General features: G+C 43.0%; 1 protein-coding gene across 3 annotated transcripts; it reads left to right on the top strand.

Moving 5' to 3' along the window:
• The first annotated feature begins 8,066 nt into the window (after nucleotides 1-8,066).
• On the top strand, nucleotides 8,067-43,523 carry Anapc4 (anaphase promoting complex subunit 4). Of its 3 annotated transcripts, none has more exons than XM_023699238.1 (29): nucleotides 8,067-8,361; nucleotides 9,943-10,048; nucleotides 11,819-11,951; nucleotides 14,305-14,379; nucleotides 14,526-14,552; nucleotides 14,648-14,692; nucleotides 15,421-15,505; nucleotides 16,124-16,228; nucleotides 19,604-19,687; nucleotides 21,358-21,444; nucleotides 21,947-22,011; nucleotides 23,027-23,069; nucleotides 23,162-23,238; nucleotides 24,701-24,801; nucleotides 24,888-24,939; nucleotides 30,321-30,376; nucleotides 32,432-32,478; nucleotides 33,315-33,371; nucleotides 33,893-33,949; nucleotides 36,397-36,490; nucleotides 38,089-38,186; nucleotides 38,706-38,767; nucleotides 38,847-38,885; nucleotides 38,984-39,085; nucleotides 39,821-39,895; nucleotides 41,159-41,332; nucleotides 42,007-42,130; nucleotides 42,495-42,584; nucleotides 43,484-43,523. In XM_023699238.1, exons 1-29 carry the CDS (start codon nucleotides 8,233-8,235, stop codon nucleotides 43,514-43,516), a joined length of 2,322 nt encoding a protein of 773 aa, XP_023555006.1. In that variant the 5' UTR covers nucleotides 8,067-8,232; the 3' UTR covers nucleotides 43,517-43,523. The 3 variants fall into 3 exon arrangements, with proteins under 3 accessions (XP_023555006.1, XP_023555011.1, XP_004624707.2); XM_023699243.1 differs by having other exon boundaries at nucleotides 43,468-43,503; XM_004624650.3 differs by lacking the exon at nucleotides 43,484-43,523 and having other exon boundaries at nucleotides 42,495-43,459.
• The last annotated feature ends 21,861 nt before the right edge of the window (nucleotides 43,524-65,384 follow it).

The raw sequence follows: 65,384 nt of genomic DNA, 5'->3' as shown, positions 1-65,384 counted from the left end.
TTTTTTTTTTTTTTTTTTTTTTTTTTTTTTTCTTGACTACGAGGGATAGAACTCCAGACCTTGTGCTTGCCAAGCAGGCATTTATGCTGCTGAGCCACCTACCTGGCCCATCCCAGAGGCTTTTGGCTCTGCCCCATTCTTTCCATCCTGTACTGCACCTCCTCTTACCATGTTTTGAAACCTTGTGGGAGTCTTCAGGCTGTGGCGTGGGTCCCATTGCTTTCTGAGAAACATTCCCTGAGTCTAGATACTGCCCCACTATGTTCCACAGCACATCTGAGGCACTTAAGTTCATCTAGTATTTTATGATTATATTTATGGACTGTGATTATATTTATGGATTGAAGATTTTCTGTATCAGTACCATTTGTCCACCTCTGGTGCCTTGTAGGTACTGCATAAAAATCTGATGGAGGAAGCAGGTGATGGGTATGCCTGAGACATGGTGTGCACTCGCTCGAGTCTGCACCCTCTGATGACTAAAGGAAGGAAAAGGGTCAGTACTGGGAGGGACTTGGGTGAAGTCCCAGGAGGCCTGTCCTGCATGGAAGCTCTAAGTGGGCATTTGCCTGGAGAAGATGGGGAGCCTCATCTGCAAGTCTCAAGTTTACAAAATTCAGCTTGTGAAGTAACTTCAAGAAAAAAAATCTAAGCTGGGCACAGTGAGACATACCAATGACGCCAGTACTCTGGGAGGCTGAGGCAGGAGGATCCAAGCTCAAGCCCAGCCCGGGCAACGTAGTAACTTAACCAAGATCCTGCATTAAAATTTAAAAATTGAAAAGAAGGGCCAAGAATGTCCCAGAGTAAGGGCCCTGGGTTCAGTGCCCAGTAGAAGGAAAAAGAAAAAGAAAAACCTTTGCGGTGATATCTGGCCCCTTCAAGGTAAACTGTAAAATACTTGGCATCTGGGAGAAATCTGACTAATTTTGAAATACCACAAGCCTGGTTTGTGGCCATCTCCGAGTGTCCACATTGTCCCTGTTGTTTCCGAGGGAGACTTCTGGCTGGCAAGATAATGGGTGTGTGTGGTTTCATTTCTATTTCTTGTAAGGAACTTAAACCTTCTGGGTATTGTATTAGAAGGGCGTCATGAATTTGCTCAGCCCTGGGTGGATTAGAAGCCTTTGTTGGCTGTGGTGGGTGCCATCATTGGTTCTCTCATTGTGGCTCCTGGAACTGTGCTGACCACATGGTGACTTCAGAGAATGCCCCCTACACCGCCTGACCTTGGCCAACAAGAAGCAGGTGGCCAAGATACGGGGTTTTCCCAGCAGTGGGTGCTCATGAATACCAAACCCGTGAGTGCGAAGGCCATGTAATAGACTGCTTTGTGCCTTGAAAGCTTAATGTGCTACCAGAAGCTACCGCATTTAAGAGAAGGCCGGCCAAATAGCTTAGCGGATTAAAGTGCCTTTTTTCAAGCCAGCGCAGGGACCAGGGGGTTGGATCCCCGGGCCTGCTGTGTTGTGTGCTGGTGCATGCCTGTAATCCCAGCTCTTGGGAGGCTGTACACAGGCAGATTACTAAGAGTCCAATCTAGTAGTGAGACCTTGAACACCCTGTAGATCCTTCCCTAAAAATACAACAACAACAAAAAGAACTATTTAGGTAAGGAATGCTTTCCAAAATGCAAAGGAAAATCCAATTTTGATTATTTAATGTGCTTCTAAATTGGAACATTCAGAGGTGGGTTAAGTTACTTGAGGGTCAATTAAGAAGGTCATTGCAATCTAGTGAAGATCAGATCTCTACTGTTCCATCTCAGCGAGTTTAGGATAAATGTTAACTCAGCAAGATGGAGGAAAATAGTACCAGAAGTGAGCCGGAAGATCTCAGGGCTGTGAGAGGTGATTTCTGTCATCAGCTGGACAGTCCAAAGAGCCTCCAAAATTTGAGTTGCTTGACATGCTACAGACCAGTAGAGCGAGAACATCGGGTGAACCCTGAGGAAGAAGCCCCAGTGAATGGGCTGCTTTCCTGTTGGCAACGGGCCGGAATATGGGGAAGCAAAAGGAAGTTGGCCCAGACCCTTTACTTGCTTAACAGCCACAGAAGGAACCTAGCTTGCTGCCTGTGAACTTCCTGGTTAATATGTGAGCCAAATAAATCAAAGGAATTAAAAGTATCTAATCCTTATTCTTCTGAAGATGATTTCTTATATAAATAGGTGTGCAAGTTTGTGCTAAAATTTCCCCCACAAAAATGGAATTTGAAATATGGGTTTGGGATCCACACTTTACAAATGCGCTATAAACATCAACTTACAGCAATCTTTTCTGATTTTCTTAGGATAAATACACATTTACTTCATACTAATAAATTAACATGTAATTATGCTTAAGTATGTTTAAAACATTACTATATGTACTTTCCAAAGCGTGTGAATACTGGTACTGTAGCTCTTATTGAAACTTCTTCAAACATGAGTCATTCATTCATTCATTCATTCATTCATTCATTCAGTTACTTAGTGGAAGTTGAATCCAGGGCCTTGCTCTTGCTAGACAAGCGCTCTACCACTGACCTACACTTCCTACCTTGTTTTATATATTTTATTTGAGACCAGGTCTTACCAACTTGCTGGAGCTGGCCTTGAATTTACAATCCTGCTGCCTCACCCTCCTTAGTAGCTGAGATTACAGGAGTGTGCCACTGTACCCAATTCTGTCTGTTGTGTGAAGGATTAGGCCCAGGGCCTGATGTACTCTAAGCAAGTGCTTTACCACTGAGCCACACGCCTAGTGCCTGGTCTCTGAATTTCTTTCCTAGAACAGCAGTGGAAGTGTTTCTGGCAGTGTGGTAGTCAGGGCTTACAAGGGAAGAAGATTTAATAGAGGACACATAATTTATAGGATTATTTTATAATATTCACCCAAAGAGTCAAATGCAAAAGTGTGTGAGATCTGTCCATGCACTAGAGACCCAAAGAATCCAGCTGAGGGCTAGCTCTCAGCAATGTCCTGCATGAGTCCAGCTGAAGTCCTAGAGCCCATAACAGAATCTCATGCAAGTCTGTATCAAGGATCTACAGTGGGAAAACCCAGAAGTGGTGGAAGCCCAAAGTCTGTACCAGCTCAGCGAAGGATCTGTGCTAGCAGGCTGAAGGATCTGCAGTGAGCCAGGAAACAACACTCAAGGTAAAGACCAGAGCTCCCTCAAAGAGAAACAGCTATCCTCAGTGCCAGCAAGGATCCGAGTTCCTCCAACGATGAGAGCTTCCAAGTTCATATCAGGAAAGTCAGCATGACAAACTTCTCCAGGAGCATCAACAACACACCATCTTCCCCTCCAGTTCTGCTTTTATGGTAACAATCCTGAGGCCAACCTTCCCCATCCAGAACCATGCTCAATTAGTTCAGCAGGGTGTTACAAATTGACCATTAGTTGTTAATCCACCACACGAAAAAAGACAAGAATACCTTAAATCCATATAATTTAGTCTTATGCCAAGATGAAACATTTCCCATCTTATAAAACAGGTTCCCACTTAAAGCTATCGCCTTAAGTCTGGGGGTTAATATATTGGATATTGTGATTGTTTCAGCAACATCCTTCAACATTAGCCTGTCATGAGCCTTGGGAGAGGAGTAAGGGGGTGATCATGCTCTAGCCCTGGGGGAGGAGTTCTGTATCAGCCTAAACCAATCTGTAAATCTGCCCATTTGACAAGCTTGTGACAGGTAGGTTGAATTACAATGAAGCTTGCAAGATTTTTGTCTTCTAGTTTTTTTTTAAATTAATTAATTAATTTATTTGTGTGTGTGTATGTGTGTGTGGCCAGCTCAGCCCACCAGGAGGCAGGGCTGGCTGGCATGTGGTGCTGGGGGATTGAACCGTGGTCCCTCTGCTTTGTTAAGCTTGTTCTAAGTAGGTGCTTTAGACCACTGAGCCATCTCACCAGCCCTGTCTTCTAGTTTTGTTTCATTCTCTTGCTGAATAAGCCAGCACATAGTTCCAGTTGCTGTTTATAGTCTTCCAGTGGCCACATGAGCAGCCAGCCTTAGGATATGATGATGCTGGGTCCAGCCTATCCTGAAGTCCTTCCTAGTGGTGCACTTGTTTGCACATAAGCTAATACCTATCTGTACATTATAGTTACTATGTGTGCCAGTTGTTTTAGTTTTTCACTGTTCGTGATGGAATGTCTGGGCTCACCAATGCTGGACTCAACAATGCTGGGCTCACTAATGCTGGGCTCACTAGTGCTGCCACTGATTTATACCCCCAGTCCTCCTACTTGTGGCAGATTGAGTCAAGTTTTTTTGTTTGCACCCAATAAATGTAATTATGGTAGAGCAGATGTCCTAACATCAGTTACCACATTTTTGTTTACTAATTTGCATGTTTCATATGCTCATTCTGTACCTTCAGGATGACAGCCTTTTGATGGCCTGGGTTAATCACTGTTTAAATCTAGTGTGCCCCAAGAGTCTTGTTTTCAGAGCTGGGCCCTGATTTAAGGGTGAGGTTGGGCCGGCCAGACAGCTCAGGGGATTAAAGCGCCTGCTTAGGCAGATGCAGGGATAGGGAATCCCCAGTGTGCATGCCAGCCCTGTTCCCGGGGTGCTCTGAGATGGCAACTAAGACTGGGCGTTGTGGCGCGGGCCTGTAATCCCAGTACTTGGGAGCCTGAATACAGGAGAACCACTACGAGTCTGATCTGTGTAGTGAGACTCTGTACACCCTGTATTAAATACATAAAAAGGGAGAGGGTGTGGTTCACTGGGAATGTGACCCAGAAGGGTGTATTCTTGTCCCTAGCTTTCCCTTCTCCATGTCTTGGCTGCTATGGATTGTGCAGCTGTCTTCTACCAAGCCATTTCTGCCTTGGAACCAATAACCATGGACTGAATCCACCAAAACCATGAGCCAAAATGAACATCTTCAAGTTGTGTCAGGTATTTTGTCCTACTGACAGGAAGGTGACTAACAGAAAATGGATACCAGAGAATTGGAGTGATTGTGGTGACTCCATGACCATGTAGCTTAGAAGGCTTAGTAAGTGATTTTTAGGAAGAGTTTGGAAAGATTCAGAGATGCTATCTAGAGAAGCTCTAGAATTCAGTAAGCCAAACTTGATAGGTGATTCTCGTGGCGCTTAAAAGAACAGAATGCTAATAGAAATATGAACAGTAAAGACCAGGATAAGAATATTTGGAGTATGAATGAAGATTATGTTGGAAACTTGACTAGAGCCCATGTGTATTTTATGCTGGCAAAGAATTTGTCTACTTTTTGTCCATGTATTAAGATTTTGTGTGAGGCAGAATTTAAAGGTGGTGAAGCACCTGCCTGGCAAGTGCAAGGAGTTCTATCCTTGGCACCACAGAAAAAATAAATAAAATGAATTTAAAGGTGGTGGACTAATTTATCTGGTAGAGGAAATTTCAAGGTTGCCCAGTATTCAGGCTGTGGTATGGGTACTGCTGGCTGTTTTTGGCTTGGTTTGCAGTTGGAGTCAGAAGCAAAAAGCAGCAGAGTGATTTGAAAAAACTTACAGCTTGGCCAGAAAAGGAAGGACCTATAAAGCTGGGGCTACGGAAAGTGTGTTTGCTGAAAAGATTAACATTCAAAAGAAGCCTAGCACTTTGCATCAAGACAGCAGGAGATTCCATGAGGGAATATCAGGAAATGACTGGGACCAGTGGTACATGCAGTTACCATGCAGTACTTATAGAAGAAATGGCCAGACCCTACCTACAACAGGGTTTCCTGCTCATTCAAGGCCACCTAGGTATGTGTGTCCCTGAGTTCAGCCATCTAAACTCTCAGAGGCAGCTGCACGCATGGCCCCAGGGGACCCCGCTATTGCTTGAACTGGAAGCATACCTTGCCATCGTCTGCATGGTGCTCTTTTGTCAGGTGTGCCGAAGACAAGAGTTGTGGGGCCATGGGGCCTTCCACCCAGATTGCCACTGCCTGAGAGAACACAGTGCATTCAGCTGTGGAGTGAAGCCAGGGGTTCACCACAGACTCCAGGAAGTTGGAGGTCCCAGGAATATGGAACATCAGGAAAAACTGCAGGTGGTGAGCTGAGGCAACCCCAGAGAGAGGCTGTGTGGGCTGGAACCAGCAAAGCAATAGGGATTGGACTCCCCAAGCCCCTTGGAACTCGCATCTCAACAAAACCTGCCCCAGGTGCTGGACAGGAAGCTACAGGATTTAGGGTTTGCCCTGCTGGGTTTTGGTCTTGATTTGATCTGATTCCATTGTGTCTTCTTTTTAGAATAGGAATATTTATCCTGTGGCACTCTCTGAAAGGTTTTTTTTTTTGGTTTTTTTTGTTTTTTGTTTTTTGTTTTTTTTTTGATGGCTCAGGATGCCTTCAGGGCATTTCTAGTATGGCTTGAGGATCTGGGGATCGAACCACAGCAACCTGAGCCTGACTGCTCTGTTTAAGCAGTCACTTAAACAACTGTGCTAATGGGCAGTTAGTTTTTTGGCTGGCTCAGGATGCCTTCAGGACAGGTCTGGTAAGGCTTGATGATGGGTAGGGGGGTATCAAACCACAACATTCCTGGGGTGGGGGTGGGGGTGGAAGTGGGTGGATTCATCCCCAGGCTTGCTGAGCTGGCCCTGCCCCCAGGGTGTGCTGAGACAGCAATTGAGACTGGGCATGGTGGCTTGCACCTGTAATCCCAGCGCTTGGGAGGCTGTAAACAGGTGGATCACTAGGAGTCTGGTCTAGTAGTGAGACCCTGAACACGCTGTAGACCCTTCCCTAAAATACAAAAACAACCAAACAAACACAAATGAATTAGTTTGACAACACAGTATTTTTCTCAGGATGGGGAAGGCAAAGAAACAGTGATTAAAGCCAAAATCTCCTTTATAGGGCAGAGGGGGGAAAACTGTGACATTGTGTTAGTAGCTCTTTTCTGTGGCAAATTTGGGTCATTTCCAGTAGTAGTTTTCACTGCCCGCCGGTAGGCAGGGGACACACCGATGTACCTGCCACACAGGGAAGGAACCCAGAAAGAAGTCTCTGAAAAGGAGCAGGATCAGCACCAAGTTCAGAGTTAAGAACAGTGCCCAAAACTAAGCAGCTACTTGAATATTTATTACTGAGCCAGTGGGTTGATCTCAGTCACTTACTTCTCAGAAGCCAGATGCAGAGAGGGCAGGAGGATGCGGTCGCTTAGAGGTGGAAGTCTTACGGCCTTTCCCCCCTCTGAACAGCAAGTGAAAGGGAGGCTTCAACCCAGATGGCGGTCCAGAACCCGGGGATGATGGCTTCTCTCCACAGGATGATAGCCTGGGAACTGCTGAACATCGCTGGCACTCCTCGCATCCTCCATAGACGGATGGCGGGTGATTTACACTCCACCCGCCTGGCGGGGCCGGGTCCATGGTGCACATTTATGTAGCCCTCGTCCTCACACGGGAAATCCGTTCAGCCCGCTATCGGGTAAACCCAGCCAGCGTCCCCGTCTGCACTTGCTGCATGGGGGCTGCTACTCCTAGGGAGTTGTGAGGCGCACATTTAAATGGGATTTGGGATTAAGGCCATATTTGCCTGTCAGGGAAGTTTTAAGTTTTAGCACCCCCTAACTTGGGCGCAAACTGGAATCATGTAAAGAGTTTAAATAAACACTGGGGGTCCAATTCAATCTTAACTGGTTTAGGATGTTTCCTGGACAGGGTACTTTAAAAAAAATAAAATTTTTAAAAAATTCTGCTGAGCCACCTCCAGGGCTGATAAACTGCTAAGGGGTTTACAGCATCTCGGGGCCTCATCCTTAAGCCTCTGAACCTCTCTTCCCCACCGCAGCGAATTTCCAGGGGAACAAGTAAGACTGCAAGGTTGGGCAAGCAGGGGCACGTACACCTGACTGGAGGACTGGCCGGTGGTCCACGGACCCAGGTTCCCGCGTTCGCCCCGCCCACCCAGCGCTCGCCCCGCCCACCCGCGCTTGCCCACGTCTCTCCTCACTTTCACCCCGACCCACCCGCGCGCCAGCCGGGACCCGGATCGCCCCGCCCACCGCGCCGGCCAGGCCCCGCCCCGCGCGCGCCTCCCCGCGACCTTCTTCCTCTCGCGAGGACTCCCGGCACCGGAAGTTTCCGTAGCGCAAGGCCGGCCTGAGGGACCGGAGGGACGGAAAAAGCGCAGGGCCTATTTGGTCGCTCCGGGGTCTCTCTGGCGTCGCCCGGTCAGTGCTCTCATAGGCACCACGTGGTCGGGGACGCCGCCGGGCTCTCACGAGGCGTCGTCGCAGGGCCGCGCCCATGTTGCGTTTTCCGACCTGCTTCCCATCCTTCCGGGTGGTGGGAGAGAAGCAGTTGCCGCAGGAGATCATTTTCCTGGTGTGGTCGCCCAAGCGGGACCTCATTGCTTTGGCCAACACCGCGGGCGAGGTAAGTGACCCGTTTCCGCTCCTGCAGGCTCTGCGGACCCGCCCGCCTCGCTCCTGCTTCCAGGTCGGCTGCAGACTTCAAGTGAAAATACAAAGCTCTGTCAGCCTAAATGACTGCTACACCCACTTGTGGTATTACACGTCGAAAAGAATCATTTTCACACAGTTCGATAAAAGTCACACAGTCCCGCACCTGTGAGTCGCTTTCATTCATTGGTTTGTATCTCTTTTCATTGATTTGTGTCTCAGAAGCTCATAATTGTCACTGCGCATGAGCTGCACGTAGTAGTAGATCGCGAGTCCTAAGTGCTCTCAGTTTAGTAGCAGAATCATGATGAGCGAATGTCCGGTCTTTCTGCGAGTGTGCATGCGTGAAGCTGCACAAGATGAGGTTTAATATCTGGGACTGTTGGCCACCTTCTGTTGAAAGAACTTTAAATATTCCAGCTCACACTGTGTTAGCTTCATCAAGGGTCACCTGACTGTTCCCACCTTTCTGATGCCAGGTATGATTCCTGGATGGCAGTATTGGAAGGAAGCCGTCACCTGTGCCTCTTCCTCTGCCGGCCTCTTGGCCTTTCTCTGCATAGTGACCTGTAAAAGGTGTGCTGTGTGCGGCCAAGTTCGGAAACCGCAGTAGGTGGTGAGGAAATGTTAGCAGCCAGGGAAACCGCAGCCTGCAAAACCGCCCCACGATGTTGTCTGCCCTGATGCAGTCACTGGGGTCTCAGTGCCTAGTTTTTCAGGACCCTGAATGGGTCTTCTAGTGTCTGCCCTCTTTGCTGGGGTGCTCTGGAACTGTCATGGTTCTGCAGGGCAGTGCACATAGTGTGGCCAGCATGGTGGAGGGAAGTTAGGGACGAGGGGCTTCTGAACAGGTAGGTGTGATGCAGCACCGTTGCTCCCACTTTCGCCAAGCAACAGCACAAGCCCCTGAAAGTAAATATGGAGAAGAGAAGGAAGAGATATCAGAGGCTGACAAAGGTCCCTGGGGGCCCAGGAAAGCCTCAGAGTACTGCCAGTCAGTGTTACGAGGTGCGTGAGCTTAGTGGTCTAGTGATCTGAAATCTCACCTTGTTTGCAGTGGTTGTGTGGAAGCCAGAGGAACGGAGGTCTTGGTTTCAGTGCGCAAGGAGCCCATGGGCATCACCGTGACCTTCGAAGGTGGCATTTACTGGAGTGGGAATAGAAACCTAGAGTTAATAAGTGCCTTATCTAAGATCCAGGGCTAGAAAGGAACACAGCTGAAATTACGTCCAGGTTGTCTGAACCCAACTTTATTTGTGTCTATCACAGCTATGTTTTTAGTGTTGTTTGTGTTACTTCCTTTGTATTGCCTGTTTCTAGGACAGCTTCATATCCCTTTCTGAAAGGTAAGTCTCCTGTGGATGTAAAAGACAAGAAAATATATAGGGTGCAAGGTTAAGTGAGATCTGATTTTACTCATTTCTTGTAAAATATTCTACATTCATTCAGGTACTTGAATTCCTCTGAAAGGTATTTTACTTAAGAAAGAGATACAAGGTTTTTTGGTTTTTTTTGAAATGGAATTTTGAATTTTCTCCCATCGTGTTTGTTTTAGGTTCTACTTCATCGACTTGCAAGTTTTCATCGAGTTTGGAGTTTTCCACCAAATGAAAATACAGGAAAGGAAGTAACCTGTCTGGCTTGGAGACCAGATGGCAAACGTAAAGTACTTTTCATTTTCCTAAAGAATATTCTGCAAAACTGGTTGTGGTGGTGCATGCCTGTCACTTAGCAGTCCAACAATCCCGGAGGCTGAGGCAGGAGGATGGTAAGATGAACCCAGCATGCACAACGTAGCAAGTTCTTGGGCCCTGTCTTAAAATCCGGAACTTACAACAGTGATTGGGAACCTAGCTCCGTGGGAAAGCCCTGAGTTCCTTTCCTAGTACTGTCGTACAAATAGGAAGGTGGGTAAATAGGTAGATACCCAATACTGCCAAATAAATAGCATACGAGCCGACAGTAATCTGTGAAGAAAGCCTATTTACCCAAAGAATTAGTTGTTCTTAGTGTACATTAGAATTGTGAGTTCTAGTTTTGGAATTCTTTTTTAGAATGCTTTAGCTTTTTCATAAGAACTCTGGTGAATTCTATCATCTTGTCTCTTGGTAAAGAACACTTGAGATCTGATTACTTGGCAGAGAAAACTCAAATCTTATGGCATACAGAAAATACTTTGTCTTTTTCTTTGTTTTTTTTTTTTTTCTTTTCTTTCTTTTTTTTTTTTTTTTGCTCTTTTTGTTCTATACCATTTGACGGGCACCACCTGTCACTCACCAGTGCCATCATAGTCTTTCTCTAAAAATGTCTTTGAGCCTGGTGTGGCACAGGCCTGTAATCTCACCGCTAGGCAGGCGGGGCAGGAGGGTTGCTGTGAGTTAAAGGTCAGCCTGAACTACATAGTGAGATCCTTCTCAGCCCCCACAAACAATCCAAAACAACAACCAAACCAAAACAAAATGTGGCACTAAACCTGACACTCGTAAATATTTCATGTATGTGTGTTTGCCCCACTTGCACTGTTGCTGCTTCCCTTTCCCTCTGGCCTTTTTCCCCCTGCTCCCTTTTGTGTTGTAGCTTCATGCGGCTCTGATCTAACATGTACACTACGTGCTTTTCAATGCTTAATATTTTTTAAGGTAAATACAAATAAGTACTTAATTTTCTCAAAGCCTATCACTTGGCAGTAACAGCCATTTCAATTTTTGTGAATAACTTTTTTTTTTTAAGTTTTATTTATAAAGATTTAAGTTCACCTGGAGAGGTACAGGCCTGTAATCCCAGCACTCAGAAGGATTTTTTTTTTTTTTTTTTTTTTGGTGGCTCCAGATTGCCTCCAGCGCTGGTCTGGATATCCTTGAGTATGCAGGAGTCAAACCACCGATCCCAGAGAATGACTGCTTTGTTTAAGCAGGCACTTAAACAACTGAGCTAGTGGGCAGGCCCTCAATCCCGTGAATAACTTTTATAACATTTCCTAATAAATATATATAGGGATCTGTATATACTGCTTTATCAAAAGAATGCAGTGGTTGGGCCAAACTTTTTGATTCTCCTGTCTCAGCCTTCCAAAGAGCTGAGATTAGAGGCATGTGCCACCGGGCTGAGCTTCTTTCTGTTGGTTAAACATGCTTATGGAACTAGTGTGCTATGATAATAAATTAGTTATCTGTTGACACCTGTTCTGCTGCACATAGGATTTCAGTCTAGAGACTTTGGTGTTTAAGACATTAAGTACAGCAGGTCAGAAAATACACTGCTGGTGCAATTTGAAAATAAGCTTAGATAACAACATAACTATGTAGTGATCTACTTAAAGTATTAAAGGGGAAATGTATATGTCATTTCTGTGATTAAGATATGTTTAATATAGTAGAATCTATTTTCTCAAATGTTATGCTAATTAGTTCTGTTCTCTACTCTTTTTCTAGTTTTGGCCTTTGCCCTTGCTGACACCAAGAAGATTATTTTGTGCGATGTAGAAAAGCCTGAGAGCTTGCACTCCTTCTCTGTGGAGGCTCCCGTCTCCTGCATGCACTGGATGGAGGTCACTGCCGAGAGCAGGTACAGAGAACCACACAGGCCTTGCTGGGCGCACAGCGAGTGCTCAGCATTGCCTGACTCTCAGTGTTGAGCGGCAGCATGTTGCATTTCAGTTTTGGTTTTGAATGTGTCAAGATGAAATCTGTGTGTGTGTGTGTGTGTGTGTGTGTGTGTGTCTTTTTGAGACAGGGTTTCGCTATGCAACTCAGGCTGGCCTTGGGCTCACTTTGTAGCCCAGACTGGTCTCGAACTTGCAGTTATCTTCCTGCCTCAGCCTCCTGAGAAGTGGGATTACAGGTATGCACCACCATATCCAGCAAGATGAAATCTTTTTTAAAAATTAATTTTATTGAGAAACAAATGGCAATGAGACAGTTTCAAAACTGATTAGTAGGACAGTTTCAGTAATTAATACATTGCATATTATTGTCTAAGATGGAATCTTTTAATGCTGCATTAGCTTTGTTTTCTTCTAAAAAAAAAAACTTTAGTACTTGATCAGTAATGCCTGAATGACCAAGATTCTTCTCATTTTTCTAGGGGATTATGTTGATGATTTACCCTTTGAAATAATACTAATTCACATTACTGATTTGGAAATTGTGGCTCTGCTTTGTCTTTCAATGTTTATTCTGTTTAGCTCTTTGCCTATTGTGTCTAAGTGAATATTCTTAAGAGATAGAAATGCTAACCTGTGCACTCTGCTCTGCTGCTGCACAGGCCATTTGTGTGTCTGTGTCCTCATCTTTTCCTTCTTTCCTGAAGACAGTTTTGCCTTTACACTCTGTGCCCCTGAGGTACTACAGGCTTGAGGTAAACACAGGCTGAACAGGTCAATGAATCTTGTTACCGTAAAAGCATTTTCCTTTTGGGGGGAGATAATGGAACTTTCTTTCATTAGCTTCTCTTACCAATTAATTTCCACTGAGTTAATATCAAATGAACTTATAAATCCTGAGTGATCTTGGACAGCTTCCCTAAGGGGATTTTAAAGGATAACAAGAATCTAGCCTGGGTTTAAAATTCACTGTAGGTAAACTGGAGTCATTCATTCATCATGAAATAGAGATTGCACATGATTATATGAGTTTCTAGAAAGCAGAGGAACAGGATGTGATTCACATCCTACCCTACTTACCTGCTAAGAGTATTCCCAACACACTTTCTGCTAAGAGTTTAGAAATGTTAGCAGGGTTTCCAGGCTTTCAGGACTGCTAAATGTTAACCTGGGCAAAAAGCAATTTCCACATCACCACTTTTTCACTTGCTCAGTCGTTTATTTCTAACTTTGTTTAGAGGCAGTATTGAAAAAGAAAACAGAATTAAGTAAGATTGAGATTACAGGTACGCTGGCTTTTGCCCATAACCCCAGTACTGGCGAGGCTGAAGCAGAAGGATCACTGGGAGCTTGAGGACCGCCTGGGCCGAAACTTAGCGTAAGGGCAGCCTAGAGTATACAATGAAATCCTATATCAAAAAAAGACTGTTAAAATTCATGATATACCTGCTGGGTGTCAAATCCTGTAGTGTATATAAGCCATAGAAACTGTAATTAAAGGCCAGGCATGGTGATGCACACCTGTAATCTCAGCACTTGGGAGGCTGAGGCAGGAAAATCTTAGCAAGTTCAAGACCTGCCTGTTCTATAAGTGATCTCAAGGCCAGCCTGAATTGCATAGTGAGACCTTATCTCCAAAGGCCAGAAAAAAGAAAAACAAAGTATAATTAGATAATAAAATACAGTTTTCTATAGAAATATTCTTAGTAATTGAGTGTTTTTTTTTTTTTTTTTTTATTTTGGCGGAACCGGGGATTGAACTCAGGCCCTTGTGCTTGCCAGGGAAGCGCTTATTCCACTGAGCGATCTCCCCGGCCCCATAATTGAGTGTTTAATGTGGTTTCTTAGAGTTGAATCATAGGTGTTCAATCAGTAGCTGAAGACTGCATACATATGAATATATTTCATAAGAAAACTTAAATAGTATTGTATTTACTCTTCTAAATGTAGAGTAGGTGGACAAATATGTTTTTTGAGATGGGGTCTCACTATGTGATTGAGGCTGTCCTTGAACTCACTGTAGGCCAGGCCAGCCTCAAAGGCATGTCAGTCCTCTTGCCTCAGCCTCTGGAGTGCTAGGGTTACTGGGCTGTGCCATCACACCTGGCTGGCAAATTTGTTTTGCAAGAAGTAATAAATTTATACTTTTTACTTCTCATCTGTTGTTAAGAATGACTGTTTTATAATGGTAAAATATTCCTCGTGCCTATTTGGTAATGTTACCAAGCTAGAGTCTTTTTCAGAAATGTACGTTTTTGGTGGCAAGAGGGAGAGCCTTTGCTGTTGTGTAATGCTGTTTCCTCTTTCCCCCATTAGTGTTCTTACGTCCTTCTATAATGCTGAGGATGAGTCAAACCTTCTTTTGCCCAAGCTCCCCACGTTGCCAAAAAAGTAAGTAGCAGACTTGTTTCTTTGAAATTAATCTTGAAGATTTTCTTCCTCTGCTTGTAACAATCACTGTTTTCAGACCATTAAAAATGAATCTGAAGAAAAAACTCTGTTTAACAGTTTTTTTACCCTTATCTGTTTTTCTCTAGTTATAGCAACACCTCAAAAATATTTAGGTAAGATATGCCTATTTTGCTTTCAAGTAAAATAATACTTTCTTATCATTAGAAGATATCATCGAAATATGACCTTGTTTATTTTTATATTTTAGTGAAGAAAATTCTGATGAAATTATTAAGCTCTTGGGAGATGTCAGGTAAGTCTTGCTAAGATCTTAAGTCTTATTTCTTTAAGTTGATATTTAATTCTTCAGAAGTTGCAAGAACACGTCTTTCATTTGTTATGCTATTTGATTGCTCTGTCAACAACTCTCAACAATATGCACATGTCAATATTTGTCATTTTTGTTGTAGGGTCATTCATTTTGCCATGTTTTAGTGCAGTGTGTTTTACTAAGGAGAACAGAAGTACACGAGTTTGTAAATTCTAAACTTAATTGAATTATCTGAGTTCTTAAAGCCTCTTTATTATGTTTTACATCACATGATAAAACTGAGCACTTTGTGTTAACTGGAAAAGGATTGTTACTGACTTTATTTAAATATCATTGTTAATCTTATTTTACTGTAATGTTTAAATGTTTCATATATTTATTTTTGGTTTTCTAAGGCAGGTTCTCATTATGTAGTTCAGGCTGACTTTGAACTAACTTACAGTGATCTTCCTGCTTCAGCCTCCCACGTGCTAGGATTATAGGAATGTACCTGGGCTTGAGTTTCTTTAGGCTAAAGGAAATCTATGTTTCTCTTTTGAGATAAAAAGGATAGGCCTGACAAGACTGGGTTTGTGTGGCTTTAGTTCTCTCTGAGAGAACCTCGGCATGTAGATTATGTGTTAGCAGACGTGATTATAGCTTGGTTTAAGTACCTTATCACCTCTGTTGTTGATTGGTCATCAGCTTATTGCATTTTATTAAAAATTTAGGCTTAATATTCTTGTCCTTGGAGGAAGCTCTGGATTTATTGAACTTTATGCTTATGGAATGTTCAAAATTGCTCGAGTCACAGGGGTAAGTTTTTGTTTTAAAATTTTCTATATTGTTTCTCTTAGAATATAGTAGCATATCTATTTGTAGAGTAAAAATAGTTCTTTTTTTCTAGTTTCAGTTCACTCTTAAAATGTTTAGAAGATAATTTTCTTACAAAGATAAAGTAATAGTTGATGCAGCATCTGTAGAAATCAGCGGCTTTGAGTAAAACTAGTCCAGTTCTTTTTAACAAAAAGATCAGTGCAGTCTACTCAATTGTAATGTAGTGTTGCACCCTGACTCTAGAACTTGGGGTTGGCATGTGATGAGGTCACCGGAAACAGTCATAACCCTGCGCTACGTTGCCATGGTTGTGCCTGAGTCTTCTCCAAAGGTTTGCTCCTTACTCGTAGTGTCTGCGGAGGCGTAGGAGATGGCTCAGGCTGTGGGAGCTCCTTCTTTGGCAGCCGCATTGGGCCCTGGGTGGGTGTTTGTGTCCTGTGCTCAAGCAGGGTGTGGGGCGCTCCAGCCCTCACCTGCTGTGCAGGTCCAGGAGGGACCAGGATGTCTGGTAGGGGCTCTAATTTCTGCTTCCTGTGTTTACCAAATGCAGCCTGGCAGTGTTACCAGATTTCCTGAGGTGCATTAACTGTTTTACAGATTGCTGGGACTTGTCTTGCATTATGTTTATCAAGTGATTTGAAGTCATTATCAGTGGTCACAGAGGTGTCTGCCAGTGGTGCTCAAGAAGTTTCATACTTTCAGGTGTGTATTGGAGCCTGATGGCATTAGAGAATCAGCATGGAGTTTGTAGATTTTTTTGTTTTTTTGAGTTTTTTTAGTATAAAACATCAAATCCAAGCTATCTTGTGTGGTATGTTCTCTACCACTGAGATAAACTCCCAGTACCTGCAATTTTTTCATATCTTTATCTCATATGCTGATTGTCATCAAAACAAAACAAATCTGCTTAGAGTTCTAGGTCTTTGTGCTGGAGGTCATTATAGTAAATACTATAGTATTTTCTTCCCACTCCAATACAGTTTTCTTTTTTTTCTTGTGTCTTTTTTTTTTTTTTTCAATTTATTACCCTTTTTTAAAAAAAGCCTTTACTTGAGGGACATTATGGCTATAAATGATATGTCATGACAAGAAGTACATATTTCGAAGACCAGTATGGCAAGCACTCTAAGCGTGACCCCTCTATTACACATTGCCCTCCTCAGTGCAGCTGCCTGGCTCACGGGCACTAGCATATACAGTTAGGGTGAGAGTCTCACCAGCCAACTGCTAGTCTCAAAAACCTACTGATGTACCCCAGGATCACTGCTCCACCCATCTTGTGTGTACAAATGTATGTCTTTGCTCCTGTCATGTTTCCCAGCTTTTCTCAAGTTCTCACTTTCCTTTTATTTGTGTTGTAACTTTCTATATGTAATTCTTCTTTTAAATTCTTATACTAGGGAGACAATATGATATTTACAGATGTGGGTCTGGTTTATTTAACTTATAAGAATATCTTCAAGTGGCACCCACTTAAATGTAAAGGCTTTGAGTGTATCATTCTTTATAGCTGAGTAATACTCCATTACGTAAAAGTACCACATCTTTTTCAACCATTCCACATGTGACAGGCATCTTGGTTGTTTCCAGGATGTGGCTATCACAAATTGTGCTGCTATAAACATAGGTATGCATATATCACTATGATATGATGCTTTTAGTTCCTCTGGGAAAATTCCCAGTAGGGGGATAGCAGGCTTGAATAAGATTTCCAGTCCTAGTTTTTTAAGGAGTCTCCACACAGATTTCCATAATGGTTGCACCAATCTACACTCCCACCAACAGTGGAGAAGGGTTCCCCTTTCCCCACAGCCTCTCCAACATTTGTTGTTGGTTGATTTCTTTATGATAGCCATTCTTGCTGGGGTGAGATGGTATCTCAATGTTGTTTTAATTTGCATTTCACAGATGGCTAGTGACGAGGAGCATTTTTTCATATATTTATTCGCTTCTTTAATTTCATCCTTGGAGAAGTGTGCTCATCTTGCATGCCCATTTCTGGACTGGGTCTTTAAATTTTGCCCTAATGTTCTTTAGTTCTTTATGAATTCTAGAGAGCAGACCTTTGTCTGAATGTTTATTAGTTAAGATTTTTTTGAAGTTAGTGGATTGTCTTTTCACTTTGTTGATAATTTCTTTTGACATGCAAAAACTTCTCAATTCCAATATAGTTTACATAGAAAAGGTTTTAGTGGTATGGTAAAAACCATGCTAATAGGTTATTGTACTAATTTAATTTTGAACCAAGTACAGTACCTTGGTTGTTGGGCTCAGTTCATTCCAAATTTAGGGCTGGGAATATACCTCAGTGGCATAAGGGCCTGTCTGGCAAGCACAAGGTCCTGAGTTCGATTCCCAGTACCCAAAAGCTCAAAAACAGAGAGACATTCCAAATTCATGTGTGAACACCAAAAGGTTTGAGAACTGAGCATATTTTTCACATGAGAAATAATAGAAAACTAAATAATTGGTTTGAATGCCCACAAAATACACTTCTAAACTTGTTTTTTCAGGATTTTAACAATGTTTTGTTTAACTCTGTTGTGGTTCTTAGTTTTCCTCTTAGCTTTACTGTAGCTGATACTTCCTTTGGAGCTATGATTATGATATTTTATATAAAAACTTAGTGCAAGTGTTTTAACAAACTGTATTTTATGTGCGTGAGAGCAGCGTCTAGATTGAAGTGTCGCCCCTTTGTGTCCACATCGAGATGCAGTGCAGAAGTCACTCTCAGCCTGTACAGGGAGGGTGGTTTTGTTTTGTTTTGTTTTGTGACAGGCAGCCACTGTATATCCCAGGCTGGCTTCATACAGTGAGCCTCCTGCCTCAGCCTCCTGAGTGCAGAGATTATAGGCCTGTCCCACCACAGCTACGCCCTGTACAGGCTTCTTCAAGTCAGATTTTCTATTCAACTATAGGGCAAAATTAGGAATACTGAGCAGATACTTTTCCTTTTATTTTTCTGTTCAAGGAGTGGAAAGTATGAACTTGAAGCCCTTCAGTGACTGAGGTATCACTGTACTGTATTTTCTTAGAGTTGTCCCTAATAGTATTAAAGACTAATATTTATTGGTCACTTAAATATGCCAGGTGCTGAGTGCATTAAACTTGGTGTGGAGCTCTGTGATCCTCGCTTTTGTGGGTGTGTCCTCTGGTACACACTGGACTGCAGGGCCTGCTCCACATCACAGTGTCCTGAGTGCTGCTTGTGTAAAAGGACCACTTAATACTGAGAATTATTCTTATGATGCTATTTATTTTATAGATGGAGGCAACTGACGGGCTTCCATAGAGTGTTCACATTTTAGCTTTGTCTTGCCAAGAAATCATCCCAGAGTTTTCATTTTAAATATACCAGCCATATGCCTGAGTTCCTAAGAAATCTCAAATAAAAGCAGAATGAAAAACTGATGGCTTCTGGCTGTCTCAGTGCTGCGCCCTTGAGTCACCATTCTCTAATGTGCTGTTTCATACTTGCTGCTCCTCTGAAGGTTCAGAAACTGTGATTGCTAGGTTGGCATGAGGGCTGAATACAGTGATTCCCTTTTTCTATGAAGTTTGCAGTAGATTTTTTTTTGGTGGAACAGGGGATTGAATTCAGACTCTTGCACTTAACAGGGAAGCGCTTATTCTACTGAGCCATCTCCCCAGCCCTACAGTAGATATTTTTAATGACAACTGCAGGAAGATGTAACGTATATCACATTGATAGGTATTTTCCTGGTATTTATCAGTAGCCTTCAATTCCTTCTACTTCCATTCAAATTTTAAAAGTATTAGTGGTCTTTATTAATTTTCTCATATTAATGTTACTAAATAGGTCATTACATTTGTAGCTGTGTCACAGGGATTGAGAACAAGAGAAAGGGTGCAGTCCCACGCAGGTTAGGAAGTCCCGAGTTTACGCTCTTCGCACCAGACTGCACCTATGGGCAGGGCTGTGACACGGGCATTCTGATAACTGCTAGATCTAGATTTTCTCTAAATTACAGGTTTTGGTTTTGAGCTGGGCAGAAACGATTTGTCTTTAAAATAAGCCAGTGAATCTGACTGTGACTCACTCTTCTTATTTTACAGCTTGAAACTAATCTTTTATATTCCTTCTTGCCTGAAGTAACTCGGATGGCTAGAAAGTTTACTCACATTTCAGCTCTTTTGCAGGTTTGTATTTCTGGCTTGCTATATGTATTTACTAAAAGTTTCATAAGGAAAAACTTAAATTTTATTTTGTAAAGCTTTCTGGAGTAAAGGTGATAGTCTGTGTTTGGTCTAATCTTAGAGTATTAACTAAAGCAAAAAAAAGAAAATTTAATTGAGAACCTAATTCCACTCATCCCTATTTACCACCTCTGAAAGAAAAACTAGGTGTCTTTACATGATCACTTAAATGAAGTTCCACTTACACTTTATTGAAATAAAACATGGTGCAAATAGTCTTCCCACGAGCTGGCATTTGTTCCTGGTACGCACGCCCCAGACCGGCTCCCTTCCCAGCAGTTCAGCTGTGGGGTCTGCACTCACAGGTGCTGGCCTTCACAGCGGTGCTCCTGCTGTGAGAACAGGATGTGAGTGGACCAGAGGTAGGGCCTTACCCGTGGACTCTGCCCCTGGAGGAGCTGCAGAGAGCTCTGGATGTCTTATTCTATCACAGTCTTTAATTTCTTAATGTCAAAGGTTTCTGGAGATCAGTATCATTTTTATTTACATTTTTGGTACTAGGGATTGAATTTGGGGCCTTTACTTTGAACTACGTCTCCACTGCTTTTTAATTTTCTTTTAATTTTTGAGACAAGCTCTTTCTGAGTCACTTAGGCTGGGTTGGGCCTTTACTTGTGATCTTCACTGTCCTACCCTCCCAGAGTGCTGGGATTGTAGGGGTGTACTACCATGCCTGGCTGAGATCAGTATCTTTTTAGTGCTGTTTGAATAGCTGAACAAACTAGCATTTTCACAGTTACACACATCAGATGTATCTTACGTAAAAAATGAGCTGGGTATGGTGGCACAGACCTGTAATTCCAGTACTCAGGAGGCTGAGGGAGCAGGATCTCTGGGAGTTGAAGGCCACCCTGGGCTGCATAGTGAGTTGGAGGCCAGCCTGCACTACATAGTAAGAGCCTGTCTCAAAAACAAATAAAAAGCAACAAAAAATATCTTTTTTAATTTATTCAGTACAGGGTCTTACTACACAGATCAGACTCGTAGTGATCCTCCTATTCTCAGCCTCCCAAGTGCTGGGATTACAGGGGCAAACCCCCCTCCCCCAGGCTCAATCACTGTTTCAATGTACCTGGGGTTGGGGCTGACATGGCAGGCCAGGGATTGAATCCCTGGCCCCTGCATCTGCCAAAGCAGGTGCTTTAATCCACTAAACTATCTGGCCAGCCCAACAAAAACATTTTTTTTTTTTTTTTTTTTTTGCGGAACCAGGGATTGAACTCAGGTCCTTGCGCTTGCCAGGAAAGCGTTTATTCCACTGAGCCATCTCCCTGGCCCCCCAAAAATATCTTGAAGATATTTGTTTTATGAGATACAAGCTTAAACTTTTTTTTTTGGTGCTAGGGATTAAACCTAACACTTTATGCATACTAGGCATCCCTCCACCATTGAGCTATATTCTAAACCCTATAATCATGTTTTATTGTAAAATTCTAAGAAAAATTGAATGTTGTATTTGGTTAGGTGATTTTATTATAAAAAGTCAGTGCACTTTTCTCTTTTCCTTGAACTTAAGAGATTAAAAGTAAATTCTGGATTTCTTTGTGATTCTTGTTCATAAGCATTTAGTTGGCATATTGGTTTAAATATTTGTTACCTTTTTTTGCTAATAGTATATAAATTTATCACTGACATGCATGTGTGAAGCGTGGGAGGAAATACTGATGCAGATGGATTCCCGTCTGACCAAGTTTGTGCAGGTAACGTAGCTGAAGTTTCTCATGGAGGGAGTTTAGAAGTATATAATCTGGTATTTACTTTTTTGGGTACAAGAGAAAAGACAGCCTGATTTGTATGTAAAAGGCTAAGATTGTTACTTCTTTCAGATGGTTTGGTCTAACCTCATAATATTATCTCAGAGAGATTTGCAGAACAGTATCTGTGTTAGTTTTCCATTGCTGTAGCAAAGCACCTGAGTTGGATAGAACATGTAAAGAAAAGAGGGTTGTTCAGCTCTCAGTTCTGATGGCTGGAAGTCCAAGACCAGGCAGCCCCACATGTTCTTCTGGTGAGGAGGGCCCCGGGCAGGGGAGCTTGTAGGTCTCCTGGTGGGGCAGGCAGGCAGAGGTGGAGAGGAGTCAGCTCTGCTCTTTTATAGCAGCCTCCCCTGGTATACCAGAAAGATGTATACCTATAATCTTGAATAAAAATACTTGCAGTTTATAACATGTGGATGTGATTCTCGCTCTCCATTTTGCCTAGGAGAAGAACACGACCACATCAGTGCAGGATGAATTCATGCATCTGCTGCTATGGGGCAAAGCAAGGTACTGTGCTCGGTTGGGCCTTGCTTGGCTGCTCCCTCTTCTGCTGCTTTTTTTTATAGCACTTATTTTAAGAGTAGTTGGAGTCACTGGAAAAATAAAGCAGAAAGTTCTAGTGCTTAAGAACCAAAAAATCAAAAAGGTATGTATCTTTCTGGGCTTCCTATGCGCATTTTTAATGTAAATGTGATCATTTTGTGTGTATGTGTTTTATGAAATGTCTAAAAGTTTTGAGATTTTTATGTCACTAATCTTTTCCTTTCTGGAATCTTAAAAAAACCTGTTAGATTTTGAGAGTATTAAAAGATTGGCGTGGCTTTTCTTCGAGGCTTTCCTGTGGTTTACTTTTTACAGCTGTCCATGTTATACATGTGATTACTTGGCTGTGTACTCTGGCAGGTTCGCTCCTTTTTCCCTAAATGACTGAAGCACAGTCAGCATGACTGGCCAGGGGCCGTGTGAGCCTACAACACGTCCTTGTGTGTTCTTCAGTCTGGTTCTGGCTTTTATTTCCTATTTGCTGTTCCTTGATGAGTACAACAAAGTCCTCATTTCTTTCTTTCTTTCTTTCTTTCTTTCTTTCTTTCTTTCTTTCTTTCTTTCTTTCTTTCTTTCGGAGACAGGGTCTTCATATGTAGTTCAGGCTGATGTTGAACTCACTTTGTAGCCCAGACTGGCCTCAAACTCACAGAGATCTTCCTGCCTCCGCCCCCCAAATGCAGGGATTACAGCACGCACCACCATACCTGCCCAGTCCTCATTTCTTTTTATTTTTATTTATGTATTTACTTATTTTTTTGCCAGTTGGCGGGGCTGGCATGGCCTGTGGTGCTGGGGATTGAACCGCTGTACTTGCAGTTGCCTAAGCTTGCCTAAACAGGTGCTTTAGACCACTAAGCTATCTCATTGGCCTTTTTATTTTGTTTCAAATTTTTCTCTGTGCTTTGAAAATTAAGTTTTAAGTGATCCACTGAAGTTTGAATGGAGACATGACTAAAAATGGGCTTTTTTATTGCAGTGCTGAGCTCCAGACGCTATTGATGAACCAGTTAACAGTGAAGGTGCTGTGAAAGTATCTGCCTTTATGAGTACATTCTTATTTCTTTTTTTTTTGAGTGGCATGTATCTTAGTCATATTCTTTTCTTCAATTAGGGCTTGAAAAAGCTCGGCCAGTCCATAGAGTCGTCGTATTCCAGCATCCAGAAGTTGGTCATAAGTCACTTACAGAGGTATGGAGGTCATGCATATGTTTTTGGTGCTGCATCCACGCCTAGGTAGCTTGTTCTGTAGGCAACTTCTGCATGGTCTGCTGTTTTCTTTCTGAGTCTTCTTGATATAAAATTGTTGCATTAGCATTTGAGAGAAGTGTTAAGCGAGGGTAGACCCTGTCGGGGCCTTTTTCATTCCTAACCATAATGTGTTTTGTGAAACAGGGCATATGCACTTTTCTGATTGGTGAAATAGAGTACATTGGTATGTAAATTACAGCTTCCAATGCATATTATATATTTCTTCATGCCGCACTTTGGCAGTTTGTTCTTATTATTTTATCTGAGGCGAATCCAAGGTTCTGTTTCAGTTACTTGACTGGCTCAGACTTAGAAATGTCAGAGCTGAGACTCAGTGCGATCTTCCAAGTCTGTGTTGTCTCAGGCTGCAGCTGCCTTTGAGAGGCAGTTTGAGGCAAATGCTGGTGTTAGGTTGACGCTGCGCTGCATGCTGAGGACCCAGCCCAACCCTTTGGGACCTGCGGCACCTTTTGTACCACTTGGCCTGGGTCACACTTTGCTTTGGAGTGGCTTTTCTTCAGCAAAATTGCCCACATGACTGTCAGAGTGCCAGTGCTGCCTTCCCTTTGCTCTTGGGACCACAACCTTGCTGTGACCGATACAGTTTGCCCACATCAGTGGCCTTTAGTTTTCTAAGCATGACATCTTGTCTCCCAGTCGTGGCTTTTGTACAGCTTCTTGCTTTCCAAAAGGCTGCCACCCTCTGTTCCTTTGTACTCTTTAGCTCAATGAACTGCAGTTTCCTGATGGCTCACATTAGATTTTCTGTTGCCCCTCACCAGGGCATTCCCTTCTAGGCATTCATGGTTGGGACAGTAGACGCTATGACCATGTAGTTGTGGTCCATCTACCCTGTTAAACTTTCAGTGCCATGAGACTTTCACACTCTGTCCCTAGCATGTAGCACAGCCCCTGATGTAAAGCCAGCACTCAAAACATGTTGAATATGTAGTTGTTGGGTGAGTAAGGTAGCCATGTGGTTATCGTGAAAGTGCCAGGACTGAAATTCAAGAGTTGGAGCTCACTGGGGAGCATGCACAGGTGCTGAGGCTCCCATGGACCCTAATCTGATCATCTTGCAAAATTTAATGTTTTTGAGACTGGGTCTTGCTATATAGCCCAAGCTGGCCTTGAACTTGTGGCGATCCTCCTGCCTCAGCCTCCCAAGTGCAGAGATGACAGGCATGTGCCACCATGCCTGGCCTAATCTGTATATTCTGATGACCAGATGATTCTACACTTTCTAGAAATAATTTTGATAAATTATTGTTTCTTTGATAATTATTATTTCTTGTAGAAAGAAAATTAAAGTTGCTTTCAGTTTTTATTTATAGATCTGTTAGGGAGTCACTGCACATCAACTTGAGGATAGTAATTGATGCCTTTTTGTGCTGTTTTGAAGCGGCTCAGAATCCTTGTTATACCACTTGAGTGAACTGAAAGGGATGGCTTCGTGGAAGCAGAAATACCAACCTCTTGGACTGGATGCTGCGGGAATTGAAGGTAGCAATTTAATTTCTCAGTAGAGCATGTTAGGCACACTTTACTTACTTAACAAGTTACTTATTTATTCATTTATTTCCCTTTAGATGCTATTACTGCTGTGGGTTCTTTCATACTCAAAGCAAATGAACTTCTTCAGTAAGTAATGGACTTACAATCGTGGGTCTGAGACTATTTCACTTTTTACCTAAAAAAGGACCCAGAAAATTGTCTTGATTTTCTTACAATGAATGAATTTTTATCAAAATTACACCTGCATGTGGAGAGCAAGCCAATAGCATGGAGATCTAACAAAGTGAAACTGTATTTTCCTGTCCCAGCCAAGATGTTCTTGTCTTCCAGAGGGAATTGTAAGTCCTATCACTCTTGCAGCTCATAGGTTACGTGTGCATTTCTGAGCCATGACTGTATTCCATTTCCTATATTTATGAACTTTAGAAGTTGCTCTTTGATCCTCCAGAACTCTGTGGAGCTCTCCTGTTTTCTCGTGTCTGCTGTCTAGCCGAGGGGCAGGGGTTCCCAAGTCCCCTCAGACTCGATGGCTCCCACAGCCTGTGCCCCAGGTCTCACGTGGCTCCCCGCTCTAGCCCGGCTCCACAGCTTTCGCTGTGGTCAGGCCTTCCAGGACCACATCTGCCACTTTCCCTCAGTAATTACTCGAGTGTCCTTGAGTAGCTTCAGAAGGAGGATGTGGAAGTAGAAATCAGCTCTGTTTCCTCTCTGGTCTTCATTTGGAGGTGTTGGCTGGGCTTAGGGTTCTGAGGGAAGTGGTCTTCTCATAACTTGAAAAGCGGCACTCTGGGACATCCTGGGCTTCCATGGATGTCTGTGCTCTGGATTCTTCTTCCTGTGAAGGGCTTTTTTCTCTCATTCTAAAAGCTTTAGTCTTCTTCCTTGCAATGAAATTTCACAACAGCCATTTTATTTTATTTTTTAATAAAAAAAATTGTATTTACTTAAGCATTCAGAATGTCACAAAACAGTTGCAACTTTTTTTTTTTTTTTTGCAATTACAGAGTGGTATTCAGTTAACAGAACAACAATTATTTCATATAAGGTGCATCAAAGACAACTGAAGATGAAAAACTACCGTCCCCAAATATAACTAATTTGTGCTGTGCACCAAGAAGAACCTGCTTTAAATTTCCATGCCAGTTTACAACCCCCATACTGTACCACACACCAGCCGTTTTAGGTGTAGGTCTTTTCATTTATTGTGCTGATAAAAAAAAGATGTTTTAGCTTGCATACTGTTTTATTATTTTGACAATTTCTTTTTGTGTGTGTGTGTGTTTGTTTTTTTTTTTTTTTTGTATTTTTAGGGAAGGGTTTACAGGGAGTTCAGGGTCTCACTACTAGATTGGACTAATAGTGATCTGCCTGTTTAGAGCCTCCCAAGAGCAGGGATTACAGGCGTGTGCCACCACACCCAGTCTCAATTGCTGTCTCAGGGTGCCCCGAGGGCAGGGCCAGCATGGCAGGCCTGGGGATCGAACCCCTAGTCCCTGCACCTGCTTGTAGGTGCTTTAATCCACTGAGCTATTTGGCTGGCCCTTCTTTTTGTCTTTTTAACTGCATTTTTGTTCTAGGAATCTATTTGGTCAGATACTAGGCTTCATGAATTGATCCTCTATGTTTGTAATTTTTCCCCTATCTTTCAAACTTTGGTTCTCTGAAAACATTTTTTGACTTAATTATCCAGCATTGCCATTCACTAATAGGCATTTATTCAGCACTTCACTATGTTTTAAGTGAGGTTTGGACATGGAAATATAGTAGTGAACAAAACTAAAACTCTGCCCTCAAAGGTCTTGTTTTGTTTTTTGTTTTTTTGTATGTGGTACAGTCGCACTACGCAGCTTGGCCTCTTAGTGATCCTCCTGTTTTCAGCCACCCCAGTGCTGGAATTATAGGCATGTGTCACCACACTCCACCTCAGTGGTCATCTCAGTGCACCTGGGGGTGGGGCTGGCACTAGCATGCCATGTAGTGCTAGGGATTGAACCCTAGTCTCTGCACTTGCCAAAGCAGGTGTTTAGTCTACGGAATCCAAGATCTTGTGTTCTAATGTAGTGAGACAGGAAGCAAATGCATAATTAAAATATTTAAGGTGTTAAAAATATGGTAGATTTTTTAATTAAAAATATTTCTTAAAGTAAAAAACACATTGCCACTAATCCCCCTGAAAATCGTCTCCCTCATTCAAACACACTTTTCCCGTTCTTCTTGGTACTTCTGGAAGCAGTGCTGAAAGTCCTCTTTTTCGTCTTTAGTTGTGTTCTTGTGGCTGCCTCGATGTTCTGAGTTACTCAGAATGTTGACCTTTCATGGTCATTGAGGAACAGCCAGAGGTTGTAATGTGCAGATCCCCTGAATAATGTGGGTGGGGACACACCGATGTTTTTACAAATCAGCCTTACCACTGGATGGCATTGACAAGAACATTCATGGTGGTTTTGATCACATCTGGTGAAGACATCAGAGTGAACGGACATGGCTGCTTCCAGAAATGTGCAGAATGATGACATGAGGGTGTGTGAAGCAGGGGAGATATTGTGCAAGGGAGTAACAGCAGTGTGTCTTGTAGTGTAACAAGTTTTTAAGATGTAAACATTCACTATATGTTTTGCTCACACTTTGCTTAAGAGAATAACAAGTAGTGAGTAAAATCAAGCATGGAAGGAGGAGTTAGGCTTGTGGCACACGAGTGACAGGAGATGCAGTTTTGTATGAAGTAATCCTTCATTACACAGATTCTACCTTCAACCTTAGGTCATCGGTGTTAGGAAGAAAGTTTACGTCTGTGTTGATACACAGGTGTTTTTTCTTGTCATTGTCCCTAAACAATACCATGTAACAGCTATTCGTATCCTATTTACATTGTAAGTAACCTAGACGTGGAGGATACGTACAGGTGATATACAGAAGTCACGCTGTTTCATGTCAGGGCCTCGAGCTTCCTTGGGTTTTGGTGGCCTGTAGTGGAGGAGGAGTCCTGGAAGCGGTGGTTACTGATGGAGGACTCCTGAAGAGGGTGAACTTGTAGACAGGAAGGAAGCCAGCCCTGGGCACACTTGGCAGCAGCAGGGCTGGCAGGGAAGGACTGGCTGAGGCAGGCCGTGACATTGGGCGGTATACCTAGGGCTGTGCAGGTGGGAGGGCCTGGGCTTTTACTGTGGGAGCAGTTGGAGCCCCATGGGGAGGTACGAGATGTAAAACAAGGTTAAGGCATAACATTTGTTTTTATTAGTACTTCTTGTGATAATGAATACATTTATCTTGAGTTGGTGCATGAACATACCACTTCTTAATCCTTTTTAACCTCCCCCTCTCCCTCACTAAGACTTAGGTTTTAAAAAGATGCCTCTTAATATTGAGAATTAGTTATAAGCAGGCAAGGACAGAAGCTAAGAGAGAACTGGTGGTCGAAAACTGGGTACATTTCAGAAGTATAACAAGATTTACTAAATGCTCATATGGAGATGTTAGTGTATGTATTCTAAGAGTTAAGTTTATTTTCTTACCTAAATATAGTATAGTTAACAAGTTCGGATTTTAAACATTGACTCAGTATGTTAATCTATAGGTCAGTCTGAAGTTTGCAAGTAGCCTAGTAATGCCCAGTGTGCAGTAGGGTGCCAGGAGGGCTCTCAGGAGTTAGTTGCTGTTTCTCTTTACCTTTGAAGCTTCTCAGCCTCCCTTGGTCTTTCCTGACCTTCCCTGGCTGCCCACGCTGTGTTCCGCCAGGCATGTGGCCTCTGCCATTGAGTTTCATCGATCATTGGGCATTGGCATTTATGACATTTGCAGTTCTTTTCTACTGTTCGGTATTGTGAGTTTATACATTGTAATGCATATGTCCTTGCCCATCCTGCACCCCTTTAATGGCATTGTAGAAGGTACAGAACCTGGTACTCAGAAGACAAAAAGAGGGGAAATGACAGTGCTTTTTCTGTGTTTTGAAGTGGTTTCTTGGTTTTTGTTTTTTGGGTTTTTTTGCTTTACCACATTTGCTGAGAGCAAAGCTAAATACTAAGCTTTCTGTGATCACCTTTCATTGTGAATGAAAGGCAGTTAATATCTTGCTCCTTTCAAGAAAATAAAAGATAGCATTGTTTTTATTCTGTGTTACAAAAGGAAAAGCTGAGGCATTAACTTCTGATGCAAGCCTGGTTGCTTGAGATGAGGTGGGGGATTGAAAAAGACACAAAAGGACTGGGTTTTTTTCCATTGTTTCTACAAAAGACTTTTGGTAGTGATGCCTGGTGACATTGGAGATGTGATAGTCTTTAATTTCAAGTGTCTTACTTTATACAGAAAGGTTAATGAGACTGACCTACCTCACTGGTGGTGTTGTGAATCGTAATACTCTTGGAGGGTTATTGAGAAACGGGGATGAAACATGCAATTATTATGTAGTTAGAGTCATTATCTCATAGGTATGGCTTTAAGGAATTTTTTTGAAAATTCCATCTTTGTATTTTTATCAAAATCAAGATGACTTCCATTTATGATACTGTACTTAATTGGAGGCACATGTGTAAAGCCCATGAAAATTAATTTCTGAGGCCCCGGTTACTGTCAGAGTGCAAAAATCACGTTCAGAAAATGGTGTTCAGGGCTGGAGAGATGGCTCAGTGGTCTAAAGCACCTACTTGGAACAAGCTTGGCAAAGCACAGGGACGGTGGTTCAATCCCCCAGCACCACATGCCAGCCAGCCGCGCCCCCTGGTGGGCTGAGCTGGCCACACACACAGACACACACACACACACACACACACACACGCACACACACACACACACACAAAATAAATGTTAAATAAATAATTAAAAAAAAAGAAAATGGTGTTCATTGATATGAGAGGTAGAACAAATTTTTAATGTTGGTTCTTTTTCTTGCTTGAGTTGATGTTTTCTTCTTTCAATGTATTTGGTTGTTGCAGGGTCTCACTATGCAGCTTGGACTTATAGTGATACTCCTACTTTCAGCCTCCCTAGCACTAGGATTATAGGCATGTGCCACTACACAGACTCTGGCCAGCTCAGCCCATCCAGGGGTCAGGGCTGGCGTGGCATGTGGTGCTGGGGATTGAACTGTGGTCCCTGTGCTAGCCTAAGCTTGCCTAAGCAGACACTTTAGTCCTCTGAGCTATCTCGCTGGCCTGATGTTTTTCTTAATATAATACTGACCAACAAATAATCTTTTTAAGCAAAGAATAATGCTGCAAACTTTTTTCCTGATTTATTTCAGGTCAGAAAAAGATTTCATAGTTTACTGAATGTGGGGAAAAAGTATACATAGCCAGTTAAAATCTTGCGTTACTTAGCTTTATTTTTTTTAAAGAATCAGGATTTGCTTTTTTTGAATTATATTTTTATGGATGTGTTAGATTTGTAACATGTACTGTTCCAAGGGCTTAAAGGTCATCCAGACAGGGTATAGTAGAACAGGATTATTACATTCCATGATAATTGACAGCTATATATGAATGCAACGTAACTCTGATTTCTTTTTATAGGGTTATAGATAGCAGTATGAAAAACTTCAAAGCATTTTTTAGGTGGCTGTATGTGGGTAAGTTAATTGAATGAAGCATTTTTGCCATCTTAACACTTTAAAAAAAATTTATGCAAGTATTTTCAGTCACCTTAATAAAATGGAATAACATTTAAAATTAGTAGTGTAGTGTAGTGCGCCCCCTGCCTGCTTCACCCGGCCTCAGTGGTTAAAGCATCTGGCCAGTGTGACGTCTGCGTACCACCCACTCGTGGCTCCCTGGGAATGCTAATGCCTTCCCTTTTTAGTGTCAGTCCTGAAAATAATATTTTTGAATCCTTTCTGTAATTGGGCACCTTGAATATCTTCATTTATGCCACAGTCTGACTGTCTCTGGATCTCTGCAGTTGTAGTACCAGCCAGTGGCTGAAAGAGTACAGATTCAGCCCCTTGGTCAGTCTGGTCAGTGGCAGCGCAGCGTTGGCGCATTTTCCTCAGTACTTCTGCTGGGCGGTGACCCCCTAGCTTCACAGCGTGCAGACCACCTGTGGTCTGTTTCCACATCTCCACAGTGTCTTGGAGGTTGAGGAGGCAGTTTAATTGACAGATACCCATTGGCTTGATAATAAATATTTTCGTAGAGACTCTGCCAAAACATAGTTGTAAATGGAATTTATAAAAATTCTAAAAGAGTGAAAAAGTAAATTGCCTCGTATGTGCTGCTACCTCCTTTAAGTAAATGTCTAGGTCTTTAGTTCTAATACGATAAAGGCACACTTGATATTCGTCACCCTAGTATAGTTACTACCATTTAAAAATTCAATGTGATCTGACATTTACACTTGAACTTCTTGATTTTTTCTCACTCTGCCAATGTTAGTCAGAATGGGCAACTGGAGTGTTTATCAGATCAGCCTGGTCTGAGTTGTTAACTGAAATAAATTGCAGTATTAAAACTGAATGAAAGCTTAGAAATCTTTGTTAGGTGAAAGTTGTAGTTGGATTGTGATTGTACTTATATTATCATAGATAATTTAGGCCATTTGTGTATTGTTCACCCTAACTAGTAAGGACCAAGGTTACACAAGAAATGAGTCACTGCTCAGTCCTGAGAACATGATACTGTACAAGGCACGTGGCTTGGACAACAGGAGACCTAACTTTAATCGTGGCTCTGCTAGCAGCAGTGGCTGACTGACATCGGTTGTCTTCTCTGTGAGATGCAGTCTTCCTAAAGGTGGGGGCTTCTGTTAAGCTCCCCCTAGTACTGGTAGTGTAATCAATCAGTAGTTTTTTTGACTGGATAAAGAGACGAATTGTGGGATTATGTTATAGCCTATTTTTTTCAGATAATTTAGAAATTTGAATTAATTAAATGGCTTCTAAAGTAATCTGTATTTGTGGAGGTATTTTTTTTTTTTTTTTGGCGGAACCGGGGATTGAACTCAGGCCCTTGTGCTTGCCAGGCAAGCGCTTATTCTACTGAGCTAACTCCCCGGCCCCTGTGGAGGTACTTCTGACACACTTGGTACTGAGCACACAGTTGAGAAGCATATTCTGCCACTGAGCAGAAGCACATGCAGTGTTCTTAGTCTTGACTTTGGCTGACATGCAAAATACATGCTGCTGGTAAAGAACAACCCCATGACAGGACAAGAAGAGCCAGTGCTAAGGAAAAGCATAAAAATATGTGGACACATAACTGTGTATATGCACTCAGAAATCTTAGTGCAGATGGTTTTGTGTAGCAAAAAAGGCCAAGGGAAATGCACATTTCTTTGGCATTGTATACCCTTGAAGGAAAGAGTTGTCTGCAGATTTTGAGAGAAGAAACACTACCAGGTTAGGAGGAGGCCCATGCAGGTGTTGCACTAGTACAAGACTGCAGTTAAATTTATTAGTGTGAAGTGGCAACACATTGAGTTGAAGAAAAAAAAAAATAACAGTTTATAATATTTAGAGCAGTACTGTACATTTGATCTGCAACATATTTAGAACTAAGTTCTTTACCCTTTAGTTTTTAGAAGTAATAGAGTTGTTTGTTTTTGCTGTAAAGAAATACTCAAAATGCAATGGTTAGTCTTTGAAATTTTAATTTTCCTTTAAAAACAATTTTTAACTTTGTATTTCCAGCAATGTTGAGAATGACAGAAGACCATGTGCTCCCCGAGCTGAATAAGGTAGCGTATGGGAGCAGGGCTGGCGCTGCACGGCCGCGGTCAGAGATGCTCTGAACAATCATACCTGTAGCCAGCGTGCACACACCTTTTTCTTGTCCTTATCCCCTAAATGACCTATGTAGCAGCCATTTGCATAGCAGTTACACTGTATAGCACTAAGCATACAAGGAAGGTAGCAGTGATTGCCCTGCCTGGGAGGGTGTCTGTGCGCTGTCCGCAGACGTGCCTTCCTGCATCAGGGACCTGCAGATCTCAGTGTGGGGCAGCTGTGGACCCACCTTTGCTTGATGCCAAGGGATACTGCATATTTTTCTAATCTGTTGTTTTCCTGACTGAGCTCAGTTTTGCTGGTCCTCTTGGTAGGATATTCTGATGTAGTTAGTAAATAACAGGATAGCAGGCTTATACACAGACACATCCCTTCAGTCTTATTTTTTAGAAATTTGCGTGTTTTGTGTTTTTTCAGTTCTCAATCCATGTTATAGCTGTGTAAAGTTATGCTTTTCATGTTTATATAAGGTTCTGTAATGTATATAACATAGTCTCTTTATATTCATTACTGTAACCTCCTTAAACATTAAATAGGTTTTTATTTTACTTGAAAATCAAGCACTTACATCAGTCGCTAAGCTGAGATCTGGTGAGAAGTTTCGTCCTACCTGTAAAGACGTGCTGGGGGCCTCATGTTTCCCGGGGGCATCTTGCAGACAGAGCAGAGCTCCTGCAGACCCTGCAGCACGCAGTCCCAGCCCGTGCATAGCTGTGCAGGTAGGTAGGTAGTTTTATTGGGGAACTTTTTTTCAACTTGATTTTTTTTGTCTTTCTGTTGCTGATAGATGACTCAAAAGGATATTACATTTGTTGCTGAATTCCTTACTGAGCATTTCAATGAGGTAAGAATTACATTTCTATGAGTTGGTTTTTTTTTTTTTTTTGATAACTTTAATATACCTAGGTGATGGAAACAAATAGTTAAATTTAATCCAGTTGAAATTTTTATGAATTCCTTTTTAAAAGACTATTGAAGTGGTTACTTATTTACTGAACATAAAGTCTGTCAAATGCGGTGTGTGTGTGTGTGTGTGTGTGTGTGTGTGTCTTACAATCTGTAAAAGAAAAAAGCTGCAACTAGTAGCTCTCCTACAAAATACATTTTGTGGTTTAAATTTAAGATCTTTTTAAGGAGGATGTAGTGGCACATGCCTGTAATCCCAGCATTCAGGAGGCTGAGACAGGAGGATCTTCACAAGTTCATGACCAGCCTGGGCTACAAAGTGAGCTTAAGGCTGGCCTGAACTGCATGGTGAGATCCTTTTTTTTTTTTTTTTTTAAGAGATCCTGTCTTAAGGCAGAACAAAAACACTTTTTTTCTTTTGACATGACTTTATAATTTAACTATCTCTGTTCTTTCTAGGCTCCAGACCTTTATAATCGAAAAGGAAAATACTTTAATGTTGAAAAAGTTGGTCAGGTATGATCATGGGCTGAACTTAGTTTGATTCTATGTTCTAATTATAAAATTGTAGCATAATATGAATTATCCAAAGTTTATGGAAAAGAATACAATTTTGTTATAATGTAGTCCTTCCCTTTTAGTAAAATAAAAGAGGAACAGTTACTGATCCCTTTCACATTCTTTTCCTTTCGTACTGGGGACTGGACCAAGGCCCTTGTCCTTACTAGGCGGTCGCTCTGCCACTGAGCTCCAGTCCCAGACCCACTTCCCACCTTTCCTTTCCTTTTACTTTTGCATTCTTACTAATTATTGAGGACTACAATGCGGTTTTGTTTGTTACATGGATTGTCATGTATTGATGGTAGATATTATGAGATACTAAAAATTATACGGAATAAACTACTTATTTCTTAATTCATTAAAAACAACAGCTCTACTTATTCTAATATAAATACTTTAGTGAAAAATAGCTTAAAAATTAGTGAGATGGCTTATTTTTTGCAAATCTCTTTGATCTTCAGCTTACTAGAAGACAGCTAGAGTCTCCTATCCCCTTCCTGTTGTCTGTTTTGGTATGCATGTTTGGTTCTGACTATAAGGAAACCTGGCCTCACCCAGATACGTCAGTGAAAAGAGGAGGACTGTAATAGATATTTTAGCACTGAGGATATTCTTTGATTTTTTTTGTGGAACCAGGGATTGAACTCAGGCCCTTGCACTTGCCAGGGAAGCGCTTAATTCCACTGAGCCCTCTACCTGGCCCCGAGAATATTCTTTGATACTACTCCAAATCCCTACAAGTGATAGTGTCTCAGAGGATAATTTCATTGTAGAATCTGAAATTATATCAGTGAGCTTTCCTTACTCTTACTCTGTTAGGTTACAGTCTGTTCGTGTTCCTTGCACTTTGCAGGAATCTATTATCCTGGTCCATGAGTACGTAGCTCTTCAAGTACTGACACCTGTCATACAGTATCCAGAAGTCAGATTTCATTAACGTCAGCATCTGCTGAATCAAAAAAGTCTTTCATTGCTGTGAAGCTGTCAAATAGTGGCAGATGTAGAGTTCATGCTTTTAATTTTTGCTTAAAAGTTTAAATTTTATCTTTGGCAACAGATACTGTCAGTTGTTTTGCTCAGAGTGACTGGCTTACTATATTTATTTTCCAAAAAAGTATCTGCCAAATATACCCAAGCATGAATTAATCATAGTTTGTTCCTATTTTTTCAAGTAAAAAAATGGAACTCCATTTTTAAAGTGTCTGATTTAACTTACAGTTGTAACTATTTTCTAAGTGCCTTAAGATAACTTTTATACTTTGGCATGTAGCAAAAGTGTCTTAATACCTCCTAATTCTCACCCACAGAATATTGTTTTATACTTAAGAGCTGAAAATTAATAAAATTAATAACTTAGTAGCTTTCAGCTGGGCATGGTGGTACATGTCTGTAATCCTAACATTTGGGAGGCTGCTGCAGGAAGAGTACCATGAGCTCAAGGGCCATAGCCTACGTAGCTATGGGCTGCAGAGAGAGTTCAAGGCAAGAGTGCAGTGACTGCCAGTGTCATTTGGGGCCAGTGCCTCAGATGCTTGTTGAGAGCACTAGCTTCCCCTCTGTTAGCACAGTGGGAGCACAAGTGACATTTTAGCATGACTGTAAGGCTTAACATGAACCCTGAGAGCATCTGGGGACCCCCAGCAGTCTGAAAGCAGCTACCACAGAAGTGCTTGACAGGCAGCACTTGCAAAACTCACCCATAAATTATGTGTGTAGCTTTAGGTGGGTGGGGTGGTGCCAAACTGGCCCCAGCACTCAGGTGGGCCCACGGAGGTGGGAGGACTGCACGTTCCACACCAGCCTTGGCAGCGTAGCACCTTAGTGAGACCCTGCCATAAAATGAGAAAAGACGGGGCTGGGATGTAGCTTGGTGTGGAAGGTGTGAACGCAGTAGGCTGGATCCCCAGGGTCCACTCCCCTTCTCCAAAAATATTGAAATATGCATAAGAAAGCGAGCCAGACTGAAACTTTCTGTATGGTGTCTGCATCCGCTGCAGTGCATTTACTGCTGCACTTAGTGCAGTTGCCTCACCTCACTTATGAAGATAATGTGCTTTCTGAGGACGTAGCAGTAAAACAGAGTGACGTACTGAATGAGGAAAGGTCGAATAGAAATCGTTTGGGAGAGCTGGACAGATAGCTCAGCAAAGCTCCTGCTTAGAGCACAGAGGCCTGCCCTGCCCCGGGACACACTAAGACTTTGACTGAGACAGGGTGTAGTGGCGCGCGCCTGTAATCCTATTGTTTGGGAGGGTGAACACAGGAGAGTCACTACGAGTCCCATCTATGTAGTGAGATCCTATAGATCCTATAGACCCTGCACTAAAAACATTTAAAGAAAAAGAAATGGTTTGGGAGCCCAGGTCTTTTCCTAAAGTTAAATATTATTTTTGTATTTTTAGTACTTGAAAGATGAAGATGATGATCTCGTGTCTCCCCCCAACACAGAGGGAAACCAGTGGTACGACTTTCTCCAAAATAGCAGCCATCTTAAAGGTATCTGATGAGCCAGCTAGACCTGGCTGTGTGGATGTTTGAGACCGGGTTTTTTTTTTTTTTTTTTTTTTTGTCGGACCAGGGATTGAACTCATGCCCTTGTACTTGCCAGGGAAGCGCTTAAGAACTTATTCCACTGAGCCATCTTCCTGGCCCCTGAGACCGGGTCTTGAGTAGGTCGGCTAATAGGTGGTCACATACCTACTAGTAATTACCTAAGTTCTTCAGACTTAACTCTTTGTGTCCGTTTTATTTGATGAGAGGGATAGTAAAGTAAGAAATAGGGTATGATGCTAACTTTGGCAGATAGAAAAACATGGTGAAATTAACTGCTTTGATAACTATGCTGAGTCCAAGTGAGATGTTACCATCGCTATTGACACCGACCAATTGTGGCACCACTGAGCGTGTGCACTCAGACCCCAGGCCCTGTGGAGGTCTCAGTCCCACCACCCTGTCCTCTTAAACGCCAGGTCTCCATGTTCCTCTGCCTGACGTGGCTGCTCCCCTCCAGCCTAAGTGATTTGCTGGGATGATACACAGAACTCGGGAAAGCATGCAGATGTCCTGATTGGTTTATTATAGCAGACTGAACTCAGGAGCAGCCTTGTAGAGATGCCTGGGGATAGGCAGGCAGAGGGAGGTCAGAGCTTCGTGCCTTCCAAGATCCAGTGTCTTTGCCAGCATGGAAGCTCCTGAACCCCATTTGGGGCTGATTAAATCATTAGTCTGGGGGTTGCACCCCACCTTAGGCTCTGTGCCTCCAGGAGGGTTGGAGGGCAGACCTGATTTGGGCTTGCTTTTCCTCAGCCAGGGCCTATCTTGAAGCTATCTAGGGGCTTGACAGAGTTGTCCCATTAAAACAAGACCTCCCATCACGCTTACCACCTAGCAGATGTCAGGGTTTGGTTTTGTTTCAGTATCCTGGGGAATGAGCCAGTAGTTTTAGGAACTCTTTCCAGGAACTAGGGACAAAGACTGAGACTACAACAGCTGTCACTGTTAGGGGTTTCTGAAGCTTGCATGCTAGAAATTCATCTTGTCCTACACAACTGGGCCTGAAGTGCTGTGTAGGACAAGGGGAGGCCATCAGAACCATGGAAGAGGGGGGCCTCAGAGTTAGCTGTGTATGCTTAGTCTTCATTTTCATACAGGGAAGTAGCCTCAGCCTCTCTTGCATTTTCACCTAAATTGGAGAATATGATGCTTGTTTTAAGTGATGTTATACATCGCTTTACTGCTAAAGAATTGGTTTAGGTAGGGCTAGTTTCCTGTCTGCTGTTTTGTTTTAGTACTGCCTGCCATTGTGTGGCAGTGGATGGAGATGAGTGAGCTATTTCATTACACAGCTTCTAATTCCCAAAACTTTCCTTTCTGACAGCCAGGAGAGCCAGCAGAACCCACTGCCGGATTGTGGTGGAGCTGGGCTTGTGCTGTGGGCAAGTGGTGGGTGGGGTTGATGGAAGGTAGGAGGCTGGGTGGTTGTAGTGAGAATCCCACTGCACAGGAACTGTAAGCTGGCCTAGCAGAGCATTTTATCTTAATTGTGGTTTACTATATCTTTTTTTGTTGTTGTTTCTGTTTTTGTTTGAAACCAGAAAGTCCTTTGCTGTTTCCTTATTATCCTCGAAAATCATTGCATTTTGTGAAAAGGCGGATGGAGAACATTATTGATCACTGTTTGCAAAAGCCAGCAGTAAGTTTGAAAGAGATGCTGTCTCTGTGTAGCAGCAAGAATATCTATACTATATGGTTTGCTTAAGTAAATACCATAATCATTGAGGTGAACTGTAACAAAAGTGCTGATGCTCAGCTGTGTGTAGCTCTCAGAATGTCAGTTTCACACGGTTCAGTCTTACCCATCTTGTTAATTTCTTAGAAATTTAAAAACCTGATTGGTTGGCATCCTCAGCATTGTATTTGCTCGCAGCGCACATCATAATAAGTGGCTGTGAAGGAGCCGTTAGACTGGGGGTAGCTGGCCCATCGCCTGCGCAGTGAGCACAGTTGGTCATGTGGGTGACCTGCTGCTGCACTCAGACAGTGCTGGTCACGCTTTCTGTAGTATATCCCTGTTCACATTAGTGCTCTAATTAAGTTTTTTATTTTTGTGGTCCTGAGGATAAAACCCAGGGCCTCCCACGTGCTGTGCACTCTACCCCTGAGCCACATCTCCAGCCCCTCTAATTATATTTTTAAATCTTATTTTATATAGGATGTAATTGGAAAATCGATGAATCAGGCAATCTGTATTCCATTGTACAGAGATGCTAGAAGGTAATTCTGTTTATCTGTTGAGTGGTATAATGTAGCAGCCAATTCAAATTTTCCTCACCTTTTTTCCTTTTTGTTTCAGTGAGGACTGTACACGTAGACTGTTCAAATTTCCTTTCCTGTAAGTGTATGTCTCCCTTCCTTGTGTGAAAAATACACTTTTATCATAAGCTTAGTCAGCTAAGTGCCATATTATAACATTAGATTTTTTTCCCTCAGGTGGAATAATAAAGCTTCAAACCTGCATTATCTTCTTTTTACCATTTTAGAAGATTCACTTTATAAAATGTGCATCTTACGGAGACATACTGATATTTCCCAGTAAGTATTAATTTGAAGTTTAAATTGAAAAGATAAGACTGTTACTTTAATAATAAAACACACAGCTTCCCTAAGAGCATTTCAGTATTTAATTAAACTACCTCATGACTTTAGGTTTGTCATTTAACTGTTATAATAGTCTCATGGCATTAAAATGATAAGACTGAGTTAGGTGGCTGTGATACTCCTTCTCTCTTGTTCTAAGTTAGCATTTTATTGGTAATAACCATTGTATATAAGAGTGTTGTGGAGTAGAAGTGGTTAGGGAAAATACGACAACAGGATTATGTCTTTTGAACTTTCAGAAGTTCAAAACTATTAATGATACCTCAGAGAAAAGATTTTCACTGTGAGTTAAGCATGCCTTTCATTAAACAAGAGGGCTCACCCACACAGTCTTGTTTTGAGAATCCAGTCAGAGTTGTGAAAGGTCAGTCGTGTTCAGGATACCAGATCTCAGTGGTTCTCACTAAGACCAGGATGAGAGAGTTGTCCCAGAGGTCCTTGTTAAAATAGTAGGTGCTTTGGGCCTGTGAGAGTAAACTGCATGCAAGGTTTATCTGTCTGGGTGTTTGAACTTGTACCAGTTTCTAGAATGAGAATGGTGATATTGTGGCCTGGAATCTGGTGTGTAGGTCAGTGTAGTAACACTGCCAATTGTGTTCTTTCAAGATTTAGATTATTGGCTGTTCAGGTTGTTCCACAATGTCTCCCTTTTCCTCTTTCTTTTTCAAGATCTGTAAATAAAGGATTGATTGCCATTAAATTTGGCAGTTTCACATATGCCACAACTGAGAAAGTCAGAAGAAGGTAAGTCTTGACACTTGTATAGGAATCATAAAGAGATGTGTGTGTGTGCATGTACGCATGCGCAGTTAATGCAGTCAGACTCAATTACAGGATGGTATGGGTAAAGGGCTCCGTCACTTCCCGCACAGGGGTAGGGCTATGTGTTTTATATATAGACAGTTACTTGCCTTACTCATAAATGGAATTTCACTGCGCTGCAGGAGTTTATATGGTGATTTTTTCCTATAATTCATTCCTCTAAGCTCATTGCTTGCTGAGAAAGTAATGTGCTCTAGGAGGCGAGGCTGAAGTCCTTCTCACCCCGAAATGATGAAGACTTGTGTTCTTAGCGATGTGGTATTTTCCTAGGATGCAGAAGGTTAGCAGTGCTTAAGCTGCCTACAAGGCCTTACAGGGAGGAGCTGCTATGGGAGGCTGAATCACTGTTTCCTTACTTACAAAATTTTGTTTGTTTGAGACAAGGTTTCACTGTGTAGTTCAAGCTGGTCTTGAAGTCACTTTGTAGCCCAGGATGGCCTTGAACTTGCAGTGACCTTCTTGTGTCAGTCTTCTGGGTGCTGGAAAAATAGCCACACCTGGCACCACCATGCCTAGCCTCTTAAGACATTTTTTTAGTGGTAGTGTTTGGAGTTGCTATGTCCTTTTCATGTGTAAAATCTTAGTTTTTATTTTGTATTCTGGCTGAGCCTGTTTACCCAAGGTATTCTGTGCAGTGTCACTCACAGAATTGTCAGAGGCTTAATACCTCACTCTTAGCAAGAGATACCTAGAATGGTGAACCAGCACAACCAGGTGCTCTTTCTTAATGCATACCAATTCCTTTTAAATTTGATACAGGGTCTTGCTATGCAGCTCAGACTCATAGTGATTTTCCTCTCTCAGCTTCCCCAGTGCTGCACTCACAGGCATGCACCACCTGCCCAGTTTCAGTGACTGGCATGGTGTACCTGGGGTTCCAAGGCTGGCACAGCATGATGTACCTGGGATCACACCTGAGTCCTTGTGCTTGCCAGACAAGCATTTAGACTGCCGAGCTATCTCCTGAGCCCTTGCATACCTATTTTTAAGGCCTAGCTTTATTTGTGAATAACTAGTACATAAAGTAATTGTGATTTTAGTACAAACTAATGGTATATTTTAATTACCATTGTAGAGGATGTCACTTAATTTAAAAAAATTTTTTTTCTCCATTGTAAATACGTATGTAACGTTTTCTTGGTAGTCATGATCATTTTTGAGTAACGGAATTTCTGTCACTGGTAGCACCTACAGCTGTTTAGATGCCCAGTTCTATGATGATGAAACGGTAACAGTCGTTCTTAAAGACACAATAGGACGTGAAGGAAGAGACCGGCTGCTGGTCCAGTTGCCACTGTCTTCAGTATATAATAGTGAGGATTCTGCGGAGTGTCACTTCCCAGGGACATACTCTAAAAGGTAACTGACACAGCAGTTAAATCGCTTGCTATCACCATTAGCTAGTTTTTAACATACATCAAGGATTCTAGTTTTTAAATGTGCGAGGTGTTTATAATTACTTGTGATAACCATAGGGACGTCTCATCAGAAATACTCTCATTTTTTATTCAAAAAAATACTGACTTTAATAGTTCCCCTGTCCCTCCCTTCATGGTAAATCCAGAAGTGTTAGCTTGAATAAAATGGGGAATTATTTGCAGTGGAGAATAGGACTTATTTAGAGCTAAACTTTTTTTCCCCATAATTTTATTGATATAGAGCCAAACTTTTAAGAGTAACTTTACCCTGCTTTGTAGTGGAATTATTTGTTTTGTATTTGCCATAATGTTTCTCAGAATTAGGGCCTCAATAACCACACAGAGTACATGGCCAATTCCAAGAGATGGCTTTAGTTGACTAAATATTAAGTAACTACATTTCTTCTCTAATTTAGAAATGTTGCCATTTGTTTTCCGTGGAAGTCAAGACGATGCTCTTCCTCTTTGGAATCGTGCTTTCATGAAGCCCGGCAGTTCTATACAGTGGCTGCTAGCATAGCATTAGCAATGGGAACGTGTTCGTTGGCTGGATGCGACTGCTAGGAATCCAGGAAGGAGCCCTTTGATTCTCACATGGCTTTTTTCTCCCTCTAGGCTGGATGAACAGTGCAGTATCATCCCCACACGTACCATGCACTTTGAGAAGCACTGGAGGTTACTGGAAAGCATGAAAGCTCAGTATGTGGCTGGGAATGGTTTCCGAAAAGTGTCCTGCGTGGTGAGTGTGTGCAGTGCTCACTGACAGTGGCAGCAGGAGGACACATAATGTGGAAGGCCTTTTCTTTGAAAACTATAAACCAGTTTCTGATTTATAGTTTTTCTGCTTATGAGCCTTAGCTATTTAGTTCTCTGCTTCTGAATAAACTACGTTAAGAATAATTCTGGAATATACTAGTCTTCATGAGATTTCTGCTGCTGAATATGGATATCCTTTTATATAAAGCAAAGACTGAATTTAATAGTTTATAGTAAATTAGTGAAAAGTATTAAAAACATTCTTTGCTTGAAACCTCTAAGTTGTTATATAAAATGTCTTTGTTAAGCCATTAATGAAAAATGTCCTTATATGGCCTTTTCTTTAGTTAAGTTCTAATCTCCGTCACGTGAGAGTCTTTGAAATGGACATCGATGACGAGTGGGAGCTGGATGAGTCTTCTGATGAAGAAGAGGAGGTGGGCGGCCAGCCTATAAAGATAAAGGAGGAGGTGCTGTTCGAGTCTGAGGCAGGCCCCCTGCCTACCACCCCCACTGCTGCTTTGGCCCCCGAGATTGTCATTAAGGTGGAGAAACTGGACCCTGAGCTGGATTCCTGAGCCAACTGGCTTGTTTGTGTGTCATGGCAGGAAGGACACGGGACATGGGCTGAATGTCGTGGCCCGCTCTTGATTTTCTTTGTGTAACAAAGAAATAAACAGTAAATTTTATTTTTTCATATTTTTTGCTGAGCTTTTTTTTTTTCTTTCTTTCTTTTTTTTTTACTATGTGCAGAGCTAGTGTTAAAGAAAGCATAAATTGAATGTGAAAAGAAAGGTCAGTCTTTTCTGTCAAAAGAATTATTCCCATTTGGGAAGAAATTAGTCATTCACCACTGGGAATTTTGATGCATTTATTTTTAAACTTAGCATTTACCATTTTTCCACCTTCCCCTTTTAGTTCACTTTAGGTCTCTAGAATACTTTGAAACTAATATTTTGAAATAGAATGTACTGATTCACTCTAATACTAAGTCAAAGAAATGGATCCTGCCTTTTATGATTTAAATGGCCAAAACACAGCTGGATACTTGGATTGTTTGAGTAAGCAAGGTTTAGATCTGTCCTTTTCCCTCTGTATGCTTGGTCAAGGACATGCAGTAGCTTTCTGTTTGACCACAAGGGAATATGAAAAATATGAATCAGCTAAACATAATACAGCATTAGTACAAATGAGTTCATGTTGACTTCTAAATGCTCATTTCTACAGTAGGATAGTAGTTAGTCTGCAGCGACTTTCAAAGATGTCCTATTTTATCTTTGAATTTTGTTACCACTCGCTGATAAAAGCTCACTTTTAAAGCTTTAAAAACTTTCAGGCAGAGCCAGGACGTGGTGGTGCATGCCTGTAATCCCAGCACTCAGGAGGCTGAGGGAGGAGGATCATTGCAAGTTCAAGACCAGCCTGGGCTACAAAGTGAGCTCAAGAGAAAAAAAAAACCCTTCAGGCAGGAAGACATCCTATAACCAGGTAAGAATGTGACTGCAGGGTGGCCTGTAGTTTGTCATTATAACAGGTAGATCACTTACAGTGGATTTAAGTTAAATCTTAAAAATTACAGGAAACCTTTGTTTGGACTAGACTTTTGCACTGGACCCCAACAGACCAGACTAAAAGTCCACATGGAGTCACCCATGCTAATGTTCCACATCTCCAAACTGAAAGTAGATTATCTGACATAAGCAATAAGAAGGGAAAGAGTCAAGGGCCAGAATTCCCATAGAGCCCAGTTTCTGCAAGGCTAACAAAATACTCTGCCTTAATCCATACCAAAAAGTACCCTAATGTTAACCAAACAGTTACTTTCTGTTCTGTCTCCCTAAACATCAAAATAATCTATGTGCTTTTGTTTTATTTCTGCTGTATTTTCACTCTTCCTTTGTCTATAAAACCAGTGTCTCTGCTCATCCCATCAGAGACTTACTCTATTTTATGGAGTGTTACCTGATTCTAGAATCAAAAAATAAACCCAGTTGAGACCTTTAGATTTGTTCTGACTTTGTCCTTTGACAGGACTTCCCTTTAGTTCTCCAGGGTGTCTCTGCTGGTTTGGTCTTTGTGCATTTGAAGGGACACCTGAATGGGAGCTGTGTGTGTAGGTGTGGAGCACCTTGAACTGCAGTCGCCAAGAGGTGGACTGTGGCAGCGCACAGCCTTGCACACGCTAGACCCTCAACTTGCCTGATACGTGGTTTGCATAAGTGTCAGCGCTTGTGGCATAGCATAAAATGTCTTAACTAGCTTTTGTAAGCAGGAGAAGGAAACTGTCATACCATATGGACAAATAATAGTTTTTAGGTATGTAGAACATTATGGAACAAAGACAGATTTACCATATAATTTTGATGACAGTTACAGATTGTTCTTCAAATGAATTATAATTTCACAGTACAAAACCAGTTTTTTAATTAGTAATCTGTCCCATGTGATTTAAACATTGAATTTATAAAGATTTTTTTTGTCTGGTTCAGCCCACCCTAAGGGCAGAGCTGGCATGACTTGTGGTGCTGGGGGTTGAACCACAGTCTCTGCGCTTGCCTAAGTGTGCCTAAGCAGGCACTTTAGTCCTCTGAGCTATCTTGCCAGCTCAAGAGTTTTTCATTTATGCACATTTATTTCACTGGAGTACAAGGAGCTAGTATATCTTTCCGGCATAGATACAAGTTAAAACCAAAATTTCCAGACTTTTTTCTTGAGCCCGGGATCAGTGCTACTTGATGTGCCACCATCTCATAGTGAGTTAGATTATTGTACTTATAATTGCTGGAGATGTTTTTGATTGTTTTGCAGCACTGGGGATGGAACCCTGGACCTCAAGCATACTAGGCAAGTGCTCTGCCTTTGCTTCATCCCCAGGCCAAAAGTAGTTTTTTCATTAAACCTTTGAGTATATTTAGGAAGGAACTGGATTTTATTAAATACAAATTAAAAAGTCTAACTATCCAGATCTCTTTACTAAGCTGCATAGAGCAAATAACCTTCCTATTGCATTTTCAGATGTATGCTCTTAAGTTTTTAAACCCTTGGGCACTTTGCCTCCTGCGTTTAGAACCAGTTGGATCACTGTAGGCGTCATTTCGGCACTCGTGACCGCAGATGTGAATGTGAGTTTTGAACTGAGTGGCTGCAGCTGAAGTGTCGGGACATGAAGGAGTCCAGCTAATGGGACCCGCGGCTCCTGGCTTTTGCCTGGCAAGGCCACTGAGCGCCTGTGTCGACCTGTGGTTGCACGAGGGCATTTGTAGGGTGCCCTGACCAGGAAGAGCACATCTTGTTTACAGTATTCTCTGTTCTTTTCCAAAGTAATCTGTGTTAATGCTTTTGAAATTGAAATAGCCTTTATCAGATTTAATAGAACTGTGATTTTTCTATCTTTGTTTTATCCGTGGTGTTCCTGGTATTTTTCCAAAATAAAAATTTTACATTCCAAAATACAAAATGTATGTTTTTAAATTCAGAACACTTAGGCTGGGGATATAGCTCAGCAATATAGCACCTGCCTGGCAAGCACAAGGTCCTGAGTTCGATTCTCAGTACCATAAAATAAAAATTAATTGGAAATGTTTGGATATAAATACAAAAATTAGGGCCGGGGAGATGGCTCAGTAGAACAAGCGCTTCCCTGGCAAGCGCAAGGACCTGAGTTCAATCCCCGGTTCCACCAAAAAAAAAAAAAAACCTTCGAATAAATACAAAAATTATGGCGTAGCCTTGAGTGTAACAGTGTAACTTAGTTAATGTAATCCTTACCGTTTTGCAGGAAATCCAGCAAGCAGACATGTGCCAAGTACCTCTTTCTAAAGGGTGCCTTGGCTGCAACCAGGTTGCATGATTTCACTAGGAGCTACACAGTATCTCTGATAATTTTTAAAGTAGTGGCAGCCTTTTTTTGTACAGGAATTGAACTTACAACCTTATACTTGCCGGGCAGGCAGGTGCTGTGCTGCTGAACTGTATTCCTGGCCTGAAGTAGTGGCAATTACATAGATAGATTTTACATTCACCAACAGCTTTGGGCAGCCCCAGTGTATCATTTTTATTCTCACAGACTCAGGGAACTGGTACTTAGAAGTACACTGTCAAGGCCCTAAAAACCTTACAGAGTGACAGCAAGAAATACATTTGAAGAGAAATGATCTCTTACAAGGAGTATTTCATTCAGAAATATTTGTTAAGTGCTTAGTTCTAGAAAATGAATTCTTACTGTGGTAGATAATTCTGTTTACCTTCCATTTGTTTTTTGTTTTTTTTTTCTTTCTTTTTTCCCCCCTTACTTCTGAGGAAATTAGACCTTCAAGAACAGGATTTCCCATAAAGTGGACACTACTGCATCAAAATTACCCAAACCAGGGAATAAAACAAATCTGGGAATTCCACGCTAAGCCTCTCAGTGTGAGCATGGAGTCCAGGGCTGCATTTGAAATTAGCTTGTCCAATCACTCTCATGCCCTACAAGACAGAACTTTCATCTATAAAAGTTTTTAGGAATTAGATGTTGATAATTTTTTAGTAAGGTCATAAACTGCTCCCTTGAAAACTGATGTATTTTTTAAAATGATCCTACCTAGTGGTTAATTACACATGCAAGATGCTCACACTTCTATAAATCTGTGTACGCGATGGAGGGTATAATTGTATCCCAACTCTTTACGCACTGCAGCATGTGGAAATGAATCCCTCTGGGCCACATTTCAGCCCTAACAAGATAATGTACTGAGGAGTAGATGCCGAGCTGGCTACGCACGGGCCAGGCTGGTAATAAGCCATTATAGTTCATAAATGTCGCCTTTCCTCTGGTGACTGCAGTCAGACTGAACTCGCTGCCCAAAGACATGAAGCATAATGTATAGTTACAGCTCTATGGGTTATAAATCTGTCCCACCACAGGACTATAAATGAAACTTATGTTTACCAGCTTGTTATGTTTTAAATGTTAAAACGAGGACACAAGTTTTCTTCATGCTTCTTAACATTTAATTTACAACATTCTCATATCCTCTGACGAGACTGAAAACCTAAGAGAATGTTTCTCTTCATTTCTGCAATCCTGACTCCTATCACAGAGTGTTATTTTAAGTTATATTTCTTTCCAGTTTAGACAGTAAAACTGGGTATTTAGGAGCCAGATTGGATGAGTGGCCAACTGCTATAAATCACCCTGTGACTGGTGACACTTTCGTGGGACTGCAAAACTTCTAGTGTCGTGACAACACAGCACATCCTTCTCATGAAACAGAGGTGTGAAAGGTCTGGTACATACAGAAATGGAATAGGACCTGCTAGTGTCACAGTGTGAGTAGCGAGGGCTGAGGCCATTGTTCTGGGCCCTGCTAAGCATAGGACCCATTTTCTCCTCTGCTAGAGCAGAAGCTATCAGAGACTGAGTAGCCAGGGTGGCAGGAACAAAGTCGTGACCAGCCAATGGCGTCACAGAAAATACCAACCATGCTTTAAAGGGAGTAAGACGTGGTTTATTCTGAGGTGTGGATGCAGGGCCATGTCTTGGATCTGAGTTATTCTGAATGTCACGGTCCACCATGGAAGATACGTGAATTTCTGTAGTCATTGGAGAGAAGACACTCATCAATGAATACATTTAATGAGCACAATAGGGGAGCACCAAGGAGGTACACACTGTGCAAGGTGTGAAACCCACAGCATTCAGAAACTCTCACATCCTTGGATTCAGGGCTGGTAGAGGCCATGGGTCTGCTAAACTTGGTGACATAATGATACTTTTGCAAGCACTTGGTGCTTAGTTTGCTTTACCATAACCAGAGGAACACAGGAAGTGCCCACTCCATGCCTCATTCACTGCAGGCAATGCAGGCCCAGTGCCCACCAGCGTGGTTACCTCAGCCCCAGGACGCTGACTCCAGTCCTCTGCACACTCCACAGCAGCCCTGTCCCAGAGGCCTGAGGAATACCTGAGGCCTGTACCAGAAAACCAAGTTGAAATGTTTTAAGGACTGAACCAAACCCTAATTTTGATTTAAATGTTTTTCAAACAGAAATTGCTTAAAGCCAATGTGAGGAGGATCTTTGAACATGTATCTCGCAGGCCCAGACTGGCCTGTTGTCCTGGGCAGGTCAGGCCTGGGCACTCTACATTCCTGAAGTGGTCTGAGTTGGGCTGTGCAGCTTTTCCTGGATCACGCTCCCATCACTTCCATTTCCTGGTCCCCCTGCCTTGTCTTTCTCCTTGGAAGCCAGTTTCCCAGTGTGGGAGAGCACATTTTCCGGAAGCTTCTTGAGAAGGCAGAGGAGGTAAGCTTTATCTGTCAGGACGCCTTTATTCTCATCTTCCATTCTTCTAACCTGGTGGTACTGACTCTCAGGCTGGAAATAATTTCTCCTCAGAGTTTTAAAAGTACTACTTCCTCATCCTCCTTTCCTGCAGATAACTAAAGGACTTTGGCTTTTGTGTTTGTCCCTTTCTGGAGGAAAACATTTAGGGTCATCCTTTCCCTCAGTATTTTAAGGATTAAAAATGATGTGCCTTCACGTGGTCTTTTTTTTTTTTTACTTAATGGGGCCTTAATGGACCTTTATCCGGAGAGTCAGGCCCATATCTACAATGATAAAATGCACAGTGCTCTGTGTTCCAGCTGGCCAATCAAATATTCAAACTGCTTTCGTTCTTCCATTCTTTTTCCTCCTTTCCCTTGCCATTCTTGTATAATACTGTAACCAATTATAAACACTTGCAATTTCAGCATGATTTGACCCTATCAGACTACAAGTAAATACTTGTTTATGCTCTGATTCATCCAAGAAGTTCTTTGTGTCATTGATGAGCCTCATGTTCTCTGTAGGAATATTCACTGATATGTTGACCTGTATAGGAGGAAGACTAAAGTGAAACAACCAAAATCGGTGTTGAACTTCACAGATACAATCAGCATAAAAAAATCTCAAAAGCATAAATAATAGTACCATGTTGTAAAATGTAGTACAATGTCAAAAGATAGTTATAATTTCACATACTATATTTGCTTTAATTTACTCAACTGTGTTTATATAATTTTTGGTAATAGCTGTTTAACAACCAGTCTTCACAAATCCTGAAAATTTGAAGTTATTCTCAAGCACCAGAACAAGAAAGCCCAGCATATCACTTCACATCCTTCAGTTTTGGAATTTTTTAAATTTATAGGGCTGGGGAGATGGCTCAGTAGAATAAGCACTTCCCTGGCAAGTGCAAGGGCCTTATTTCAATCCCTGGTTCTGCCAAAGTTAATATATAACTATGTATTTGTAGTGTACCATGTGCTTTTTTTTGTTTGCTTTGTTTTTTAGTATTTTTTTAGGGAGGGGTCTACAGGGTCTCACTACTACATTGGACTTGAAGTGATCTGCCTGTACAGCCTCCCAAGAGCTGGGAATACAGGGGCGCGCCACCACACCGAGTCTCAATTGCTGTCTCAGTGCACCCCAGGAGCGAGGCCAGCATGGCAGTCCCAGGGATCAAACCCCCAGGCCCTGTGCCTGCTTGCAGACGCTTTAATCTGCTGAGCTGTTTGGCTGGCCCAACCATGTGCTATTTTGATGCACATGTGTGCTATGTAATGTTTAAATCAGGATAAATGTATCTTTGGCCTCAAACATTGATATTTTGTATGATGAAAACATTCAGAATCCTTTCTCCTGGCTTTTTGTGGCATTGAGTGCATTTGTGTCCTCTAGTCACACTGTACTAATGAAATTGCACACTACAACCTGTGGTTAATCCCTGTGGGTCATCCCCTCCCCACCCCCCGGCCGCACTCCTCTCCACCTGCCTCTCATGACCACCCCTTGGCTCTCAGCTTCTGGGAGAGCAACCTTCGCAGATTCCACACGGGTGAGATCACACAGTACCCACCCTCCAAGCCTGGCATACCACTTATCACACGATCTCCAGTTCCATCTATCCTGTTGCAAATGATGAGACCCTCTGCTCTGAATGGACCACTCTACCCATTCGCCTGCTGTGGGACACTTAGGATGCTCTCACTTCTGGCTCCTGTGAACAGTGCTGCAGTGAAAGTGCAGATGTTTCTTCACAGAATGTATTCATCTCCTTTGGATATGTGTGTGTGTGTGTGTGTGTGTGTGTAGAGGGTTCAGTTGTGGTGGCTCTTTTTTGTTTGAGGAACCTTGACGTCTTCCATAGTAGCCATACTACACCCTCTCTAGCACTCTCCATTTTTATTGTTATTAGTAGTGGTTGTTTTTACTGGAGTGAGACAGCTCATGGTTTTCGTTTGCATTTCTCCCAATGATTAATGATATTGAGGATGTTTTCATGTATCCATTGCCCATTTGTATGTCTCTCGTCTTCCTCTTCCTCTTCTTTGTGTTAGGGATCAAGCCCAGGGTTTTGCCCATCCTAGACAAGCACTTGATCACCATCAGTGAACTGCACCCCAGCCTTTTATGTGTTCCTTTGAGGAATGCCTGTTTAAGCCTATTGCCCTTTTTAGATTGGGTTATTTATTGTTTTTCTCTTGAGTTATTGGAGTTCCTCATATACTCTGGATAATCACTCTTGATTATTTTCTTTGCTATGTAGAAGTGTTTTAGTTTGGTATGATTTTTTTCATTTTTGCTTTTATTTCTTGGGCTTTCAAGTTCTTATCTGAAACATCTTTGCCCTTTCTAATGTCTAAAATAGTTCTCATGTTTTCTTCTAGTAATTTAATAGTTCTGGCCTAATATTTAAGGCTTTAATCCTTTTTGAATTGATTTTTTTAACTAGTGAGAGAGAAGGGTCTAGCTTCTTTCTTCTGCAAGAAGATGACTAATTTTCCCAGTACCGTTTCTTTTTATTTTTTTAGTACCATTTCTTGAAAAGACTGGTTTTCTCCAATTTATGTTCTTAACATCTTTGTAAAAAAAAAAAAAAAAAAAAAGTTTGTTGTAAATGCTTGCTTGGATTTACAGGCTATTTTGTTCTGTTGTCCTGTGCATATATTTTTATGTCAGTAGCATCTGTCCCCCCCCCCCCCCAGAACTGGGATGGAACTCAAGACCTTGCACTTTCCAGGCAAGCACTTAGGCCACTAAGCTATCTCTCCGGCTCTATAGCATCTGTTTTGATGATTACTGTTTTGTAGTATATTTTGAACTTGGGTAGTATAAAGGGTTTTGTATTCCCATATGAATTTTAGAACTTTCCCCCCTAATTTCCTGAATATCATTATTTTGATTAATGTTGCATTAAATCTATAGATTGCATTGGAAAACATCAACATTTTAACAATGTTGATTCTTTCCAATCCAGCAACATAGGATTACTTTTCACTTTTTGTGTGCTCTTCATTTTTTTCATCAATGTTTTATAATTTTTATTGTAAAGATCTTTTACTTCTTTAAATGGTTAAATTTATCCTTTGGCATTTTATTTTTTGTAGACATTGTACATGGGATTACTTTCATCATTTCTATTTCAGATAATTCACTATGGGCCTGCAGCAGTGCTGCTGATGTTTGTGTGTTGATTTTGTACCCTGAAACCAAAATGTAGGTTTTATTAGAGGCATCTTTGGGGTATTCTGTATAGAAGATCAAAGAATTATCAAGCATTGACAACTTGACTTCTTCCTTTCCAGTTTGGATATCCTTCTTTTCTTTTGCTTAGTTGCTCTGCTTAGGGGTTCTAGGACTGTGTTGAATGAAAGTGGTAAAAGTGGCTCCTTGCCTTGTGCCAGATCTTATAATGCTGTTAGAGGTTCCACATACAGTATGATATTAGCTGTTGGCTCATTCTCATCTATGGTCTTTGTAATTTGTTTTAAGGCATGTTCCTCCTATACTTAGTTTGTTCAGAATTTTTGTCGGGAAGAGATATTGAATTTTATAAGATGCCTTTTCTGCATCTGTTGAGCTCATCATACAGTTTTTATTCTTTATTCTGCTGATGCACTGTACCTTGTTTGTTGACTTGTACATGTTGTACCATCCTTGCCTTCCTGGTATGGATCCCACCTAATCATAGTGAATAATCTTAATGTGTTGTTGGTTTTGATGTGCTGGTGATTTGTTGAGAATTTTTGCATATATGTTCATCAAGAATATTGACCTATAGTTTTCTCTTTTGTTGTTTTTTATATTTTGTTGTTATGTCTCTGGTTTGGTAGTGCATGCTTCACAGAATAAGTTTGGAAGAATTCACCTTCTTTAACTCTTTGGAATAATTTAAGAAGAATTAGTATTAGTTCTTTGAATATTTGGTAGAATTCAGCAGTGAAACCTGCTGGTTCTGAACATTTCTTTGATAGAAGACTTTGATTTTTTAAAGAGAATACAAATTAGAATTCAAACAAATTACAAGTGACACAGAGTTTCACTTAAAGTAATATGAATTTCACAGTATTTATTGTAATACATAGTGTTGTCTTCCAACTAGTTGTTCATATTACCAGATAGGTGCATGTAAAATTGGAAGAAGAAGAAGAAGAAAAAAGAAGGACTGGCTAGATAGCTCAGTGGACTAAAGCACTTGCTTAGTCAGGGCTCAGTGGTCAGGGTTTGATCCCCAGCATGTCATAGTGGCCCTGCCCATAGGGCATGCTGAGACAGCAATTGAGACTGGGTGTGGTGGAATGTGCCCGTTATCGCAGTGCTTAGGAGGCTGAAAACAGGAGAATCACTAGGAGTCCGATTTACACAGTGAGACCCTGTAGATCCTATACTAAATGCATTAAAAAAAAAAAAGAAATGAAAAAAGAAATGTTTAAGAAATTAAGAAGAGAAAAAGAACAAATAATTGAAAACAGGAGACAAAACAAATTAAGTATTATCTGTTCCTTTCCATAGACCAGAAGAAATGCACGGTACAGTTGTCCAAATCATCCTGCTTACATACATAGATAAATCTCTTTCCCCTATACGCTCTCCTGTCCTTCTCAACTCAGTAGTTTTCCTTTTGAATAACTTTATTCCCTTTTCTCAGTATCTATTGTACCCTTCAGATTTCATTTTTCTCTTTCAGGTTCTCACACTAAGAAGACAATATGATGTTTGCACATGCAGGTCTGGTTTATTTCACTTAACAGTATATTCTCTAGTTGCTTTCATTTACTAACAAAAGACTCAAATTTATCCTGTTTTATAGCTGAATAATATTCCATTGTGTAAAAATACCACATCTTCTTTATCCATTCTTCAGTTGATGGGCATTAGGGTTGTTCCCAGGATTTAGCTATGACAAATTGTGCTGCTATAAATATGGATCCACATACATCACTGTGGTATGAGGTTTTCATTTCTTCTGGAAAAATACCGAGGAGGGGAATAGCTGGCTTGAATGGGATCTTCAACCACAGCTTTTGAAGGAATCTTCACACTGATTTCCATCGTATACCAACCTGCACTCCCATCAACAGTGCAGAAGCGTTCCTTTTATTTTACTGACTTGATCTCTTTACAGATTATTGGTCAATTCTGGCTTTTTGTTTTTCATAATTAAACCTTGGAAGGATATAGATGTCTAGGAAATTGTCCATTTCTTCTAATTCATTGGCATATAGTTTTTTTCATGTATTTAGTACAGGCTCTCACTACACAGATTGGACTCATAGCCTGTTTTCAGCCTCCCAAGCACTGGGATTACAGGCATGTGACACCGCACCAGTCTCATTCCTGGGTTCAGTGACCCGTAGGGGTGGAGCTGGCATGGCACTTGGGGGATCGAACCCAGACCCTGCATCTGCCTAAGCAGGCACTTTAATCCACTGAGCTATCTGGCCAGCCCAGCATATAGTTGTTAATCATGATCTGCAAAGATCCTTTGTATTTCTGTGATGTCAGTTGTAAAATCACTGTTTATATCCCTGACTGTAAGGCTTTTTTCCCCTTGCTCTAGCTAAATGTCACTTTTCTTTATTGCTTTGAAGAAGCAGCTCAACATTTTGTTGATCCTTTGTGTTGTTTTTAGTTTGTTTCATTTCTTTCCTTGTTTTTGTTATTTATTTATATCTGTTCCCTTTGGCTTGGTTTTTATTCTTATATATCTGGTTTTCTACAGTGTCTTATAGGCTGTCTATTCAGATACTTCTGCCTTTCTGCAGGTATTGATGACTGTAAATTTCCCTCTTAGAGGCTGGGCATAGTGGCACATGCTTGTAATTGTTATGGGTTCTCAACACAGAAACCAGACCAAAATCCAATTATTAAATTTTATGAGCCTTTATTACCGGGCCGGGCCGGACCGCTTGACCATATTCACGCAGGAGAGGACAAACGGCCAGGAGCCTTAGAAGTACAGAGGTTTTAAAGGTAGAAACCACATCCTGTTTGGCAAACAAATTTATCATTTAACATAGAATAGTACCTTTAGGGACAGTATGACCATTACTCAGCATACTTGGGCGCAGCCTCCCGGCTTTGTTGTCCCCTTTAGTTTTCCCTCTGGTCGCATTTTAAACATAAAAGAATGTGAACCTAGCATTGTCTAATTCTTGTTTGAAGTACATCTGTGTACAGTGGTCTTGATTACCATAGCAACGCTTTTTAGTTGGTTTTGTATAGTTAGAAACATTTTGACCTTTACTTTGATTTATTTTGTAAGCCTATTCTGCTAACCCTCAGTCTATTGATGATTTATCGACTGTACACCGAGCCTCCTTGCGATCTTACAAGGAAGCAGGGTCACAGAAAGTTGAGCAAAGTAATTTTTTACATTTAGTTTTACATTAACTCATTACATTAGTTTCACATTAACCCTTTACATTAATGCCAGTCCTCCTGAGGCTGAAGTAGGAGGATCCCTGCAAGTTTGATGCCAGCCTGGGCTACGAAGTGAGTTCAAGGTCAGCCTGAAGTACACAGTGAAACTCTGTTTCAAAAAAATAATAAATGAATTAAAAAGTAAATAATTTCCCTCTTAGTCCTTTTGTTTTATTAGAATATTTTTCCTTCTCTTAATTTTGTCTGTTCTTTCTCTGGGACTCATACAGATGCTCTTCTATTAAAATGCTATCTAATTCATAAATCTTTGCCTTTTGCTCCATTTTACAAAACACTGTCTCCACTTTGCCTTTCAGCCTGCTGTTCATGAGTATTTTTTTTTTCTTCTAGTTTGAAGCTATTAGGAAAAACAAACAAACAAACAAAAACCACCAAAAAAAACCTATTAGTAGAAGCCAGAGATTTTGCAGCTACAGCTCTTATAAAACATTTTTTAAAAACTTTGTGATAGGGTCTTAAGTTTCCAGTGTTTTATAATGGGAAACTTTTAAAACTGGGCTTAAACACGTCCTCCTGCATCAGCCTGTGGAAGTGCTGAGATACAAATGGAGCTATGATGTTCTTCTACATGTATTTTGGTAAACATGTTTTTTTTTTTCTTTCTTTTTTTTTTTTTTGTATATATTTAGGGTCTCACTATGCAGCTCAAACTCATAGTGATCCTCCTGTTTTCAGCCTCCCTAGGGTTGGGATTGTACATGTGCGCCACCACACCGGGATTCAGTTGGTGGCTTAGTGTACCCCAGGGCCCATGCCGCATGTGGTGCCAGGGATTGAACCCTGGTCTCTGCGCTTGCTTAAACAGGCCAGCCCTGTGTGTTTCTGCTGGCTCCTGTTACCAGGAGCAGGTAACAAGATGTGTGTGCTAACAGGTTTTCAGAGTGACTGTACGGTTTACACTCCCACCAGTGATGCTGTCCAGAGCAAACAAGGAGAACCACAGGGCCACGACTCCCCTGGGGACCTCAGTACTCAGGTCACAGGACGCGCTACCGACACGCCCTGGCTGGAGAACTCCTTTGTGGGACATGTGGCTGCCGGAGGCTGGCTGGCCCAGCATTGCGCTAGATGCACGTGGCATGCGCTGGGGGTGTGCCCAGCCTGGCTTGTGGGACGCCCACTGTTCATCCCAGGCCTTTTGAGTTCTCACTTCCAGCCAGGACAAGTGTGACTGTACCACACCTGTGTGTCACGGATCGCAGCACTGTTGATCTTACGCGGGCCAGTGCCCGGAGCTCCTCTCCACTGACACCATCGCGTTGCAACATGTTTTCCTCTGGCTGGTGTCTGTAAAGGAGATGAGATTTAACACCTCTCTTCTCTATTTCAAGCTGACATAAAGCCCTTTTCAAGGTCAATAGCAGCATAAGCAGAAAGGTTCACAACCTGTGGCCAGACTCCCAATTTAATTCCCAGGCTGTATTGAACCAGCAGTGGGATTTTTGAAGATGTCCTTTTACCTTTTTGAGACTCAGCCGGCTTGACTGTACAGTAAGTGTAGACCTTACAAAAATGGGATTTAATCACTGGTGCAAAGCAAAATAAACCTTAGGTTACTGCACACTTGTGCATTATTATTTATTGTAATGTTTGGATTTGATCATTTCAGTAATAAAAACCTTTGGGAAGGGATCTTCGTAAAGCCTCAGGTTGGGGGTCATAAGACAGGGAAAATAATGAAGTGACTGTGAGAAAAAGGAGCTGCCGGAAGAGCCAGTGACAATTTCTCAATTCTGGCTGGCTCTTAGCAAAAGTAAGGCTCCCAGTCATCTAGGTGAAGGGGCCCATGCAGAAATGCATCTGGCCACTAGAGGGCAGCACGAGTGCAGTTGGGCATCAAACATGACAATGCTTCCAAGTCAAAGTGGCTGAACATTATTTCCCTCGCTTTTTAAAAGCCACCTTCCTGCTGGCACATACCTGTAATCCCACCACTCGGGAGGCTGAGGCAGGAGGATCACCATGAGTTCAAAACTAGCCTAGGGGAAAAAAAACCAGCCTAGGATACACAGCAAGACCCTATCTCAACAAAGGAACAACAATAACAAAAAGGGAAATAACTCTCTTCCTTCCCACCACTACCTAATCCCCGCTTCACCATTCTGTCCATTACTCTTGTCATTTCAGTGCCTGAGGAGTAGAAACACTGCCTTTAAAATCACAGGTAGCAGTGAGAAAGAGGATTTTTTTAAAGCAGTTTGTACCGTGTCTGCCAAGCAGGGCGTTTCTCCAGCATGGAATTACATGAGATGCAGAAACAGGAAAGAAATAAAACAAGCTCAAAAGGCTGAACACTGAACTCGTTTGTTTTCCTGGTGCAGATGTTACCGTCATCTCCGGGGAGTCACTGGAGGCCACGCTTGCCACTAAGGAAGCAGGATCCACCTTCTTTACTCACTGGGGTGGTGGGCAGAGGCAGCACAAATTCCTACAGGGTGGCTTTGTCCTTCAGGGGTGCTCTGGGCCAGCCACTAACTTCCCTGCTCCCCCAGATGCTTGAGGGGAGGCAACTGTGGCCAGAAGCAGCTGAAGAGAGCTTGGAAAAGTTAAAATTTACTTTTTTCACACTAAAAAGAAATTAGCGTGAGCTGGGTGTAGTGGTACATGCCTGTAATCCCGCAGTCCAGGAGACTGAAGCAGGAGGGTTGGGGTTTGAGGCCAGCCTCAGATACAGATTGAGGTACTGTCTCAAAAAAAAACACAAAAAAGACCCCCACAAGTACAACATTGTAAATGCAATTAATGCTGCTAAACTTGACACTTAGAAGTGGCCCAAATGGCAACTTTTATGTTGCATATTTATAATTTTTATGTCACAATGAAAAATTTTTCTCTTCAAAGCGTGCATGGTGGCACATGCCCGTAATCTCATTACACAGGACCCTGAGGCAGGAGGATCACTGCAAGTTTGAGGGCAGCCTGGGTTACAAAGTGAGTTCATGGCCAGCCTGAGCTACATAGCAAGACCCTGTCTCAAAAATCAAATAAATTTTGTCAGAAACAGCCAAAATCCCGGGTCAGGCATAACCTACACGGGCCCTGAACTCTTCAACACTGTGGGTGTGAGGGGTGCAGTTGACCGATGGCAGGAGGTTGAAGGATGGGTCTCCTGTCTTCAGGCCAGCTTATTCTCTTTTTTTTGAGGTAGGGCCCCACTTTATAGTCCCAGCTGGTGATGCACTTGCAATACACCTGCCTCAGCCTTTTGAGTAGCTAGGATTACAGGTGTACGCCCTGCTTGGTTGGGCTGATTTTTTTTTTTTTTTTCTGGGAAAAGTGTATATTTAGAATTAGCCAGCTGGACTCAGTTTAGATGATCCCAATTTTGTTGGCAACATCCAATGCATCATAATCAGGAGCCAGTCGAACATACACCTTCTTCTCTCCATCAGGCCTGATGAGGGTATTGACCTTGGCAACATCGATGTCATAGAGCTTCTTCACAGCTTGTTTGATTTGGTGCTTATTGGCTTTGACATCCACAATGAACACAAGTGTTTTGTTGTCCTTGATCTTTTTCGTGGCTGACTCTGTGGTCAGGGGGAACTTGATGATGGCATAGTGGTCAAGCTTATTTCTCCTGGGGGCGCTCTTCCAAGGGTATTTGGGCTGCCTCTGGAGCCGTAGTGTCTTGGGATGGTGGAAGGTGGGTGATGTTCATATCTCCTTCTTTTTGTGGCTGTGGATGCCTTCAGCATGGCCTTCTTGGCCTTCAAAACTTTTGCTTTAGCTTCAGCTTTGGGAGGCGCAGAGGCTTCCTTCTTTGCCCTCGTTGCCATCTTGGTAAAAAGGCTTTCTCCAGGGTGATATTCTGAGAATACAGTGAATATGTGCAGCTCAGATGCCCAGACTGGGAGGATCAGGTTCCTCTTCACTCCTCCCAATTGCCAGGCTACTGCATGCTGCCTGGATTCTGTTCAGAAATAGGCCCTTCACTTCCAGTCCTGTGCAGTTCCTCGGCCTCCTGCGCCACCAGCTCCATCCTGCCTGCCTGTTGTGGCTGATTTGACCCATGACTTAAAGGAATTCTCGCTCCCCCAACACACAAATGGCACAGAGCCATGGTTCAGTCAGTTCAAGGCAGAGTCTGGGGAAGATTCCTTGGGGCTGAGGCTCCAGAGCCTCAGTAGTACCTCGTTGCGAGGGTGGCTGGCAAGGAGCCCAAAGCTGGTGATGCAGGAGCATTTCTGTGTCAGGTCACAGCACCTCTGTGCAGGGCTTGGTCCCACACAGGATTCTGTCACGCGGCCTGTGTGCCCGCAGCCCCTCCCTCCTTCAGAGTGCTGGCCTCTGGTTCTTTGTTTATGTCTGTTAGGGTTTTACATGAGTAACTCCATTTGGAGTCTCAGGACTCTCGGGAGAAGCCCTAGCAAGAGTTCAAGCAGACTGGTGTACCCACGTGAACTGCTGGCATTTGTTCTAGCACTACTTGCGACGGTCCACATGGCCATGGCAGAAGCCTGGAGCCAGAGCTCCGCAGCCTCAGCCCCGTGGAATCTGCCCCAGACTCTGCCTTGAACTGACTGACCCACGGCTCTGTACTGCCTCAAGCAAGCCTCCAAGCCTCAGTGTGGAGCTACAAAACAGGGGCTAGCTGCAGACGCCTACAGATACCCTCATACCAGCCCTTATATTTGTGGATGGTATGAGATAGCACATAACGAAAACGGCTGGGCGAGCAGGCACACACCCAATAACCGCAGCACTCAATGAGGCAGAGGCAGAGGCAGAGGCAGTTCACATATGCACACACACACACCCTTTTACTTTAGAATAGTTCAAGATTTAAAGAAAAATGGGGAAATGTTGCAGGGAGTTCCCATGTACCCCACATCCAATTTCAGTGTCTTTTGCAATAACTTTATCTCCCCTATGATTGGCTGTTATTAACTATCAGTGGGGATATGACCTAGAGCCCCTGTTTTATTCAGATCTCTTACTTTTTAGTTAGTGTCCCTGTTCCAGCCCCAAGCCGTCCCAGGACACGGCATCACCTCTGTGTGCCTGGCCTCCTGGGCTCCCTCAGTGGTGAAGGTAAAGGTCCCGGTGATGGTCTCTGGGTTTCCCTTGTGTTCGATATTTGTGTTCTGGAGATTGGCCTCAGTGTGGGGCCTGGAGGTTTTCTGTGGAGGAGAAGGGCCAGGGCTCTTGGGGGAAAGTTCTCCCAGCTAAATTAGATAGAAGCAATGAGGTGGTGGAAGGGTGGCCCCAAGACACAGGGAACCCAGGGCTGAGGTGCAGCAGAGGTCCAGGCCAACAGCCTCTCTGGAGGTGGCCAGCAGCTTGAGATGCTCTGCAGGCAGCACCACCTGGCAGAGCGGGACCAGAGCACCCTGACCCAGGTGGCCTTCACCCCTGAAGCACCTGGAGAAGTGAGACTGGAGCCCCCATACTCATCTTGTCCCCTTGCTGCGCACCTCATGTGCCTGTTGGTCATCGGCAGCTAAGTGGCCACACTTAGGATCCTGCGGTCCACTGCACTTTGACCCATGCTGTACCTGCACTGTGTTTTGCCACAGCCACCCATTTTGGGACCCTCCTGTTTCTCCTGAGCTTTCTCTCACTAAGCCTGTCCTGCTTGAACCTCCTGGTCCTCAGATCCAGTCTTCGGTATTGAGAGCCCCTAGCCCAGCACACTCAGCATAGCACAGGTCAGGAGTCACTTCCCCATGACAGTGACCCGGATGTGCATGTGCTGTTAGCCATCTGTGGCTGTTGGTGTTGCAGAGAGGGTTTCTGCTTTTGTTTCCTTGTTCTGCTTTACCTGTTTGGAGGGGAATCGTAGTTACTGTTATAGAGAACAGACTCAACACAGGAAGAAATACCAGCAAGGTTTAGGAGGCAGCCCTACCTGGGATCTCTCCCAGAGTCAATGACTTTGTGACATTTATAGGGAAGGCAAGCTGGGAGGTACAAAGGCAGATTTGGTGCGTCATGATTGGAGGGTTGGTGACATCATGGGTTGCTAAGGAAGTTTAAACATCTCAGATTACATTACAAGGCCATCAGGTAAACAAACGTGGGTTATACAAAGGAAAAATGTCCTGGTGCCTTTCAAGTTACACTGCAAGGCCATCAGTTACACAAAAGCAGTAAAGACGAGAGTTTATACTAAGGGAGAAGCATTCTGTTATCAGGCCTGCTGGACATACCTGTTTGGGCTTGGTGGGCATCCAGGACGGGGTTTATTCAAAATTTTTAATTTCCCCCTTCATTATTTCCCCCTTCATTAGTGACCTAACTTTGGTCACTCTAAAAATACCCCAGATAAGCGCCAACCAGACACCTCAGTGGACTAAAGTGCCTGCTTAGGCAGAGTGAGCAGCCAGGGTTCGATCCCCAGCATGCTGTGCTGGCCCCGCCACTGGGGCACACTGAGGCAGTGATTGAGACTGGGTGTGGTAGTGCATGCCTGTAATCCCAGTGCATGGGAGGCTGAAAACAGGAGGATCACTACAAGTCCAATCTATGCAGTGAGGCCTTGTAGACCCTGTACCAAATGCATTAAAAAAAATAGCTAAGATAATCAGTTTGTAGAGAAAGGGCTCTGTTTGGAGACTTCAGCCTTGCTCTGTAGCTTGTTACCCTGGGCCGTGGCGATATAGCTCATCCTGGTGGGAATGTGGAACACAGCAGTGCTGCCACTCCATGGCCAGACAGAGTCAATACAAAGGGACTGAGAGCCCATGTGCCCTTCAAGGGGCATCACATGACTTGGTCACCCTCTACACTCCAACATCAGCCTAGTGCTCCCCAGGACTGGCCGGGCAGAGCCAGGGCTCAGAGCTGGTCACTGTGTGGCCAGTGGGGAGGTGCTGGTTCCCTGTGTCCACCGAAGAAGTTTGTCCCTAGTTGTCTCAGACTTTTCATCTCTGCCTCAGCTTTTGGAGCAGAGGAAGTGGAAGAGTGGGGTGAAGTCAGCTCCTATTGCTGAGTACCCCAGAAAGTGCAGGCTCCGGGGTGATGGCACTGTGTCCCCATTTCCTCCAGTGAGTCACAGGAGGTGCCCCAGCTCACCAGGGTGTGGCCAGGGCTGTGGTCTTTGTTTGCAGCCTGCAGAGTGTCATGCTTCATTGTCCTCTGTGCAGTGCACAGCTGACCCGGTCACGGCTAGGGAGCCCTCAGGGTGACCCAGGTATGCATGAGCCCAAGGAGTCTAGTGACTGAGTACTGGTGGTGGCAGTGACCTACCTTAACCTGACTTTAGCTGTCATAGTGGGATCAGCCCTAGCCTGGCAGGGTGGAGCATAGCAAATCAGTGCTAGAAGAGGAACGAGTGTTTGCGTGGATACATCCTGCATGGCCCAGATCTGGGCCTCCAATTGACTTGGATCAAGATTAAATTCCCCTGCTGCTTGAATCAGGTTGGAGGTACAAGGGAGGCTCTGGGTCTGGGTTGTGTCCCTAGAGGAGCCACCTGTCACCAACTCCTAGGCCATGTCCACTTTATAGATCGCCCCCTGCTGGAGTCCACAGAGCTTGCTTGAGGCCAATGCACTAGCTTAAACCTTTTTTAATTTTTATTTTTTAATCATTTGTGTATTTGGTACAGGGTCTCACTATGTAAGTCAGACTTGTAGTGATCCTCTTGTCTCAGCCTCCCCAGTGCTGGGATTACAGGCATGCTCCACCATGCCTAGTTTAAGTGGCCAGTGCAGTGTGTCTGGGGTTCTGAGGCCGACATGGCACATGGTACCAGGGATTGAACCCAGGTCCTTGTGCTTGCCTGGCAGGCGCTTAGACCACTGAGCTATCTCCTCAGCCCCAATGCACTAGTTTAAAAGTTACAGCTGAAAGTCAAATCCAATTCTTTTGACCTCCCATGCCCTCTTTTCAACAAATGCAAATATTTTTACTCACCATCATCGTTAGCATCCAAGTCATAATAGTAGCCCTCTGCTCCACACCACGCTGTGTTGGGCATCCTCAGTCTTCCAATAATTCTGGCTGAATATTTTCAGAACAGGTCTCAAGGCTCCTTGCTTATCCAGCGTGGCTGAAGCTTTAAGACCGGCTCTTTTCTTCAATCTGTAATTGGGAAGCTGCACTGAAAAGAACCGTTCCGTGCGTATTCATCGAGCTTCAGCTTCACTGCACGGCACCGTGTCAGAGATGCGCATCCCGGTGAGGACACCAATCTGCAGTCAAGAAGATCGGTCTAGTGAGGAAGGCAGGCAGGGAGGCGTGTGGCTACGGGCAGGAGGCCATGTGTGCAACAGAGAGGCGTCACGATTGGCGGTGGTGGCCAAGAGGAGATGGCCCTGGTGGTGGGCTGGAGGCTGCAGTTAGCTGGGTCAGGAGGGGCAGGCAGATCTGGGATGGGCGGCAGTGGTGCAACCCATAAGGACATTTTAGAGAAAGAAACTAGGGTGTGGGAAAGCACCGTGACATGGTGCTACCTAGGTACCCTGGCCTGGCACTATCACGTACCTAGGAGTTGGGATCAATCTCTGTTGAAAGGACAAATGATCAAGCACAAATTTGATTTAATGGGAAGCCTGGCCCCTGGGGAGATCTTCCCTGTGCCCACTTAGGCAGAGTTCGCAGTGCGTGTGCCTGGCTGGCCCACAGAGACGCTGGCGTGGCGGGCCCCGCTTGGATCTGGGTCAGCAAGGGCTCCACCTGCCCCTTCAGCTGAGCGTTAATATCCCTTGATGTCTGAACATTGGAGGCAGATTCCTGTGAAACCAGTCCCTGGTGTTTCACAAAGCTGGGCTGGGTGCAGTGAGCTGGGGCCCTGCGGCCTTGCTGGCTGTGACCACAGGTCACATGCAAACACGGTTGGCCCGACCTCCTCCAAACCTTCTCACCTCATCATAGCTGTCCCACAAACTGAGGACCACAGGCGAGACACGGTCAATGCAGAGCTGGGTGTGAGCCCTGGCCACTTTTCTTTCCACTTGTTCTCATAGCAAATCAGTCAGATTCCAGGGCTGATATCTGTAGAGTATGTGGCTTATGAGCCGCAGAAAGTTGTTCCTCACAGTCCCGGAGCAGAGCGTCCATGATCAAGGCAGCAGAGAGGCTGAGGGGTGCCTGCTTCCTGTGTCACAGCAACTGCATCTCTGCTACATCCTCCTGGGCAGAAGGGGTGAGGGGTCTCTCCCAGGCCCCCTCAATAACCCCAATCATTAGGGCTCCATCTTTGTTCCTTACCCATTCCCAACACCCACCCGCAAATGCCACCATGCAGGGGGTTAGGATGTCACATGGATTGGGGGGAACACGTACTACCCTACAGCTGGGCAGCCCCCCAGCTCTCGGATATCAGCTGAGCTGCTGTTGTGCACTGGGCTGGTGGTCACTGTGGCATCAGCGCTTCATTTACTGGTGGGTTCATTTGCTGTCATCAGAGCAGCACTCCTGCGAGCAGGGCCCTCCTGCCTTGTCCCACATGCCCAGGCCCTGGCACTCAGAATGCCCAGGGAGCTGTAGCTGATTTTGCCAGTTTGTTTTCTTCATGTGTCATTAGTGCCTGGAACTGTCTGGCATGCACACAGGTACACAAAGTATACGTGGTGAATGAATCAATGAATTGAAAGGGTGAATGTTAGACTTTATCCCAATTGAATGAAGAAAACAGGCAACAGAGATGGGTAACGAAAAATGGGGGGGTAAGGCCTGAGACACCTGCTTTAAGCTGTCATAGGTGCTTTCCTAGGGATTGGGAATATGGCCAGGAAAAAGGAGACAAAGCCATAGCCTACAAGGAGCTCACGGTTGTCTTAGAATCATGTAATTTCTGAGTTTCACTGCCAATTGGGGACAATTAATTGACGAGTGGGGCCATGCCTTGTGAAGAGCCCAGTACCCTACCCCCTTCCCTGAGCCAGGAAAGTCAGTCAGCAAGAACTCACTAAGACCTTGTGGCAGTCACCTGTCTACTGCTGGGATAAGACATCCAATGCCTGCAACTTGGAGGGGGAGTTTATTTGGAGCATGGTTTCAGTCCACGGTTGTCTAACTCCAAGACAGAAAGATCATGACAGAAAGCCATGGTGGAGCAAAGATTCTCAGCTCATGGTGGTGAGGAAGCAGAGGACAGGTAGAGCCCAGAGGAAGGGCCAAGGACCCTACAGACACCCCAGGGGTCACAGCGGACCTAGACACACACTTTAGACACCTCCTTGGTGTCTTCCCAACCAATCCAGTTGACGGTCAAGATCAAGCATCATGCCTCCTAAAGACAAGGCCTTTCCAAGTACCTTTCTGAACACAGAGGGAAGCAAGGTCGGGCCCTTGGCCTGGCATGTGTAGGAGATAAGAGCCTCCCACTGACATGGCCTGCGAGTCAAAGGGACAAGACCAGCTCCACAGCAGGACCCAGCTGGCCATGGGCAGCAGAGCTCCATGTAAGTGAGGCTTGGACCAGATACCTGGACTCCAGACTCCATGGGAGCTGGGAGGGCTGGGGGGTGGGACTCTACATCCATTGAGGTGGGGGCAGCTCTGTACCTTGGGTGTGGCATGGGCTTAGGGCATCATGT

Source organism: Octodon degus, unplaced genomic scaffold (assembly GCF_000260255.1).
Source record: "Octodon degus isolate 3935 unplaced genomic scaffold, OctDeg1.0 scaffold00006, whole genome shotgun sequence".
Lineage (NCBI taxonomy): Eukaryota > Metazoa > Chordata > Mammalia > Rodentia > Octodontidae > Octodon > Octodon degus.
This window is presented reverse-complemented; position numbering and strand designations above follow the sequence as displayed.

What these genes read in the sequence shown, in the direction of transcription:
- Anapc4 (XM_004624650.3), top strand. Translation starts at nt 8,233, where the DNA reads ATGTTGCGTTTTCCGACCTGCTTCCCATCCTTCCGGGTGGTGGGAGAG. An exon ending in AACACCTCAAAAATATTTAG is followed by an intron (nt 14,553 to 14,647) that starts GTAAGATATGCC and finishes TTTATATTTTAG; the next exon opens with TGAAGAAAATTCTGATGAAA. An exon ending in ACTGAGAAAGTCAGAAGAAG is followed by an intron (nt 39,896 to 41,158) that starts GTAAGTCTTGAC and finishes TGTCACTGGTAG; the next exon opens with CACCTACAGCTGTTTAGATG.